Below are 72,089 nucleotides of genomic sequence, written 5' to 3'. Positions count from 1 at the left end.
GCACTAAGGTGGACTTTTCATGCAATAGGTCATCAAATGACCATCCCCTGTCCTGGGGTGATGTGATTTCACAGCAAGGCAGTGACACGCCCTCTCCCCCATCCCATTCGTTCTCTGAGAACACAAGAGAAAAAAACAACATTTGTTCCACCTTTCTTTCTCTGTGTCTGACCCTTCCCATCCTAATAAGAGGCCCATATGGATGTGGATCCCTCTCAATCATGTAAGCAATATTTTTTAAAAATTCAAAATTTTAAAACAGAAAATAGCTGAAGAATTTGGTCTCATTCCACCCATGTGGGAGACCTGGATGGAATTTTCAGGCTCTTATCTATAACCTAACAGCCCTGGTGGTTTTGTCCATTTGGGTAGTAAACCTGAAAATAGGAGCTTTCTCTCGTTCTCTTTTAAGTAAATAAAAACTAAATTTTAAGGAATAGAAGTGAAGGAAAAATAAGTAAAGTATTCCTCAGGCAAGCAAAAGCAAAAAATTCATCATCACCAACGCAATCTTACAAAAAAACAAAACTGGTATGGAGTTGTATGTTAGGAATATATAGCATGAAAACATGATAGTATGAGATTTACTAATAGAGCAGAAACATTCAATAACCAATCAATAGAATGTCAAAAATTAGTTCTCATTTATCAATAAGAAACTTAACTGGTTTAAATTTCCAATTAAATGGTGAACTCTGACTAAATGCTCATGACCCAATTATACACTGCTTCCAAGGAACTTGCTTCAAAGGTTGAGATAATGCAAAGACTGAAAGTGAAGGGATAGAAAAGGATGCACCCTGTAAATGGAAACCTTAGATGAGCAGGAGTAGCTGTACTCACGTCACATAAAACTGATCTTAAATGTGAATGTGTAAAAAGAGACAAAAGGAACATCACATGCTAACACATGTGAAGAAAAGGAAAATTATGAATACATGGACATTAAACAACATGTTACTGAATGATGATTGGATTATACAGAGATTAAAAAAATTCTTGAAGCAAATGAAAATAGCACAACATATCAAAACCTCTGGGATACTAAAAAGTAGTATTAAAAGAAAGGTTTGTAATTATAAATATTTATATTACATCTCAGGTAAGCAACCTAATCATCACAAGGACTTAGAAAAACAAGAACAAACTAAACAGTCCCCACAACATTGCCCTCACTTGAGTCACAAATTGTCAGTTTGGAAACTTTCCCTTAATCACCTTCATTTTGATACTATGCTATTGCAACTCACAGAACCCAGTAAGTTACTATACTTGTAAGTACAGTTTAATGATATTGAAAGGGGACAAATGAGAACTGGCTACAGGAAGAGCTAAAGGAACACATTCTAGGAAATAAAACATCTGGTTATGTTCTCCCCATGGCATCCTGTAGGGCACTATCTCTACCTTGCTTCTGTGAGGCTTTTGGAGAATTGCTAAGAGAGGAATCTCATATGACTATCAGTGTCTAGAGATTACTCTCTATTACCTAGACATGACTAAGTCACTAGCCACATCCCAGCCCCCTTTCCTCCAGGAGGTTGGTGTGTGCCGTGTGTTCTAGAGGGTCTGCAGGGAATTGTGCCATTCATGTAAACTACCAAGTGTGGCTGAAGTCTATTGTGGATAACAATGACTCTCTTACCCACTGAAATTCAAGGATGAAAAGATTACTTCTGGAGAACCAGGGGCAGAGGCCAAATTCATTACTGCACAGTAGTTAATATGAGCTTTTAAAAAATATTCCCCTTTTTGTTTTAGGTAAGTATCCTAGTGTGACAGTTTTTCCTGCTATGAAAGTGCAAAAGTAGAAATTAATCCTAAGTCATGTTTCCTGTAAGTGATTGTAGGAAGTTTGGCTGCAAAATCAGGAGCAAAATTTCCACAAGCTTATCTTTATTTCAGCCACCAATTAAAATATATTTATCTTACACATATATTTATTTGTATGATATATTTATATATTTAAATCAAACATATTAACATGTATTACATATTATTGTATTATGTTGTATCATACTAAATTATTAATACATATAATATGTGTTCATAAGTGGCTTAAATGCTTTAGGTCATACACATTGCTAACAATCTATTCTTTTGAGAGAAATTTTATGTAGTTGTAGGACAAAGTAAGGTTAACACTTTTACAGATTCATTATAGAAATAGTATTAGCAAACTTATCTTAAACTTATTTAATGGCAACATATTGTTACATAATAATTGGAGTCATTTCATTCCTTTACAATCTAGCTTTATTAATTTGTGATTCTAGATGGGTTAGGCACTGTACTACAAATTTTGGGATGTCAATTTGGTTTTGTCTTTGAGAAATTAGCATTCTATTGCAAGAGTTGATAAGAAAAATCACAATACAGTGTGATAGATGTTATAATAAACACTAAAAACTAGAGGAATTAAGTTTAAGAACTTTCATCAATTTCTTGTATGAAAAGTGGCATCCTGCAAACAATTTTGCTAGGTATGTTGCATCATATATGTGGTGGTAAGTAGATTGCAACATTAAAATTAATGTTTGCTATGTAAGTTGGCATAAACTTCTACTCCATGTGTCAATTAAATAGAAACAGCTATTGTGTTTAACAGCTTCTTTCAATAAACTGTTCAACTAAAAATGACAAATTGTTCAAAAAACAACTTTTTATCAACTGACAAAACAGTCATTTTGTGTGTGTATGTGTTTCCAAGGAAGTTTATCTTGTTAAATTGTTATGATGCAAATTAAGTGAGTAGCATTTATTGAGCCCTTTCTAAGTTCTGCTTAAGGAAAGAAAGTCAGAATTCTTCTGGGTTAATCATATGACCTAGAACCTTGTTAATTTTTAATCTTTTTTTAACATTTATTTATTTTATTGGAAAGGCAGATGTACAGAGAGGAGGAGAGACAGAAAGGAAGATCTTCTGTCTGAAGGTTCACTCCCCAAGTGGCCACAACGGCCGGTGCTGCACTGATATGAATCCAGGAGCCAGGAACTTCTTTCGGGGTCTCCCATGTGGGTGCAGGGTCCCAAGGCTTTGGGCCATCCTGGACTGCTTTCCCAGGCTGCAAGTAGGGAGCTGGATGGGAAGAGGGGCTGCCAGGATTAGAACTGACGTGCATATGGGATCCTGGCGCGTTCAAGGCGAGGACCTTAACCATTATGTTATTGCGCTGGGCCCATTAATTTGTAATCTTGTATCATTAGACTTCCCAAGCACAGGCAAAATATTCCAAGAAAGTGTTCATTTAAAGATACAAAAGGAACTAGCATTTGACACTTGATTCTGTATAGTCAACATTTACTATGTTGTTTTATCCATTTATCATTTCAAGTGCTAAACCTTTAAAATCTCACATCTTAGAAATATGACAAAGACCTTGAAGGAAGATATGTAACATTAAATACACAGATATTATTATATTTTAAAATTTATTTCATTGTAGTTTTTAGTATTGTTACATAACAGAGATGGATTTATGCCCATGTGGGCTTCTGATTAGGGTGGGGAGGGTCAGGCAAAGAGAAAGGAAGGTGAAACAATTTTTTTTTCTCTTGTGTCCTCAGAGAAGGAATGGGATGAAGGGGATCTGCTCTTTGCTGTCAGACCATATCAGCACCCCGGGACAGGGGATAAACATTTGGCTACTACCTTAGAAACCCCTGTGTGGGGAAGATCATTCCACAGATATTACTTGAGTAGTTTTGACAGTTCTAAGAAGTTGTTGCTTTCATCACTCTAAGATTGAGAAAATCTTTGTAAGGTCTATTGTATGAAAAAGTCCACCTTATTGCACCCACAGATGCAGGAACATGCTGCAAAGCTTGGCCAGGAGAATCATCCAAACTGTTGTATTTCCCATCCTCTGATGAGGCCATTGACATCCCCTGCTGGCCTAGACAGGTTGACCATCTGTGATGTCCCCCATGTGCACCTGGGTGTGCTGTCCATTGCACAGGCATCATCAACTGAGGAGGCCTCGTGTTGACAAATGCTTTCTAAGGACGAATCACACATCCTCGGATTTTCCCTATGCCTGTGGTTTTTTAATTCCAGAGATTTAGTTGGAGAGTCCCCAAGAAAACTTGGCTGATATGCAATCACATGATTCAATGCCATTCTGAAGATTGATGAATGTGTCCTTCATCATTCATCTGGTCAAGGAGTATCACTGAAGATTTGATGATTTATCTCCATTTTTTGAATTCAGTTTCGTGGTCCTTTTGTCTAAGCTGGACCCATAATACCTGAGTTTGGGATAACCTTTCTTGGGGCCTCAGACTGTGAGGCATTGAGGGTCTGAAGCTGTATTGCAGCATCCAGGATGTGTAGAAGAGCATCATGTTAAGGATAACTAACAGCACCAAAACACAGCTGATAATCAGCAGCAACTTGGACCCACTGTGTAGGTGGAAGCCATAGGGAATGTCTTCAGGTATATGCAAAGCATGCGTGGAACCTCCCACATGCTTGATCCAGTGGCGCACATCTGCATCAGTGGGCATGGTGACAGAGTTCATCACCTATTCCAGGTGAGACACAAGCAACGGACATGGGGATGCTTCCTCGTTCTAACTTTTGGGTGCTTGCTGACTTTCTCTTTGGGAGACTGCATCTCAGCCAGGTAGGTGCTCTCTGTTTTGGTCAGTTTGCTCTTCAGATGACAGAAGTAGTTCTCTATCCCACTCCAGAAGCTTTTGTCAGAGAAGGTTTTCCACTAACCCCCAGGGATTTTGGTATTGCAGCTTGGTGGATACCCTGAATCTGCTCTTGTGAGCCACACGAGATGTAGTGGTTGTAGAAGTAGTTGTGATATGGCACATAACGGGTGAGCACTTAGATGCTGATCATGTTAACATTCACTCTCCCGGCTTGCCTTATACATGGTCTGCATCTCTCTGATCATGACAATTTTGGGAGGCAGATGGTTGGTAAGAGTGATGGTAGAGAATGATGCAGCTCTGGCTTCCTCCCACTGCCTTCTTCCATGAATGGAGGATGACGTGGGGAAAAAACATTGCTGTTCCATGAAGTTCTGCAGGAAGGGCAAGATTGTGAAGAGGAAGTCATAGTCCATGCTAAAGTTGAAGACTTCATTCATGTACTGCTTGCCACTTAAGTCCTCACAGAAGGCTTATAGCTCTGCTTCCTCATTTATGTCTGAAGACTCACTGAACTCCATGGGCATGTCTTCTTTGTCATTGAAGTCCCATAATGAAGAGTTTACAGATGCAAGGGTATCTGTCTTCTCCCCTATGGTGTTGTCAATGGCAAACTCCTTCTCCAGTGACCCATCACCCTCCAGCATCTTCTCCTCCAAGGGCAAAGCCATTGAACAAGATAGGGGCTTCGCTGCTCCCTGTGGATGTCAGCGTGCTGTCGGTGATGGATTTGCTGGACAGCTGAGAACCTGCGTCTGGGTTAGTGTCTACTCTGCTTTTGAATGAACTGTCATTCTCTTTGTTCTCTTCCACAGGATCTCCTTGTAGTAATCCATTGTGTTGAAGTCATCACTGGGAGCATGTAATCTTCATTATCACTGGTAAGGTCCAGCTTATTCTGTAGCACTGGTGAACAAAGTGTCAGAGCTCTTTGGGGCACAGAAACATTATAATAAGAGCATTCTTCCAGAGCCAGAACATCATCATATACATCCTATCCTGGGCTCTAAATGATGTGAAAAAGTGCTTTCTGAATCAGCGCCAACCTTCGTGGTGTTGGAAACTGTTAGCAGGGTTTTCTGCTGGAAGATGTTACTGCAGAGGTAAATCCAATTTTCAGAGAGGTAGAATCGGCCCTGAAGAAGATGTGTGTTTGGAGTGCACATAAGTAATTAACGATGAAGCACTCTGTCTGGAGGTTGCTTAAAGAACTTTCTGATATCTTCATTTCTCTGCTTGTATGTGGGACTTAACACATTATACCAACTCTGACTTTTCTTCTGTTGTGGTGCAACTGGGGGGAGCAGCTGTATTGCACACTCTGGGTGGATGGGGACTTGTCTGGCAAGTGGCCCGTCTCCACTATGGTTTCTCTGTCCTGTTCCTTAGGGTTGACAAGACAGATTGCTTTTGTAGAACAGGGGAGGAAGCTGGTGTGCCGCAGTTTGTTGCTGGTAGTGCTTTCAACCTGCACTTGAGGGCTCAGGAACCTGCTTGCATCCTCCTCACGGCTGCTCTGCATGAGGAGGTATTTATTTTATAAATCTTTTGAATAAAACCTTTAAAATACATGCTTCCTGAATTCCAAATATTAAGATTAAATTATGGCAAAAAGTAGCATAACTTCATGAGTTCTGATGGTAAGGTATCATGTTGTTTAACAAGCCCATGTACTGGATGTATACAACTGGAATACTGGCTAATTACTGTTATGCAAGGGACTATTTTAGTTTTTATGCATAGATTTTCACCAGAAGATAGCTCAGAAATGCAAACTATTTCGGCCCAGAAAACAACAGCCTTAGGTTAGGTGCTTGGCAAAGTAATTAAGACCACACTTGGGATGCACTCTTTATCAGAGCGCCTGTGTTTGAGTCCTAACTGTGTTTCTAATTCCAACTTCTTTCCAGTGTGTACTACGGGAAGCAGCAAGGAGTGGCTTAACTAGTTGGGTCCCTGCCATGCACGTGGCAGACCAACCTAGAGCTCTGTGCTCCTGGTCCCAGCCTGACCCAGCTTTGGCTATTGTTGGCATTTGAATGGGAGGACTCTCCCTGGCTCTATTTCCTGCAAATAAAACTAACTAACTAAACTCAGCAAAACAAGATTAAGTTATAATTTCTGGCCTTCTCAAAAACAATGTTGTTGATTTTGTTATAATTTCACAATTACATTGTTAATCTCATTCCAAATTTCACTTATTCTTTCATGAACCAAACACATAGGCTAACATGTTTCGGTTGATTTCCCTTCTGTACATGTTTGCATCCTCCTGAGATCTTAAGGAAGAAGAACGATGCTGCCATTGATTTTGCACAGCCTCACACAGTGCCTATGACTAATGGCCACTCATTAAGTTAATCAGTCTCCAACACAGGAAATATTGACTCCTAGAATCTGGCTCACAATTTTATTTCCAGTCTCTAAAATCATGTTCTCTACAGTCTTGTATTGGGATTAAAACTGATTTTTCATTCTTATATTATTAGGTTTATTTTGCTGGAGTTGCTTGGTTCATCTAAATTACAAACCTTGAAGGGCAAAATTCATGTTATCTGTGGTGTATGGATTTGCAACATGAAACTAGCTGACTAGAGACTTATTACATATATCCTCAGTGGAAAGATCAAAAGTAAAAGTCTTGGGTGAAGATAACTGAGTAGAATTTAGCTTTGACATTCTGCTGATCATGGAGAGTCAGTCTGTACTTCTCCACAGTGTACAAATACTTGTAACCAACAGACAGTCCATCGGAGTTTCTAGTTTTTGGGTTTTAAGGAATTCTTTGCCTCTGTGAAGCCAGTTTAGAGAATTTTGTTTTACTTTTCCATCTTATATCTTAATCATAACCACAGTCCAGTACAAATAATCTATTCCTTCAAAACTTCCATTCATTCATACATTTTATCCTTGTTGACCTTGGCTTACACAATTTGGATGGAAGGAATCACCAAAGAGAAGAGGGATGTTTGTATTTGAATTCTACTTTTGAAAGTTTTAACTAAGACATGAGCCAAAGGGAACATGGAATTAGTATTTGCCTACTTTGGGAAAACCACTAGTTTGAAATACAAAGGAATTTTACTGTATGATAGCTTACTTCAAGAAATTTTAAGTTTTATCTTTAAGTTAAATGAATATTTGGGCAATGGAAAATTACTGTTTTCTAAAGCCTCATGAAATGTTAGCATTAAAATCATTTAAAACAGTTCACCTCATCTCAGATATCATTGCAAACTTTCTGTGCCAAGATTAACTGAAAACATTGGCCCAAGATGATGGATTTGGGCCAAGTTTAAGGCAAACTTTGGTGTTTCTTTACTTCAGGTGGAAAGTACGTAAAACACGATGGATTCTTGCTCTACAACCAGCTAAAACTCAATAATTTGGCTATGATTTCCTGTGAGAGTTTACACATTTTCCTCTGCTGTAAAATGTGAACCTAGGTCAAAAGACATATTCTGAAGCTTGAATTTCATCAAGAAAAATATTTGTGAATTAAAGATGAAAATTTGACAGAAACTTAGTGGCTGGGAACTTCAAATCACTGTGTAATCAATTCAGATTTTTGGTAGGAGTGATCATTTCATGAAGTTTTCTTTCAGTTTTAAGACATTCTCATAGTTCTGCTTACAGAACTCTATAGGAACAATTACTTTTATACTATGTTCTAATTTTTTTTTTTTGTGGACTCTCTAGACTAATTTTTTCCCTTGTCTTTACTGTCATGATTCTTCGACTGGAATCACTCTTCTGCCTCTTTTCAGAGTCCTTCTTTCATGGCAATCTTAGCAAAGTTTCTTTTCAGGGTTGAATCTGAGGGTGCAATAAATGAATCCAGACATTAATATCTATTCTGCTTCCTGTTAACCTTGCGTTGAACAGTATCTCTGAACAGGATGGCTCCGTAGTAGGCTTTCGTTTCAGGATGACCATTGTGTTTTCCATGGAAACACCACCTGTTATGATTGGGATATAAGTATGATGCTGAAAGTCCCTCAGAAGTTTGTATAAGAAAAACTTGGTCACCTAGGGGGAACTTTTAGGAGGGCATGAAACTTTCAGGAGGTGTGGCTAGTGGGAGCAACTTACATCACTGGTACTGTGGTCTCAGAAGCTAAGTCCCATGAAAAGGTTGTCATGAAAGTGATGAGTTTAGCCTCTCTTTTGCTCTCTTTCCCCCTCCTCTCTCTCTTCTTCCTGGCTTACCACGTAATCCTTCTTCTGTAAGTGCTCTGTCATTTCCATCTGCTTCTCCCACCAGATGCTTGGCAGAAGGGGACTATGTGGTTTTGGACTTCAATCTCCTAAACTGTGAAGTAAATTAACTCATTTCTGTGCTACAGGTGTTTTAGTGTAGTGAAGGCTTGTCAATATGCTTCCTAAGAAGTGATAAGGTGGCCTCTTCTCCTTCTTTACTTAGATGACACAATATAAAGCTCACAGTCATTTATAAAAAATTTCTTGGCTATTCTTCCCAAGAGTTCTGTTGAACCATTATGCAAATAAAACTTCTAGTGGTCTGCTTCTATTTCTGTCTTACATCTAAAGATCTTCCATCTGTGACTTTCTCCTTATTTTCTTTCACCATTCTTTTTCCCCAAGAATAATCCTTTTGTCTCAGAACGAATACTATTATGTCTTCTTTCTCAGTGCTGTTTTACATATCTTATCTTTAGTCATATTTGACAGTTATTATTAATTTGTTAATTCATACAGCAAGTATTTACAAGTATTTAACATGTGCTTAACACTACAACAAATTCCAAATACTTCCTTCCCACCAAAAGCGAAATCACACAAACAAAAAATCAGACGCCCTTCCTTTGGATTCTAGTATACTAGGAACACCACAGCTTTGCACATTTGTTCATCTCTGGGGCTGCCTCCTTGTGTATTCACTCCTAATTGGTGTCTCCTAAACTAGAACCTACCATGTCAAAGTTGCCCTTAACCCATGAGGTGCTTTCCTAAGTAAACTTGTTCTGAATTTTATAATGTACTTGTTGAACTATTTAAAACGTATTAATCTGTTTGAAAATTCTGATGGTTAAGTAATAACAAAACAAAAATATGTAATGATATGATATTCTTGTGTCAGAAAATTGGCAAAATATCTAAGCTAAAATTTATTATTATTGTGCATATCTGGTTGTTTTGTACTGATCATCTGTCATTGTTTGGATAATAACATTAAATGTATTACAAACTATGATGTATCTATTTAAAGATTTTTCTTGTTTTCAGTTTTTCTTGTCTTGCATTTAACAAAATTACTACCAATGTAATAATCAAGGTGTGTGTGTGTCTTTTTTTTTTTATTCCAAGATAATTGTGTTTTTAACAATGATGCCAATGTTTTTCCTAATTTATTTCAGAGATACAGACAGAGAGTTCCCATCTGGTGATTCATTTTCCAAATGCCCACAACTATTGCACAAAGGAACTCCAAAGTCAGGAAGCTGGATCTCGAACCACGTTTGCCACAGGGTGGCAGAAACCCAATTTTTTCAGGCATCATCACAGCCTCCCAGGACTTACATTAGCAGAAAATTGAGTCAGGAACTGAAACCAAAGGTTAGTATCTTAAAGGTGTTTTAAACTGCTACAGTAATCACGCATGCTAGACAGCATTTCTTGTTGCTATCTTTCTTAAACTCTTGTTATTTGACTTCCAGTTTGGGGAATGCGAGAGGCTACCATAGCCAGAATTGCAATACTGTCCTCAATTCAGTATTTCATTCAAAATATTACACGTTGTGATCAGTCAATGTAATTTTGTTATAAAATACCAACACAGAAAAAATTATGTAGTACTTTAGTTTCTTTTATAAAGTGTTATCAATAATACAGATTCTTTTTTTACTAAGTGTTAAACCAACGTCACCATGGAAAATATTTTAAAATATTTTTTTTTCTTTTTATAAAGTGCTATCAATAATATAGGTTTCAAAAAACTGTGTGTTAAAGCAACGTCTATATCCATATGGTAATGTGGACAATCAGCATCATTGGTTATAATATAACTTCTAGTGCATCGAATTTTAAGAAAAAATTGAAGTAGTTAATAATATTGCAAGTTGTTCCTCAGCTTCCATGCACATCTATTACAAATATGCTAATTTATTAAAATATAAAAATTCCTGGAAAATTATGAACATTGCAATAGCGTTCCTGTATTCCTTGTTTCTCTTCATAGAGAAAACAAGCACATTGTGAGGATATCTTATTTGTGATTTTTTTTAGCCCCCATGTATGCCTCATGCAATAAATTCTGGATTGTAAAGTCTCAAATTTATTTGAAAAATATGGAGTAATTGAACTAAGTAAATGGAAGAAAAATGCAAGTAACTTTAATTTTTAAAAGAGATTTATTTATCTTAATTGGAAAGTCAGATATACAGAGAGAAGGATTGACTGAGAGAAAGGTCTTCTGTCTGCTGGTTCATTCCGCAATTGGCTACAATGGCTGCAGCTGTTTTAAACCAAAGCCAGGAGCTGGGATCTTCTTCTGAGTCTTCCATGTGGGTGCAGGGTCCCAAGGCTTTGGACTGTCCTCTACTGCTTTCCCAGGTCACAAGCAAGTTGCTGGATGGGAAGTGTAGCAGCCAGGACACTAACTGGTACCCATATTGGATCCTGGCGCATACAAGGTGAGGATTCAGCCACTAGGCTATTGCACCAGGCCTGTAACTTTCATTCTTAATACTTGTTTTTTTGTCTTTATTTTTAAATATTGGGAATAAATCATATGTACTTGTTATAGATAATTAACACTGCCATCAGTAGACCAAGCTCTGAGATTGGGTGATTAATAGAATAACTGTGAGTGAACTGCAGTATGTGGCAGAGGAATAATGGAAAGAAGAGATAGAATCAGTTCAGTTTGAGATGAAACAGGGAAATACTGGGGCAGGCAATTAATAGAGACACTGCGTAAGGTTTGTGCATCCCAACTCATAGTGCCTGGTTTGAGTCTTAGCTCCTCTCTTAATTCTAGTTTCTTGCTGAAGTACACTCTGGTAGATAGCAGATTATGACTCAAGTATTTGTGTTCCTGCTACCCAAGTGGGAGCCCTGATTGCATTCTGGACTTCTGTTGTTAGTCAAGACCAGCCCTGGCTGTCTAGAGAATTTGGGGAAGATCTCTGTCTTTTTGTCTCTCTCTCTGGTTTTCAAAGAAAATATTTATTTACTCAATAGGCAGAGTGACATAGACAGAAGGAATAGTGGGAGGAGAGAGAGAGAGAGAATCTTCACCAATTGGTTCACTCCTTAAATGGCCACATCAACAAGGTCTGAGCCAGGCTCATGTCAGCACAGCCAGGAACTGCAGTTTGGTGGTAGGAACCAGAAAATCTGCCTTCCCACTGCACTAGCAGGAAAACGAATTAGAAACAACATTGCCAAGACTCCCAGAGGGGATGCTGCTGTGGGAAGCAGTGGCTTAAGCAACCTACATAATTAAGGCTGTCCCCTGTTCCACATTTTCTTTATCCATTCAACAGTGGATGGGCATTTCCTGGCCATTGTAAGTATTGTTGCCATATAAATATCTCTTTGACTAACTGATTTTGCTTTCTTGGATGCAAATCCAGAAATGGGATTTCTGGATTCTTATGGTAGATTCTAACTTTACTGTTTCAAGGAAACTGTTTCCCACAAAGACTGAGTTACATTACATTTCCACCAGTAGTGTGCAAGGAATTCTTTATCTCCTCCTCATCAGCATTTGCTACCTTTTGTCTTACTGTAAACAGTCAAACTAACAGAAATGAAGTGATGTTCCATTGTGATTTGGATGATGTTGAGTGTTTTCTCGTTTACCTATTGTCCTTTTGTATCTCTTCCTTTGAGATATGTCCAATGAGCTACAGTCCATTATAAAATTGCATTATTATGTTATCTTGCTATTAAGTTTTTGAGTCCTTATATACTCTGGTTATTACCCCTTGTCAGATACAGAGTTTGAAAATATTTCCTCCCATTGTGTTGATTGTTTTTATCTCCTCTGTTTTGTCATCTGACTCAAGAAATCCTTGCCAATTCAAATATTCTGTAAGTTTCTCTATTTTTCTAGTAGTTTTAATTTCAAGCTTTTTAAAAAGAGATGTTTAATCCATTTGTGATTTATTTTTGTACATGTTTGAATTACATGCTCATTTTAAAAATAATGTATTAAATATTCTACCATCATTGTGTTGGAGTCATTCTCTCTATAGTCCCATTGATATTTGCATGATATATTTTGGAACTTACAGGGGCAGGCACATAAATATTTGCAAGTACTATATGTCCTTTTTGAACTCATTATTATAAAATGATGACCTCCCATCATCATATTTTAATTTTGCTGGAAAAGGTAAGCTTTACAGATAGCAGAAACAGAGAGAAAGATCTTCCATAAACTTGCTTGCTTAAGAAATGGTGAAAATGACTAAAGCTATGAAGCCAGAGGCTAAAAACCTCTTCAAGTTTCCCATTTGGTTGTAGAATCCCAAGGATGTGAGCAATCCTCCACTGCTTTCCCAGGCCACAAGCAGGGAGTTGGGTTGGAAGTGTAACAGCTGGGACATGATCCAGTGCCCATATGGGATGCTGGCACTTGCAGGTGGAGAATTTTTAGCCACTTGAGCCAATGTGACAGCACTTATTTTAACTTTGTAAAAATCGATTTTACTAGATGTATGGCTACTCTTGCTTTGCTTTCGCTGGTTTCATTTATATGAAACATCTTACTAAACTCCTTCTTAGAGCTGAAGCTAGTTTTATGTAGCAAGTACATAGTTCGGTCTTGTTTTCTTACTCATTCTGTCACTTTATGTCTTTCACTTGGGAAGTTAGATCAATTTACATTTAATGTACTTCATAGGTAAGGTTTAGTGGTGACATTTTGACAATTGCTTTCTAGTTTTCTTATTTTTCTTCTCTTTCCTTCTCTCTCTGTCTCACCATTTTATTTTCCAGTCAAGTGATTTTCTTTAGTGTGTTTGAATTCCTTGCTTATTGTCTTCTGTATGTCTACTCTTAGTAGTATGATTATCTTGTGGCTTACAGAAAACCCTTTGCCTATTAAAAACTATCACAAAATGGTAACAATTTGACATTTTTTAATAATGAGAAAAATGGACAGATTTCTGCTTTATTTTAAAAAAATTACTTCCCTCTCTGTCAAGTCTGTTGGTTAGAATACTGAAAGTACTTCTCTGTGCTCTTGATGTTTTTGGAGTTTCCTGAAGACAGCTATTTCAAAACCATCTGGCATTTGAAAAATTAAATTCCTAGATGTTGGATTTCTGGTACCTTACTTAGTTTGTTGAATGAGATCATGGTCCCTGAAAGTTACTGATGCCTGTTGGTGAATGGCGTTATCTGTCATTAAAGGATTAGTGTAATCTGGCTTTGTTTGTGGCTTTCTTTCCACAAATTCAAGGATAGCAGTTTTTTTTCTCTGAACCTGTAAACACTTCTGCTATTTCTTTTTTTTTTTTTTAAATATTCATTTATTCATTAATTACATTGCATTACATGACACAATTTCATAGGTACTGGGATTCCCCCCCCTTCACCCCAAACCCTTCCCCCATCATGAATTCCTTCACCTTGATGCATAACCACAGCTCAAGTTCCGTTGAGATTCCCTAATTAAAAGTTTACCCCATACAGAGTCCAGCATCCCACTTGTCCAGTTCAAGTTCAACCGCCTCTTAGGGAGGCCCTCTCAGGTTTGTAGGCAGAGCCAGCAGAGCGTCACCTCGATCAATTAGAATCTGCTATTTCAACACTAGTTAGTAGTTTAAGTTGGTGTTTCCTACTGGTCTATTATTCGTGTGTTTCTATTGTTTCAGTACAGAAATAGATACTGGGTTTATATTTGTTCCAAATCCCCAGTTGGTGTATTGTCTAAGATGAAATGAAGAAGCATCTAAAAGAAGGAGTAACCCATCTATACAAATGCTCCCTGGGACTGGGGCAGAAAAAATTCCTAGTCTAGTGGCTGTCAGTAGATCTTTGCTGGATCACACCCAGGGTCCACGGACCGCTGAATCCTGTATGTCCTGAGGATAGGGCTAAGGCCCTCATTATTGTGTGTGTCAGGGACCCTGACAGCCCAAGACTGCCTCTACCAGTTGGACACGGGATGAAATATAAGGTTGATAAACTGCAGCCAAGGAACTATATTTGACACTTCATTGCACTACTTTGGACTGAGTGATGCAGACAATTTCTTCCCTCCTACTTTCTTAAATGTAACTTTTCTTATTACTGAAACCAGGCACTGTGATCTCTCAACTGGGTTTCATAGCTCTTGTGACAGTGACTTGTGCAAGAATAGCTGTTCCTTTTGGCATCTCAGTAGTGAGATGCTTGCTGGAGCATCTTCCTCAGCCTCACCCCCTGTTCCTTCTCTTTGAGATAGTACATATAAGACATTGATATGGTTATTTGCTAGAAAAACCAGCGATGGAACCCAGGTACTTCTGATTGCACAATTTGTTGTTAGTCACCCAAAACATGTGAAGCTATAGGATAGAATTTTCTTGTTCATTCGAACAAGGTAAAATAAATAGGAACAGAGAGCAACACTATGGAAAAAACAAAAGACTTGTAAGTGAAGGAATCTTACTAGAAATGATTTAAACAAATAATGGATTTTAATGGAAGAATAAGATAGGAAATAATTTTACAATCATAATTGGAGAAAGAAAATCTTTCATGGCATTGGAAACTAAACCACTAGCATCAGGTTCTTTCTCTGGTTCTTAGCATTGCTTTTCTCCAAGTGTCAGGTTTATTTTTTTGCCCTTCCTATAGCTTTATCTATGCGACAAGTACTGAGATAACAAAAAATTTCAACATATATTCAGTGATATCAGACAACATACTGACACTAGATCTTCAGTCCAAAAATCTGGAGCAAGATACTAGTTATTCCTTTCTTGGTTCAATAGCAAGTCATGGTTAGGATGCTTTTTTCTGTGTGATTGAGAAAATCTGAATTATTTTTTACTGCTTGTTTTTCTTAAGTAAGAGGGAGTCTGGAGGGAGGAGACCTCAAAGTTGGTTCAGTGCTAAATCATGTGAAAGGGAAAAATATCTAGGATTCTTTTAGGGTTCTCTCATAATGGAATGATGATGACCACTGCTGCTATAATAATCACTTCCTTATGGCAGCATCTGAAACAGGAGAAAAAGAGACAGAAAAGAGACTTGTCTGTATGCACCATTATCTTCTCTCAGCAAGAAAACAAGTACATTTGTTTTTTGGAGGACATGAACACAGCATAATTTGGGGCTCCTCCTTTCAATTCATTTTTTATTTATTTGCTTGTTTTTATTTTCTTGATAGGTAGATCATGAGCTTCTATTACTGGTTCTGGGTACCCACCAAGAGTGGGTCTGGGCCAAGTCAAAGCCAGAAGCTGGGAATCCCATGGGTAGCAGGGGCGCAGTGACTTGGGTTATCACCTGCTGCTCTCCAGGGTGTGTATTAGCAGGAAACTGGACTGAGATTCTGTGATGCAGCTCTGTGATATGGGGACTGGGCATCCTACTGGCATCTTAATTGCTAGTCACATGCCTATAAATTTTAAGATTCTCTTTAAGTTAAACAGAAACGTAAAAAGATAAAACGTATTAGGCCCTGTGCTCTGGCCCAAGATTATTGTGAGTGTGGGTTCCTTGACCCCCCTAGTAAATCAAGCCTCTGCTGCATTTCCCCTGTTTGTCTCAGTGATTGAACTGAGTCACAGGAAGTCCAGTGACTCCTGATTGCAAGGGACTTTGGAAGGCAAGTATTTAGACCTTTCACCAGCTAATGTGGAAATAAGTTTGAAAGATTAGAGTAGAAGAGAAGAAGCACAGCTTTTGAGTGAGGAACAGTTGTTTCCTCACTTTTTTACCTATGAGCAAGTTATACATAGCCAGAGGTATAGAGTCATGCTGGAGCTGTGACTGGTCTTAACAATGTGGGTGAGTGTAGTGAGCTGAAGTGTCCCACCTCCCTTTACCTATTTGTGTCCATCCATGAGCTCATAATGTGGCTGAATTTTAAAACAGTATCTTTGCAAATGCAATGAGTTAACAGTCTTGAGATGAATCATAAAGGTAAATCCAAGGATTGGTTTCTTTATGAGAAGAGGAAAGAACACATGGAAGAGAAGGCCAGCTGAGGAAGACAACAGTCAATGAAGTTGTGCTGATGCAAGCCAAAGAATGTCAAGGGCTGCCAGAAGCTGGAGGGCGCCATGCAGGTTTCTGCCAACAATCCAAGTCTTGGCTTCTAGCATCCAGAGCTGTGAGAGAATTAGTTTGCCAAAATGTTACTCTGGTTTAGGTGATTTGCTATGGCAGCCCTAGGGAATGAAAACAATGGGAGGTGGGCAGTTTTCAGGAGGGATGTGGTGCTAGGAGAATACCAAAAGTGACCACTGTAGAATTTATGAAAGAATTTTACTGAAAGGATTTATTGAGGACAAAAGCCAAGCTGGAATATTGCCCTAATGTTATGACAAGGCATGAGAATTTCAATGAACTTAATTGAACCTTCAATGCAGGAAGAATCAGTGATGCAAAATCCAGAAAGAGAAAGCAGTAATAAGACTGGCAGATAAGTAACTTTTCTTCCACTTAGACAAATTCCAAAGTGTTTCTATAACTATCCTGACTGTGTCCGTAGATGTCCTACATCGGAAACTCCAATGTCAACTTATTGTTCTTGACTAATTCATTGTAATCCCCGCTCCTCCATTTGTGAAACTGACATGGAAGATATATTCCCACTTTCAGTTCATCATGTGATTGGGGTGTGTGTGTGTGTGTGTGTATGTGTGTGTGTGTGAGTAAAGGGATTGGTTCATAATTTTCCACTATTTATGTTTTCTTTTCATGGTAGGTTATTTCTGAGACTATTAAGAAAACACTTAAGTAAAAATAACAGCATGCTGTGTATATCTTGTGACATGTAAGTATAAGAAGAATTGGAGACAATGACTGTAAACTTGAATTTATATCTCTTCTATTAAACACATCAATTAAAATATTTTTTATTTCGAGATAATGAAATGTTCTGTGTACATTCATTTTGTTATTTATTTATTTTAAAAGCTTGATTTCTTTATTTGGAATGCAGTTACAGAAAGGAGGAAGGGAGAGAACAGATAGCTCTATCTATTGATTTACTTCCCAAATGGCTCCAACAGACAGAGCTATCCTGGTCTGAGGCCAGAACATTATTCTGAGTCTTGCATGTGAGTGCAGTGGCCCAAAGTCTTGGACAGCTCTTTCCTGCTTTCCCAGAAACATTAGCAGGGAGCTGAAATGGAAGTGGAATAGCTGGGAATTGAACTGGCATCCACATGGGATACTGACACACCAGACAGAGGCTTGACCAATAAGCCATTGCATGTTCATCTTAGTTAAAATGGAAATCACCTTCTCCAAAATACCAAAATTTAGAACTTCATATTGTCTACATATTAACACACAAAACTTATGGCACCTCTGTAGATTCTTTTTTTCAACTTTATTTTATTTGATAGATAGCAAACAAGAGAGCAATTGCTCACACCTACTGATCTTCTCTCCTAGTGTCTGCAATGGCTAAGCCTGACTTGCCCAGAGGCTGGCTTTGTCTGAGGCTCAGTTCACGTCCCGCAACATCACCATTGCTTTCTATAGTGCACAATAGCAGGGAGCTAGAGTTGGAATAAGAACAAGTACATGAACCCAGGCACATCTATTGGGATGGCAATGTCTTAACAAGTGTCTTCACCATGTCATTTAACACCTGCCCATTGATTCTTTTACAGAGGGTGCTTTCCTGGGTGACACAGGGTCAACATCATGTATCCATTATTGTTCTACCCTATCTTATAGCATCCTGGAGGTGCTTTCTTAAAAGTCCTGTCAATTATATTGCCAAACCATTGCTTTGTTTTATTTTTTGCCATGAGCTACCCATCCGTGCTTCTACTAGCTGTCAACACTCTTGACTCCTCAATGCATTATTTCTAGTTGTCTGTAATCCGGATCCAAATAACATCAACTGTTAACACTGACCTTCATGTAAGAAGAAATAGCCCTATGTGAGTGTAGCCTCCAAGGGATTTTCTTTGGAGGTTCTCTTCCTTTAGCTGGGTGCTATATAACTTAATGCTAGAGTGGTCAAACTTTTCCTTTTGGCTTGTGGCCCTCAAATAGGTCTAGATAGCCAAAGAGAAGAAGCTTGAATTTAGGCTGTGAAATTCTCTATAGGAAACTTTTATCATCTTCACATTGTTTTCTGTGTTCTAAGTTACTTATTAAAATATTTTAGGTGAGATTTAAAAAAAAACGTAGCTTACTTGAAAGCCAGAATTATTAAGAGACAGAGAGAGGGAGAAACAGAAAGATCCATTAATCGCTGGTTCATTCCCCAAATGCCTAAAAGTGTTGGAGATGGGCTGGTCTATAGCCAGGAGCCAAGGGATTTCTGGTTTTGCCACATGGATGAAGAGGTATGAGGGCTTAAACCATCATCTGTTGCTTTCCCAGGCAGTTAGCAGGGAGTTGAACCGGAAGTAGAGCAGTTGGGACATGAACCATCAACTATTTGGGATGCCAGCGCCACAGGTAGAGGATTAATTTACTATGCCACACTATACTGGCCCCATGTGGGTTTTCAGTTTCACTTTAGGAAACAGATGGGCTAGTGTTAACAGAAGTAGATTCTTAGTTTTATAGTATCTAACTTGAGGAGTTATTTTGGTTAAACTTTGGATAATGACAGCCTGATTTAGACCAGTTAATAGTCTATGTTCTCTGCCACTGACATATCTGACAAACCTGGGGTTAAATAGAAAGGGAAAACTACTGGAACAATCTGTGCCAAAAAATACACTTTAAATACATGTAGTAGTAGCACAGAAGTTATAGCTGTATTTCCCGGGATGTCACATTATTTGTGAAGCAACTTACAATGTATCTTGGAATCCTGAAATGACATTGAAGCCAAATTTTCCAGAATAGAAATTCTGAGTTCAGAATCAATAATATAGTTGGCTATTCATCACTTTGACTTAGAAAACCAGTCTTTGAATGGATGCCCTTCCTCTTAGTTCATTTCTCTAATTATCGTGCTTTTCTTAAAAGCATTGCACACCAACTCTTTTTTTTAAATTAAATAGTAGGAGACATGATGTGCACAAAGAACTTTAAAAGGTCTTTCAAATAATTCAGTTTAGGAAAATGAGTGCTCCTATAAATCATGTGAGAACTTAGTGATGTATCTAACTGCAGATGGACTTTTAAACAAATGTGTTGGATTGCTGTTGCTGCTGCTAAAGTCCCAATTACACATGTAAGGAAAAAAAGACTCTTCCCCAATTTCCTATTCTTGTGCCTTATGAAATTCATTGGGTTACCCCCAACCTTATTTCTGCTTTTTTTTTTACCTTCTCACATCTTTGTGTGTGGAGGTTATCCGTGATTCCTGGTCATGAAGAATCCGAGAAAGTCATGAGTAGGAGCTATTGACGTTGCTACAGCGTGTGAGAAATTAGTGATGGGAAGAGAGAGTGGGAACAGTGGTGCAGGGGTATGAGTTGCGCAGTTATTTCTAGCTTTGAATTGTTTCCAAATCTCATACATTCACAGACAGCTTCGCCAGAGTCCACAGCTGTCATGCATTTTCAACAGATTCCACAGGGCCTAGATGAGGTTTGAAGGCATTCCTTTGCTCTTACACATTAGCTAAAAGGAATTACCGTAACATCTGATATTGTGGAAGTGGGATATTTGCCATCTTGACCTTGCCCAAAGCAGTCCGGAAATAAAGATCCAAAAATGTATTATCTCATTCGGCCTCTAAAGGTCATTGGGGGCCTGTGGATGGTGTTCGATGAAACCCAAGCACCCTGCATGTTCTGCCTTTGGAGGAACTGTATTGCTTTGTGTGGACACAGTTGGGTAGACACATGTTCCCCTTGCTCCTCGGCTGTTTGTCACAGGAAAGGCATGTTCCACTGGAGAAATTCCCAGCTGTCAGTAATGTGCTGATACACCACAGCCAATCAGCAGAAGATGAGCCAAATAAACAGGATGTTCACAATGTGTGTGATTGCATGCGTGTGTGACAAACTTCTGCCCATTTCACAGCCTCCTAATGGGATTGACATGCATTGCTTAATCTGCATCTGTCTGTTTAGTGAAGAAACACATGAACACCATGGAAACCATGTGTAAGGGAGTGCTTTCTTTGGCTGTATGGGCTGTTGATATGGCCGAATGAAATCTGGTATAAATTGGGAATGATCATTGCTTTAGCATTATGAGTGTACTTGCTGGGAAGTGCCTTTAAGTCATCCAAGCACAGATGAGAAGAAATAATCACATAATCAGTGGCTATTGTGAGTTGACAATAGGGGCTGAGTCTATACGAATATTTTTACATACCAGTGGAGTCATCTTCATTCTTTCTTCTTGTAAGACACTCATTAGTTGAGTTATTTATACAAATGTACAGAAATAAGTCAAAGTGATGTCATTGCCCTTTTTGTTTGGAGACATTGCAACTGTTGACTGTTAGTGTCTAAACATATTTCTGATCAGCAGTTTGAGAAAGAGGAGGAATGATTCCTTCAACATTCATGTGTAGAATAGGATCTTTGAACAAAAGCATCAGATATCCTGTTAAGCGCCAGGCTTTTATTCCTCTGAATATTCAGATCTGCTTTGTTGATAATGGCACATTCATTCACAATAATAAGAATAATGAATAATATTTATTATATATTATTTTTTTTAAAGATTTATTTTATTTTTATTACAAAGTCAGATATACTGAGAGGAGGAGAGATAGAGAGGAAGTGGAGCTGCCGGGATTAGAACCAGCAGCCATATTATATATTATTATGTGTTAGTACTATGCCAAACTTTTACCATGCCTTATCCTTTAATCCTTGAAAATGTAATGTTGATGATGTTGTCATTATGTTTTTAAAGATAAGGAAGCTAGGGTTCATAGAAGTAGATAGGCTGGCTTAAGAATGAAGGGGTGGGAGAGAAGGTTTGAATTCATACATATTTGAATGTCAAATTCATGCATTTAATCACTCTACCATATGATCCTGTGAGTCTCTGCTTAATGGAAGATCTAATCTAAGTATAGCTTCATTGGAGCACAACAGTACCTTCCTGAGCTTTTTTGGGTTGATGCACAAAGATGATTTTGGTGTTTCAGGGTCCATCCATTTTAAACATCTCAGCAACATAGTGCAGTTGAAGATTGAGCATCACAACATTGAGCTTTCATAGTATTTTTATCTGTTATTAAGTGTTAATATTTTTTACTTTAATTGTGGTTATTTGTACTACTTTTGAAAGATTGTGCTGTGCTAATAAAGTCAAATTATATGTGCTAGAATGCCAACATCTACAGTTCTTGACACACTACCAATAGTTTTTAAGTGATAGGCACATTTGAGACTAGTTCTAAGTTTGTAGAATATGTGTGGTGTTTTGGCTTATGAAATCATGGCAGAACTGCACTATAATATCATCAGGAAGAAGTCAGTGTCACATGGTGGTTAGGGCATAAGCTCTGTTGTTAACACTTATTGTCTGCAAGGGACCTTGGGTAATGTCTGTACACCTGTTTTTTCTGCACAACACGCATAAAGAAATAACTTTCCTCATGTGATTACTAGGAGAAAATGACAGAATTATATAAAAGATGTGACCTCTAAATCTACTAACAATACCTGCTAGTGTGAATGTGGGGAAAGAGGTACTCTGCCAAAGTATTGGTAGAAGTGTAAATTAGAACAGCCACAGTGGAAGTCAGTGGGCAGAGTGCTCAAGAATTGAAAATGGATCTATGACCCAGCTAGCCCACTTCTCAGGATAAATTCAATGGAAGTGGAATCTGCATATGAGGAGGTGACCTGCAGCTCTGTATTTATAGCTGCACAATCCACAATAGTAAAGACATGGAAACAAACCAGATGCCCACCAAAAAAGGAATGGAGAATAAAGCTTTGGTACAATTACTCCATTAAATACTACTCAGCCATCAAAATGCAAACTATGAAACAAATGGATATGTAAGCAATGAAGTAATACATATATTCTCATAAATGAATTGTACAATGGAGACTAACATATTGGGAAGTGAAGATGTGCTGCAGTATACATTTCTATTTCCAAATAAAAGGAGGATTTCCAACAAAGCTGCTAAATATAACCTTGATAATAGGTTGCTGGACATTGTCTATACCTATGATGCTATGATATACTTATATAGCAGAATGTTGGACTTGTGCCTGTTGCTGAAGGACTATATTTCAGCAAAGTGGAAGAAAACAGTGGGGATTGGTTAAAAAAGGGAACGACGAGGAGGGGAAGAGGGAATTCCTTTACCTATAAAATGGAAATTAATGTAAATTTAAAGATTTAAAAGAGGAAGTAAAAAGTTGCTGAATGCTTTTTGACACCTTTCATCAGCAATTATTGTGTTGCTTTTCTCCAAGTTTCTTATGGTAAGCAGGCATTTTTATATTCTATGTCTCCATGAACAATAAGGTAAACTTCATCAGAATACATGTGTTTTGTTCTTTGCTGTGTGAGCATTGTCTGGAGAAGCACCTGATATGGGTGAGGTCTCAGGATTGCTGTTGTGGCAGAACACGTTAAGCCTCCACCTGTAACACTGGCATCCCATATGAGCTCCTGTTTGAGTCCGAGCTGCTCTACTTTCAATACAGTTCCCTGCTAATGTACCTGGGAAAGCAGCAAAAGATGGGCCAAGCTTTTGTGCCCTTGCACCCATGTGGCAGATCTGTACGAAGCTCCTGATTCTGGGTTTTGGATTGACCCAGCCCTGGGAGTTGTAGACACTTGGGAAGTGAACCAGTGGCTCGACTATCTCTCTGCCTCTGTCTCTCCCTCTCTCTCCCTCTTTGCAACTCTGCCTTTCAAATTAAAAAAAATAATAATAATGCTTAAAAGGGCAGGTAGTCAGAAATATTTGACTCCTAAGTGAATATTGACTATTGTTACTGTAACTAGTATCACCTGCTTAAACTCATCATGCTCAAAAAAAATCTCAAATAGTTTACCTGAAACTTAAGGAAGATTTGACTCCTGGTCTTAGAATAATACTGCCTATCAGAATCTTAGAACACAGTGAGCTTACCATCCTTGATTTGTAAAATAAAGGAATTTAAAGTACCCAAAGTCTCAGAATTATTAAATCACATTACTTGAGTTAAGAATTACCAAGAGATTAAGACGGCTGTGTAACATGATAAAACCTGAGTTTGATTCCTGTTCTTGGCTCTGGATCCAGCTTCATGCTCATATACTTTGTAACAGTCCTATTTAGAGTCCTTTGTTGGATTTGGGGACACACATATTTTTCATTTGTGGAGAATATAAAAGTTATAAAGTTATTATTTCTCTGGCTTTAGGTTTACCTAGGGGGAAAGTGTATGAATTTATACAAAAAAAACCACTATATGGTAGCAATATATGTGAATGAACTTTACAAATCTTTTTAATGTGCAACTTTTCCCTTCAAGTAGTGCAGCGTATAGTCTAATAACAATGAATGTACTCAAATTAATCCTAGTGGTGGTATAACACATTAGTCTGATTATGAAGAAGGGGCAGGAAATAGGACTTTGAGGGAGTTTAGAGAAAGAAGGTATCCCTTTCAGATGGCTGACTGGAATGTTCCTGGAAGAGACAGTGTTGTAACAACTGTGAAGAACAGTAGTGTTTTCCACATTGTATGAACGTTGTATGAATTGAATTTTAAGTTGATTTTTAAGGCCGATTTTATTTCACAACATTTTATATTCTGCGAATGCCTAATAATAGACACACATGTCTGTAACATAATATGCCCACCATAGCCAATTTCTCAAGAAGGGCAGTTATTAGATGGACACATCTAATAAATGTATTATTTCCCATAGATTTATAAATACATGAATTTATAAATTATGGTGCATGAAGGAAAAACAATGTTTTCCACATACATACATAACATTGTTTGCAGTTTCTACACAGAGCTAAGAGTTAAACAGCAGATTTTTGGGGACATTTCTGATTTAACTTACATAACTCATGATGGTTAAACTACCAAAGGTTTCCAAACCAAAGACAATTATGCTCAGTGTGGTGTACCAGTGCATCCATATGCTGAGCCCATATTTCTTATATCAAGTCCCAGAAAACATTTATAATGCCTTCGCAAGTGTTTTTTTTTCCCTTTTAGGGTGCATCTTTGTACTTAAAATAGTTTGCTATATTTATTTTAGTAGTTCATCTTTTCCTGAATCTTATTTTCTAAAGTAAATTCAATTCTGCTTAAATAAATATTAGTTTTTCTAACATTTTTCTATATTCATCAATACATGGTTACTGGTTGTACTCAACTGGGAAGCTGTCTACACCATGAATGGTCTTTCTCTCTCTTCAGCAAATGTCTGGTTGCCTGGTGGGTTTCTACATCAGGTTTTGGTCTGGATTTGCTCTAGCTGCCCATTTGTCTTGCTTGACCTTAAAGCTGCGATTGGAACCTTTGCCTCTTGTTTTTCAGTGGGAACATGCTGACAGATGTGCTGACTGAACATTTTAACCAGCACACTTACTCTGGCTTCCTCTGAAGCTGATTAAGCTACCAAAACAATTTTATGTTCCTCTGAAGAACAAAGGAAAGACAAAACCAGAAAGATGGATCAAACAGAGCCAACATGGAAGATGTCTTACAGCTTCAATAGAGCCTGAGAACAATGGTGTTCAGTGGCTTTTGGGAGGCACATTCTTTGATGCTGAGAGAACATGAGAACAGCTTATTCAAAGCCTGTGTACTGTGTCTTACAATGATTAGTCCGGTTGTACTTGATTATAGACCAGATTATCCATTTCTGTGTGTGCAGACAAATCAATCATATTTTTGTGACTATTTTGGGACAGGTTTTCTGAAGTTGGGAAAAATCAATGTAGAGAGTGGTTTAAATATTATCAAATATTCATTGAACTACTATTGTGTGATAGAAATTTATTCAAAAGGTAAATATAGATGCAAGACATAGTTGTCCCCAGAGGAGCTTGTGCACTGTTACTGAAACTGATGTGTGAGATGTCCTACAGCCGACAGAAGTCAAGGACATAATCCCAAGAGGATCTTATGGTGGAAGATTAGTAATGAAAGAACTTTGAGAAATCATCTGCTCATCCCCGGTAATTTTAGAAATATGGTAACTGACAGTAGGATATGCCCCAAGATTTTTAAGAAATTTAGCAAGAATGCTAATGTTAACATTCCTAATGAATTTTTCTGTTTTTTTCATTTACTTATAAATGAAAATACTTATACTAATTCAAGTAGAACAAGCAAAATGTACTTTTACCCTGTATTAGTTGAATGCTTACATGTTGTATCTTTTAAGCTGTGAGATAAGCAAGAAGAAAATCCTATTCCACTGTTTCCTATTCTATAATTGAGAACAAATTATAGAGGGATGTCTGTAGCTTACATCAAGAGTCTAATTTCATCTCCAGTTCTGCATCTGACTCTTGTTTCTTGCTAATGCTTACCCTGTGGAGATCACAAGTAGGGCTTATGTACTTGCTTCCTGCTAAGTTGTGGGAGAGGCACAGGTTGAAGTTCAGGGATGGGGTTTTGACCCACTCCATATCGAACTATTGCAGGGATTTAGGGGATGAACCACAAATGAGAGATCTCTCCCTTTTTCCCTGTGTCACTCTGTCTCCCTGCCCTTAAATAAAAATAATTAACTAATGAAACGGAAGAGTATTTGCATAGAAACATAAAATCTATACTTATCTTTCTGTATACTTAAATAAAATGTATGTGACTCTCCCATGAACTTCTAAAAGTGTGTGTGTGTGTGTGTGTGTGTGTGTATGTGCATGGCTGTATATATGTATATATATGTTTATGATTGGCCCACCATGTCAATGGCTTCTGCACTTGTGCATTCAACCAGTGTGGATTACAAATATGCACAGTGAAGCTTTGTTTCACAGTTGGTATTTGTCATAGCAGTGAAGGCACAGCATCTCATATGAGAGCACCCAGGTTCAGCTCCAGGATCAGGCTTCCTATTGCTGCTTTCTGCCTGTGCAGAACATGGGAGAGAGTAAATGAGGACTCAGCTGTGTTCCTGCCTCCCCCATGGGAGACATGAACTGAGCTATAACCTGTGAGTTCAGTCTTGATTTAATGCCAGCTATTGTGAGCATTTGCAGAGTGGCCCAGTGGATAATGTTTTTTCTCTCTAACTCTGCTTTTCAAACAGGGGAAAAATATTTGTTTTTATTGAGCATGTGTAGAACTTGTTTGTCATTATAGCCTAAACAATACCACACAGCCATGATTTACATTATTTTATACTATGTGAAGCATTTACAATACTCTTGAGACAATTTAAAGTGTATGGAAGGATATGTGTGGATTTTTGAAAATAATTTCGAAAATTAAATTTAAAAATTTTAAAAAATGATTTCAAATGAGCTTCATGAAAGGTCTTGCAACAATGCTATAAGGATACCAAGAGACATGTGCATGTGTGTGTATACATGTATAATCGTTACATATATTTACATACAAACATATTCTCTGCACAAAAAGTAAGGTCATAATGAAGCTCATATTTGATATCTTATTTTTTCATGTGGCCACTACATGAATATTTAGAATGTCACTATCATTAGGACTGCAAAATAATGTTGTAATCTCATGTTTTAACATTGTACTTATTTTTTAGCACTTTTTATTGTTAGCACTTTTTGAGAGTATTTTTTTGCACCATAAATCAATCTGCAGGGAAGATCCACAGAATTAAATTTATTCCTAAGTATCTTATTTAGCATTTTAGAAACAAAATGAGGCAAAGGGTACACTTACATGTAAGATTTTTGATAGACAGTAGGTCCACCACAAATATTTAGCTTCTAGTTTTAGTTACAAAACTTCCAGATTGTTTTTGGTTCTATGGGATGTTAAAAATATCTAAGAGTTGATAGATACAAATATATTTTTAAAAGACAAGAGAAATCCCTCAGTCAGAAATGTAGGGTCATGATGGGTCTGCTTCTATCCAGAAAGGCTATTATTTTTTCAAATATGCTTACTAGGCAACATTGGGCAGACTCACAGAAAAGTGTTTGATGGACATCTCCTCATTTTCATCCTTCAAAGACAAGAGGGGTAGCCATCTTAGTAGTGTCTTAAGAAAGTGGCTTTTTTCACCCACATGAGATCTTTTATGATGCAAATCTGGGATGTCATACGCAATTCTAGGACAAGTTGCATATTTTCAGATATTAGAGAACAAATACATTTACTGTCTAAGGGACACTGTTATTCTCTCACTTGCTGTTTGGTCTTGCCTCCCACATGTGATTGTTTATTAATACAAGAATAACTTATAGCTACATTAATTCATTTTTAAAAATTTTATGTATTTACCTCTTTGGAAAGCTGAGAGAGGGAGAAGGGGTGGAAGAAAGAGAGCAAAGAGAGGAGATTCCGTTTACTGGTTTATTCCCCGGAAGGCCATTAATGTTGAGCCTGGATACAGGAGCCAGAAATTCTATCAGGATCTCCATGTAGATGGCAGGAATTCAAGTACGTTAGGCAACATCTCCTGCTCCCTAGGCACATTAGTAGAGAGCAGGGTGGGAAGAAAAATAGTTGATTTGAACCAGCATTTCAGTATGCGATCTGGGCATCCCAGGGGTATTTTGAATTCCTATTCTAAAATTCCTGATTCCATCATACTCATTTTTTAACTTGACCTACTAAAAGTTGCTAGATGTGGATAATTACTAAATTAAGGGTGGTAGTTTTTAATCTGCCTTTTAAAATTAGGAATATACATTCTCACAAAAATTTCAAACAAAATAGCACATATGTGATTTTTTTTTTTTTGGTCTTTCTTTGCCATTTTAACCTCTATAGTTTTGATAGATTATATTGGAGTCATTCAGTAAGCTCATGCAAAAACAGAATTGAAAGATAACTTTGTTTTGGTGTAAAAAGTTGCAAGGCATTTTCATAATTTACATTTTCCATGAGATTTCTTAAAGACCCCTTTAAAAGAAGGTTTCTGATTTCCCAGATAGGAAGCAGTTGTATGTTGGTTTAACCACATTGTTTCTAGGTAATGGTTTGAGATACTGGTGCTTCCAGATAAGACTTGTTGATAGTTCCAAGAATATTTCTAGATAAGTATTAATTTTATTTGTATTTCTAAAGTGGTATAAAAATTAGAGGATTGCATCATACCTTTTAAAAATTAAATTTACGTATAAAAATGATAAAATAGCTCCAAGGAAAAATATTTTCCAGCTATGTTATCTAACTGAATTTCAGATTATACTACAATGAAGTTCATAGTATTTCCAACAAATGGCTTTTATCATATCTCTTTGACTGAGATTTTCAATTTTCTTTATAAATTGCTGAATGTAGAGATAGTTTAGGAATTCTTATTGACTTTCACATCACTGTGATTTGGTATACTGTAGATTTTTGTTTTGTAAATATACTCATCTTGAGGTAAGAATTTAGTGTAGTGGTTAAGATGAAACTTGGGACACTCATATCCCATGTTGGAGTGCTTTGTTTTCAGTTCTGCCTGTTACTGATTCCACTTTCAAGCTAATCAGTATCATGTGAGGCAGTTTGTGATGGGTCACGAAGTTAGTCCCTGACATCCACATGGGAGATAGGGGTTGACTTCCTGGCTAATGGCTTTGGCCCAATGTAGACCTGGCTGTTACAGGCATTTTACAACAGTGAACCATCAGATGGAAGCTCCTGCTTTGTCACTCTCTTCAATTTCCGCCTTTCAAAAATGTGTGAGAAACTTGTATTAGTAGATCAATCTGGTGAATCTGGTCTACTCCTAAAGCTGAAATGATGATATTTCAGTATACAATGTATAGGACAGATGCATTTTGATGTAGTGGAAAAAATTGAGGAAAATAACAAAGCCAGTGTGAGTCTTGGATTTGGGGACACTTAGTGACTGCAGAGATTGCTGAATAGTCATTAGGCAGAATAAGGTCTGAAGCTCCCATTTTGGGTGGACATTTGGCCAAAGTGAGAGTTTTGCGCTAATACTCTTGAGAGTCCTTTCAGCTCAAATGTTTGTTTTGGATTATGTTTTCCTTTTGCTCCATCACTTCCCCTTACTCCTTCAGATCACTGTTTAGGTCCCACTTCTTTGGTGTAATTTCTCTAACACGTGGTGAGTTTTGATTCACAAACATAATTCCTCTTGGTCACCCACTGTTGTGATCCTTGTTGTCCCTGTTTTTATAAATGAGAAGTTCATCTATGTAACTTCCCTTATTACTAAACTGTAATTAAGAAGTTTGGACTATGTCATATCTTGACTCCACCCCCTTTAACATGTGAAAGAAATAGTTGCATATCTGAGCATATCTAAATAAATGTTGTCTCCAAGGGACTGGCACAGTGGTATAGCATGCTAGTTTTCCATGGGCAGCACCCGCATTCCATATGTTCTCCAGATCATGCCCCAGCAGCTCTACTTCAAATTCTTCTCCCTGCTATGGACTGGGAAAGGAGCAGAGGACAGCTCAAGTCCTTAAGTCCTTGCACCATGTGGAAGACACGGAAAAAGCTCCTGGCTCCTGGCTTCTTTGGATTGGCTCACCTCTGTCTGTTCCAAATATTTGAAGAGTGAAGCAGCAGATGGAAGCTCTCTCTCTCTCCCTCTTTCTCTCAATCCTTCTTTCTCTCTTTCTGTAAATCTGCCTTTAAATGAAAACAAACAAATCTTCAAAATGAAGTGTAGTCCCGAAAGGGAATTTTGCATCAATTCCTTAAACAGTAAATGGAAAATATTTTTATTTCACATTGATCATAATATTCTGAAAAAACAAAATATGAAATGTATAAAATTTAAATTTTTTGAACACATATATGAAGCTTTAAGTGGAAAATTACATACCATGAAACATTACTTCATACACAAAATAAAAATATTATATAAAACTAACTTCAGGCTATATATATGGTACATATGACGACACATAAATGAATGAGTCCAAGCCTCAAGATAAGTCATTAAGCAGATGAAAATATTCTCCATGAAAATATTCTCCATGAGTGGAAGCACATTTGACTAAGTTTTTGGACAAGATCAACACAGTTTGTAGGTGAGTCAAAAGAAAAATAAAAAGAGATGGTCTGAGCAATGAAATAGTGCTGAAGGCTTGCTCCACTGGACATAGCAATGAATCTTTCGTTGCTCATCACCCATATGTTTCTCACCAACGCACATGTGGTAGATATTGTTGACTCAGTCATCAAGGAGAGGAAGTGGAGAGTTTTCCTCTGACAAATCTCAAAGTGTTTAGAGCCCCGGCACAGGAAATACAGTTAGTAAAAGGGAACAATGGAACAAGAACCCCAAAGGATATGGTAGGACAGCTCCCCATTCTCAGCCAGTTCCAACACTATGAGCTTAAATGTTTGAAAACTCATTTTTTGTTTCAAACTTGCAAAGGTCTACGAATTGAGTGTGATAGCTGAGTGCTTGTTCCTGCTTTTTGGATTGAGAATTTTTTAAAATTAATTACATTTCATTATGTGACACTGTTTTATAGGCACTGGGATTCCCCCTACCCCTCCCCAAACCCTCCCCGCATGGTGGATTCCTCCACCTTGTTGCATAACCACAGTTCAAGTTCAGTTGAGATTCTTTCATTGCAGGCTCTTTTATAGTGGCCTCCCATTCATCTTACCTGTAAATGTAGGACCATTAAATGCTTAACTGACAAAGACTATGAATCCACTTGTTCCAAAAGCCATTAATTCTGGGGGTCCACAGATTCCTCATAAAAATATCAATTAAAAACTGTGGTGAAACTATTAAGGAGTGTGTCATTTTATTATGATGATCAATAATAATAATAGTAATAGTAATGGTAATAGTAATAGTAATAATAGAAGTTTTGTATTGGTTTGGTGGATCTGCCCATTTTCACAGTCACTTGGTCATTATATCTTTTATTTCCATTTAAAAATTATTATTATTTTGCAATGTGTTTCGATAGACTCTGCAGTTTCCCCTCCCCTCTTCTCAAGCCCCTTCCCCGCACTGATTTCCTCCATATTGCAGTAGCATAGTGCTCCGTAGATAGTCACATGTCTATCATTCTTCTGTTTAAGTGTAACCTTGTATTGTAGGTATGGACGATGGCAGGCAGTCCAGTGTCTTATTGTTCAGACATATTTAGCAGTTTCTTTGGAAGCTCATCTTTAATTTGGAAGTAGAGATACATACTGCATCGCATCTTCACAACTGGTTATGATGGTTTCTATTGAACAATTCTTGTACTTCCCCTTAAATGGACAGCCATGAACCCAAATCAACAACATGAAGAATCATAAAAAATTTACAACCACATGAGGTTAAATAACACGCTCCTAAATGTTGCTGAAGAAATGAAAAAGAATATCAAAAACCTTCCTGAGAAAAGCAATGCTACTGCATGACCTATGTGTCACTGAAGAAATTAGTTAGAAAAAATCTTTTTTGAAGAAATTAAGTTAAAAACAAAAATATCAGAGGATATTTATAATATCTCACCTTAATTGTCCCTTGTATTTTGTAGTAAAACAGTCTGCCAAGTGTTGTCTCCAATTTTCTGCTCTTTACATGGGTCATGACAGTGTTGGCATAGGCAATGGTAGAAAGTTTATTATTCTGTTGTTTAGGTGTATGTAGCAGTTTCATTGAGTATCTACTTTTATTAAGTTGTAGAGATGCATTCTGTCAATTTTCTTTGATTCCAAATACTCAGGGCTCCTTTACATAAGTTCATTCATGAGATTACAAGTGTTTGTTTACCCTAGTTATTATTTTGCATGTGGTAATTGTCCTTTTGGAATTGGCTCATTTCACTGAGCGTAATGGTCTCCAACAGGGACCATTTGGTTCCAAACAGGAAAATTTCATTCTTTTTAGTAGCTGAGTAGTATCCATAAAATATATGTATCACAATTTCTTCATCTAGTTCTCCTTTGATGGGCATCTAGATTGTCTCCAAGTTTTTGCTATTGTGATTGTGCTGCAATGTTTATAGGGGCGCAGGGTGCTTTCTCTTGTGTATTGGTTCTTTTGGATAATCCTGATATTTCTTCTTCTGTCTCTTTGAGCCTCTGTGAGGCTTTCTGTCACCTTTTCTTTAAAATTTTGCTCAATTTTATTCTTTAGTGCAAGTACCTCAGTTTGAATCAATTTTATAGTTTGTATCTCTGTGGTGATATATTCCTTAAGTTACTTAAATTCTTGTCTTTCTTACTGTGTCTGATGAGTTTCATAATTTTTTTTGTAAACTTGTCTGGGAGATCCTCAATATCTTCATCTTGTAGCTCTAAGCTTGAGATGGTCTTTTGCTCATTTTTTAGGGAAATATTGGTTTCTTCAATTATGTTTCTTGTTCTCCTATTTCCATTTTCCATGATTTTTTTAGATCTGTGGGCTTTCTTTTCAAGCCAATTTTTGTCTATGTTGTGTTTGGGGCTTCCAAATTTTATGTAGGAAGGCTTCAGCCTTAGTCTCTGCAGTCAATGTTGCCCTGGCTGTTTTCCTTAGCCACCTGGGCAGTGCTCCTCTTCGTCTAGTAACACCCACAGTCTGTGGAGCGAGTGGGTTTGTGGATGTATTGCTGCTGTCTGCTAAGACTGCTGTTCTGCTTAGAGGGTTTTGGCAGTAGTTCTCGGCTGCTTAAGATACCACCAGGAGGTTCTTGCTACAGGTTTGTGCAGTCCTGTGGATCTTCACTCTCCCAGTACTGGATCTTGGCTGCTGGGTTAATGCTCGCCCAGGTGAATGAGTCTGAACTTTCCTTGCGCTTCACTCCAGAATTCATGCAGTTAATTCTGACCCAGTCTCTGTATCATTCCCCCTCAACCCCTGCCTGCCCCAGGGATCCAGCATCTGCCTCTCAGTTGGCTCCACTATCTCTCTGGAAAGTTTAGGGTACAAGTACTCTGGGTGTGGGGTGGGTAATGTCTTCCTTCCCTGAGTCCTGCCCTCAACCAGATCACCCTTCAGTAGCCAATGGCCAGCTCCCTAGCGGTGTGTCTGCTGGTGTGATTCCTCAGGTGGTCCTGTGAGGTTTTACTCAGCCTTGTTTCCCCTCACCAGTTTTGTCCTATGGGCCTCTGTCTGTTTGGGGCTCCTGATGAGAGTTCCCTTTGTGCTGGCTCCAAAATTATCAATCCTTTGGGGGTTGAGGCATCCTGTTGTAGTTCACCTGGGCTCACCTTCCCCCTGGGGTGCTGGCTGCAGCCTCTTGGGTTTTCAACAACTGTTTTTGTGTAATTCTGCTCCTCTCTGTAAGCCTCCAGGGAGCTTCAGTCATGCAGTCTGGTGATTTTCCTTTTCTAGCTCTGCATTCCACCTGACTTCGTCTCTTGGCTCTGTTTGCACTCTTGGCTACACCTTCCTATACCAATTGGCCATCGTTACTCTGGTCATTATGTCTTATTTGATAGAATAGTTACTATGAATGACATCTGTTTTCAAATAAAGTCTGACTTGGATAGCCAATTCTTGCCAAGCAACATATAAGTTGAAATATTTTACAATATTAAACACAACTTTCTATGAGCAAGATATAGAATATAATACCAAATGTCAATGAAATATAACCCACTGAGAAGGAGGCTGATGGCTGCAGAAAGATGTCATCAGAGGCCAGATCAAATTAAGTGACACAATAATTTTCCACAAATATAAACAACCTGGACTTAAAAGAAAGATCAGCTTCAGAACATTATAAACATAATCTTCCCTGGAGCAGCATTGATAATTAATGCCACATACTCTTGGTTAGCAATATATACACATTTGGTCATAAATGTTCTCATGCATTTTAGATGTCAGCAAAATGAATGGACTTTATTATTTCAGAATGATAACTTGTCCCCAGACACTGCTACTTTTCAGGGGAAGATGACTACCTTGGCACATAATATAGATTTATGGGAAAATGCCCTTAGCAATTGGACGACACACCCTTAGCTCTGAATCAAGGGCAACATATAAGGATACCAGGAATATGCTTGAGGATATTCAACCCCTTTCCTTGCTTCCACTTGTACTCTCATAAATCAGTTTATGAGAATATATTAAGTTTAGAAAAAAATACTTTAAAAAAGGACAATGTTCCTCTTTCTTTTGCTTGCCAGGCCAAGTGCTCTGTTCATGGTTCACCCTTGCTTTTTTGAATAACAGCTTTACTTGTTGTTTTTTTAGAACTTCTCCAAGGCTTGCCATCTCTCTCAAGTTCTTTTTTATTTTTTAATTGTTCTTATTTCTTTACAGTTTTGTAGGTATTTATCCTCTCCTTTCCTGTCCTCCCTCTCAATTTTCACCTTCCACAATTTTCCCCTATATTTTCATGGTGGTATAGTCCTTTAGTAACAGAAATTCTGCTATTTATGTGTATCATGACTTTGAAGGTTTGGCAAAGGTAGAAATCCAGTATCAGTGCCCTACGTGGTATCCTAGTAGATGAAGTCCTTACCTTACAGGAACCAAGTTACATACGGGCACTGGTTAGTTTCTAAGCTGCTCCACTTCCCATCCAGTTCCCTGCTTGTACCCTGGGAAAGCAGTCTAGGACAGCACAAAACCTTGGGACCCTGCACCTGTGTGAAAGATCTGGGAGAATCTCTTTGGTCCTGACTTTGTGTCGACTCAGATCCGGTTGTTGCAGCCACTTGCAGAATGAACCAGCAGATGAAGCTCTTCCTCTCTGTATCTCCTTCTCTCTGTATATCTGCTTTTCCAGTAAAAATAAAATAAATCTTTTTTTAAAGATTTATTTGTTTTTTATTACAAAGTCAGATATACAGAGAGGAGGAGAGACAGAGAGGAAGATCTTCCTTCCGATGATTGACTCTCCAAGTGACCGCAACAGCCGGTGCTGCGCCGATCTGAAGCCAGGAACCAGGAACCTCTTCCGGGTCTCCCACGCGGGTGCAGGGTCCCAAAGCTTTGGGCCGTCCTCGACTGTTTTCCCCGGCCACAAGCAGGGAGCTGGATGGGAAGTGGAGCTGCCGGGATTAGAACCGTGCCCATATAGGATCCTGGTGCATTCAAGGCAAGGGCTTTAGCTGCTAGGCCACGCTGCCAGGTCCAATAAAATAAATCTTCAAAAAAGAAATACAATATCATATTGTCAAGATATAGTTGACAGATTCATTGAGAGTCCTTTTATTTGGAAGTAGAGATGCGTACTGCAATGTATCTCCACTTCTCAGTATGTTAGGCTCCATTTCACTGTTTATCTATAAAATATATGTGTATACTTGCATATTGCATATACATCTATGAGAATATATATATACATATATATATGTATATATATATCCATTTGGTTTGTATTATGTATGAAGTTTGTCTTAGAGAGAAATAATAATTGTCCTTTGGGGATTGGTTTATTTCACTGAGCAAATGGGTTATATGGTAGGTCAATTTTCAATTGTCTGAACACTCTCCCCATTGAATTCCGTAGTGGTGACACTAGTCTACACTCCCACAAAGAATGAATTACAGTACCTTTTCCCCCACATCCAAGTAAGAAGGTGTAAGTTGATTTCTGTATTTAGGTCATTCTCACTGGGGTTAGGTGTTTCAGTGTGGTTTTCTTTTTGCTTGCATTTACCTAATAGCTAGAGAGTCTGAGCATTTTTTTCATATGTCTATTAGCCATTTCAATTTATTCTTTTGAAAAATGTCTGTACATTTTCTTCACCCATTTCTTCCCAGGGTTGTTTGTTTTGTTGATATTGAGTTTCTGAAGCTCTTTGCAAATCTTGGATGTTAGTCCCCTATAGATTGTGTAGTGTGCAAAGATTTTCTCCCATTTTATTGGATGCTTCTTCACTTTGTTGATTGCTTCCTTTGCTGTATAGAAGCATTTTAGTTTGATATAGTCCCATCTGTTTATTTTGGCTTTGACTGCATATGTTCTTGGTGACTTTTCTAAGAAGTCTTTGCCTATGCCCAAATCTTGCATAGTGCTTCCTATGTTTTTCTCCAATAGTTTGATAGTTTCTGGGAGCACATTTAGGTCCTTGGACCATTTACAGCTGATTCTTGTGTAAGGTGAAAGATGGGTGTCTTGTTTATTACTTCTACAAACAGATATCCAATTGACCCAACACCATTTGTTGCAAAGACCAGATTTTTTCTCTGGGTTATTTTCAGCTCTCTTTTCCAAAGATTGATTGGCTGTGTGGTTTGACTTCTGGAGTTTCTATTCTGTTCTGCTGATCTTCTCTGTTTCTGTACCAGTAGCAGACTGTTTTAATGACAACTGTACTGTAGTGTGTCTTGAAGTCTGGAATTGTGATTCCTTTTGCTTTATTTTTCTTCAAGATAGCTTCAGTTATTCATGGTCTTTCATGTTTCCAGATGAATTTTTGTATCTCTTTTCCAGCTCTTCTGTTATTGGGGTTTTGATTGGAATTGCATCAAATCTGTCTATGATTTTCAGTAATATGAACATTTTGATGATGTTGATCCTCGAGATCCAGGAATATTGTGATTTTCCATATGTTATAATATCTTCTCCTTTTTTAAAAAATACTTTATAGTTTCCTCATGGAGGTTTTTGGTTAGGTTTGTTCTAAGGTTCTCTCATGACGTTCCTAAGGAAGCCCAATGTCACCAGTGAAAATAGAATGGAGAGCAGGCATTGCTATAGTTGCAGCAAGTGTTTATAAACATGCCACAGCTTGAAGAAAAACTTGTATTTGACATAGCAGGTGCGATGCTTAGGGATTTTGAAGTGCTTGTGATTAATTTGCCAACAGTTCTAATGGAAAAAAAATAAGCAGAAGTGAGGGTTGTCTTCCATAGACTCGTTGTAAGCTGGGCATGACCTAGAAAGAAGTAGTGGAAATGAATAGAGGCAACAAAAATTTATCTAAGTGAAAGATGAAGAAAGAAAAAGAAAGAATAAATAAATTAAAAAAAAAACACTGAAGACATCCAAGGATTTGGGATTATTTTGGTAATGTACTAGCACACATAATTGCAACATCACAAAAAGAAGAGAGAACAGAATTGAAAAAAATCTTGGAACTTTCCAAAATTAGTCAGACATTAAAACATAATTTCAAGAAGCCAAATAAACACCAAGAAAGATAAAAAGAACAATAATATCCCCCCGACCATTCAACTATATCCAAAGTCATCCATATCCATTGAAGAGAAAAGGATAAAGACAAAAGTTTGAAAGAAGTCACAAAGAAAAAAAAACACTTTCTACTTATTGATAAAAATCAATGAAAGTTACGATCAGTTCACCATAAACCAAATAAATTTGAAGTACTACAAAATGCTTTCCATTTTGAAAGCAAAAAAACCCATAAGCTTAGAATTCTGTGTTCACTGAAATTATTTCTCAAAATAAAAGGAAAATAAATATTTTTTTCCAGACAAACAGAAGCTAAAAGTTCTTGTACCACTTGATTCACCTCAAAATAAATTTTAATAAATTCTTCAGGGGAAAGGAAATTTGTTACAGAAGTACTGTATCAAGGCCAAATGAAATCCTTGCTTTTCCTCATTCTTATTTGTACTAAAAGTTAACTATTGAAAGCAATAATAATAGCAATTTGTTAAGTTATTATACTATCTGTGAATAAACTACACATGAAGTAGATAAGTGAAATGAATAACAATAAATTGATGAGGAATGTAAACTGGGATGCTCTATTTTTAAGTGGAGATAACCATCACCTTATGATGGCTCAACTTAAAGGCTTTTGATTTTTTCATAATGTAAGACCTATAGACACCCAGTAGAACCTTCCTTGTAGATCGTGATCTTTCCCTGGATTACCATCTGGCACAAAGATGCTGGGCGGGGTATCCAGCTGTATCTGAACATCAGCTTCATAGTCATGATTCACAACCAATCTGCAGTGTATTGTGTTACCATCATAGCTTGAATGCAGACAGTTTAATAAATTACGTAATACAAGGCAACTTAAAAAGTTCATGAAAAATTGAAGTGAAAAGATAAGTCTGTGATGCAAAATTTTTAATTCATTTTTCATTTTTGCATAACGTGAAATTTTTCATGAGCTTTTGCAAGATCCTTGGTATTCAACACTAAAATGGGTTTTAAGTTAGATGATTTTGTTCAATTGCAGGCCAATTTTAAGTTTGTGAGCAAATTGGAGACAGGCTGAGCTAAGTATAATGTTCAGTAGAAGAGATGCCTTAAATGTATTTTCAACTTAGAATCTTTCTGATTTATGATGGGGATAGACAAGATATACTGTCGTCAGAAGAAGCAAGAGTAATTGGATTATTGATGAAGTGATAGAGTTATTTGAAGGTGGACTTAAGTGATTTAAAAATGCATATTTATAATTTTAAGTTAACTACAAAAATATTTAAAAGGAGTATAACTGATATACTAATAGAGAAAGATGAAATTGAATAATAGAAAATCTTACTTTAAGCCAGAGAAGATAAAAAACACAAGAGAATAAAAAGAAACAAAGAAAATATGCTACAATTAAAGTACTTAAAAGATGATGCAATAACTAAAACACTTAAAAACAGAGAAAGTCGTATTAAAATCAATTCAGGACACTCTGGAACATATATATATATAGTATATACACACTGTAATTTTCAAATATAAATATACATATTTATTATATTAATACATATAAGTACATAAAATATATGTAGTATATACTGTGATTTTTCAAAATAAAAGTGCATAGCATTTAGATAAACTATTGATATTTAAGAAAGGTGAAATAATTTAAGTCATGTTAAAAATAATTGGACAATTTCTGAAATCCACTTTTAGCAAATTGTTTATTTTGACAAAGCTTTTGTTTTAAATTTTAGAATAAGTGGTCCAATTTAATGACTCTCTAAAGCTAAATGAGTTTAAACAAAAAAATTCTGGCCTAGATGATCGGCCTTTTTGCTAAATTTATGACCTTTGTATCTATTCAGTTACCACATATTTCCATTTGGATGGTCTGGCAGATAATTAAACTCATGTGTCTGAAATTTAAAAAAAGAAAAAAGTCTCCACTATAAAAATGCTCAATATCAGAAGAACAGAATAAAGATCATGCAAGCAATCCATTAGTTAGTAGGAAAGGAAAGGAAAACAGAGAGCCTGAGGAAGGACAAGGTAGCAGAGAAAAGTACAAATACATAAAACATCTCAATTGACTAAACCCACACCAGTGAAAACACGGACATTTTTAAATTTTAAAAATGTTTGCTTTTAAAAAAGCAGAGAGACAGTATAACAGAATTTTTAAAGTAAAAATGAAAAGCTATATTAGAGTGGTAAATCAAGCATTCAGCTTTCATTTCATACACAGAATATTATAATTAATATGTCTGTTCTACTATATGCAGAAAAAAATCTTCTTGTAAATATTACTGGATGTAGAAATATTTCTCATGTGCTCATGAAACTTGTACAAACTTGATAATACTAGGCTATAAAACAAACCACAGCAAATATTATTGAAATGCAACCAAATTGTTGAGTCAATGGCAATGCATTCACATATGGATGTATTAAACCAGATTAACCAACACAGAAGTTTCATGATAAGGTCGTTTTTTAAAAAGTGACTTTGAGGATACTGGAAGCCAGTTTTAATTGCTGCCTATTATGAGCCATATGCTGTGTGATGTACGTTAGGTGTATGTTCTACCAATACAGCTATTGTTTGGCTGATATGGAAAATTAAATACAGATCTAAAGAGTGGTGGAGCTGAGATTCAAAGTTCACACAATTCGACCCCAGATACTGAGCCTTAAGCCACTACAATATGATAAAATTTTTCTAAAAATCAGATTAAACAGCAATAAAACACTACACATTGAAAATTGTAGAAGATAATTAAAACTATTTTAAGAGTTTTAAAGTAGCGGTCCTGGCGGTGTGGCCTAGCGGCTAATGCCCCGGGATCCCATTTGGGCACGGTTCTAATCCCGGCAGCTCCACTTCCCATCCAGCTCCCTGCTTGTGGCCTGGGAAAGCAGTCAAGGACGGCCCAAAGCATTGGGACCCTGCACCCGCGTGGGAGACCCGGAAGAGGTTCCTGGTTCCTGGCTTCAGATCGGTGCAGCGCCGGCCATTGCGGTCACTTGGGGAGTGAAACATCAGACGGACGGAAGATCTTCCTCTCTGTCTCTCCTCCTCTCTGTATATCTGACTTTGTAATAAAAACAAATAAATCTTAAAAAAAAAGTTCTAAAGTAGCAGGAAGTTTTAGCTTAAGTTCATATAGCAGTGTAGAAGACACAAGGAAAAGAAACATCACTAATTTCAACAGCAAATGTTAGAAAACCAGGCCAAACCAAAGTTAGCAGGAAATCACAAAGATTAAGTATAAAACAAAGACACATAGATTTTCTCAGTGTAAAACTGGCTTTATTGCTAAGCTTCAATACCCATCAACGTGTACTAGAGCCAAATGGGATGTGGGACAGACTGGACTAGTCTGCTATACATACTGGCAAACCAGTGTAGGGGGCAGGCCTGGTGGGGGCTATTATGGGTCGCTCCGACTAGGCTGCAGGTCCCACTGGTTTATGCGAGGGCTGAGTGTGTGCTGGGCAGAGCCAGGCTGAATTGCAACACCCATTGGTTCCAGTGGAAGTCAGGGCTGAAAACAGAACTAACCCAGCAATTGCAACCACCGGCTGATTGGGGTGATGGACTGTGCCGGGCCCTGTGCTTGCTAGAACATACAAGAATCTGGTCTGAGAATATCTCAGAGTTTCTTTGGGGATCTCCCCAATCGAAATGGTGGACTCAGAACCCTAGCCAAGAAAAGACAGAAGACAGAACAAGTCAATCAACCATCTCAGCTATATGTTGGCAGCGAAATACTGGGCAAATGGAGACTCTATGATGGACTATGTCAATCAGTGGATTCTTCAACGACCTCATTGTGCTTGGAGTGGTGAGACTGGCAGCGATTCATAACTGGTGAACTATCAAAACCACTTGAGCAAGTATCTCAGAGCATGCCCCACATCCGGGATCTGAGGTGGGTGGGAGACTGGGTGGGGCTTCTCCCTCAATATCCCCCTTTACCTCAGATATATGAAGGAAACAATATGGAAATAATAGTCTTACCCACTTCCCTATAGCCCTTGAACCTTTTTACCGTAATTAACTATGTAAAGATTGTCAAAAATAAAGTTAAAAAAAATAGTAAAAAAAACCAAAACAATCTGGCTTTATTTATTTAGTTATTGGAATGACAAAGAGAGAAAAATGAAAAGGCCAACTACTCTCTTCCAACTATTCCCATCCACTGGTTCACTGCCCATGTTCCCAGGAATCCTAAAATCTCACTAGGCCAAAGCCGGGAGCCACAAATTCAACCACATCTCCCATGTCAGTGGTAGTAACCCAGTTACTGGGGCTAGACCATCTGCTGTCTCTCAGAGCTTGTATTGGCATGAAATTGGAACTTGGATGGGGCATCAGAGCATGAGCCTGAAAAGGAGGCCAGGTGTCCGTCCTGGTAAAGTCTGTTGATTCATTTTTAAAGATTTACTTATTTTTATTGCAAAGTCAGATATACAGAGAGGAGGAGAGACAGAGAGGAAGATCTTCCATCTGATGATTCACTGCCCAAGTGACGCAATTGCCTGAGCCTACGAGGGTGCAGGATCCCAGGGCTTTAGGTGGTCCTCGACTGCCACAAGCAGGGAGCTGGATGGGAAGTGGAGCTTCCAGGATTAGATCCGGCACCCATATGGGAACCTGACAAATTTAAGGTGAGGACTTTAGCCACTAGGCCACCACATTGGGCCCAAGTCTGTTTATTTTTAAGAAGGAAATTGTAGTAATACAACTAATCAAGAAAAAAGAAGGCACTATCACAGATTTTGAAGAGTGACTATGTATATAGAAAAGAAATATTAAAAATCAATGACAAATGTAATAAGGAATCTCATATTTAAATGAACTGGTCAGTTTTCTATGAAAAAAGTAAAATTTCAAAATTGGCAAAAGAATGAAAAACAAATACATAATTAACCTAAGACCACATCATTTAAGTAATAGTCAAGTACCTATTAACACAATGAGCACAAACCAAATAATTTTAAATATCAGTTGTAGCAATCGTTGAGAGAATAAGCATCTGTGTACTTTTGAAAAACTGAGTTAGGTTATGAACACAGCAATGGAAGAGAGAAAAAGTACAACAACAAAATTGTGGACAGTTTCATCATAACCATAGATGACAAACTTTTAAGGCATTAATAAATCAGAATCTTTCTATTAATAAATAACATTTAATTTTCAAAGTATGCAGATGAATGGATTACAAATGACACACTTAAATTGTTTTCAATAACAAAGTTGCATAATGATGAAAGCATTGCCAAACATCTGTTTCCAAAATTTGGTCCTGATAGCGGGAATTGTTTTCCAAAACAATGATTTCTCACTTCTTATTAAAAAATACCTCTTTTACATTGGGACATATTAAGGGTGTGTGTGTTCAAATACTGCTAAGCAGGCATTTTTCATTACAGAAAAGGTCAGAAATTTGGAACAGCTGTTTTTTTTGAACAGATGGGTTTTTAAAATTTTTATTTATTTATTTTTTTAATTTAAGGAAAAACATGTAATTTTTTTTTTTAATGCTGCAATTCTTTTCGGAATTTCTCCATGAGACAAATCTCTTTATAGCACATTGAAATTTCTAGTCAACTCTCCTTTTTAGAATAAGTAATTGTAAATATTTTTCTACTCAATTTAGCATAATCCCCATATTCATTATAATGTGCATTTTGGTTCCTTCTGATCCATATGCTAAATTATAGAGATAGTTTCAACCTGTATATTAAATATAAGGAACTTAGCTGCTTTCTTATTTCTTTAAATACAAAGGACCATCTTGTTTATCCTTCAGGATGCAAGCATTCCATGGCAGAAATTGCTGCTGTGATGAAGGAAGATAGTTAAACCTTCCCACAACAAGTACAACCTGGAGTAACTATGAACAAGGCTTTAGGAAGATTCCCAGAAGATGGGAGTGCAACCCTGCCATTACCTCTACTAGTTGGGTCTTCAGGCAGCACACTTCATTACTCTGTCAAATAATAAATTCTTAAAGCATATTTTGAAGCATTGGATTTATAGAGCTTTTTTTTATATACTTGAAGTATTATTATAAAAGTTATATTGTGTAGCAATTATTCTAGGGTCATTTTTTAAACAGTAAGGCAAACACTACTTAAGGCAATTGTCTTTTAAAGTTTCTGTATTGGTTGAAACACTATGATTTTTATAAACAGTAATAGAAATTTCAGCTATCATAAAATCAAGTCCCTCAAAAGACTTTCTAATAAAAACATCTCTTTTCATGTTGTTTTAACAGTGGAGCTGAATACCCTGAAAGCATTTTATACATTAGAATGTCAATTACTTTTATTTGCACTCATTAGTACTGGTATTGCAAACAATTTGTCCCAGTGTAAGAAGAGACTGAAGTCCTTCAATAACCCTCCCATTAATTCTTTGGATAAACAAACTCTGGTTTGGTATAAAGCAAGATAACCTAATGGATGTTTTGTAGAGGATGTGCAGCCACTTTGTTTACCAGTTACATTTTATCAAATAAGATGGGCCAAGAAAATCCAAGAAAAGTTTGCAACTCTATAAATCTCAAGCTGTATTTCGAGCATTCCAGAAACACTTCATCTCCAGACTTCACCTTTGAATAGATTTATAAGAGTCAAAGGTCTTAGTTCTTACAAACAGGAAACAGCACATGGAGTTTTTGTTTATTTTCTGTCTCTTTTTAAGAAAATCAAATGTGGCCGTCAAGGACATAAAACACTAATAATCCACTACTGGTAGCAAAAGCAGGGCCTGTGGGTGTGTTTGTCTCCTTGGCTACGATCTATAACAAAGGCAGATGCAAAATAATTTCCAGGTTTTCTCTGTCGTTTTTGAACCAACATTTTAATGCATTTGTTGTAAATGATAGAAAATTCCCAAGCAACATCTGCAAGGAGAATGCAAATCACCTCAGTTGCTCATAAATTTAAGAGCACAGACCAAGTGGGGTGTTGTTTGGTTTAGCAGAAAAGCTGTGTTAGCTTCAGATTGGAGAAATCAGTTTCAGTTCTGGAATTTCTACTTGTTGGGTCTGGGAGCTTGTAACACTTCATGCGAATTTGTTGAGTTCTTTTTTTTTTCATCGATAAAATACTTGATGTTCTCACAGCCTCATCAAACTGGGTAACTTAAATGAGTGCATTAATCTTGCTTTTCTTTTTAACATGTATTCATTTTTAACATGTTAAATTCATTTAACATGTATTCATTTTGAATATCAGAAACACGCACACAAATACACACAGATCTTCCTAGCCTCTGGTTCACCTACTAAATGGCTGAAATGGCCAGTGCTGGGCCAGGCTGAAGCCAAGAGCCAGAAGCTACATCGGAGTCTTGCAAATGGGTAACAGGGTGCCAGGTTCTTGGGCTATTTTCTGTGTTTTTTCCTAGGCCATTAGCAGGGACCTGGATTGAAAGTAGAGCTTGTAGGACACAAATCAGTGTCAAAATATATTGCAGGCAATGGCTTCAGTTGCTAAGCCACAATGCCAGCCTCATAGTATTGCTGAACTAACAATATATAACAGAGCTCAATTTTCTATTGCCAGTGAGTTGCAATGTAAAAGACCCTGTAACAGTGTAAGTAAATTTCTGTGATCTTATGTATTTATTTGTAATGAAAGATACTTTTAAGCATTGAGCTTTCTGAGTCTGTCAAGAATAGAAAATGAAAGATCATCTTTATTGATCACCCTTAATAAATATAAAAAAGTTCAACCTCTCTGTTTTCTAAAAATATATTTTGCTTTTAACTTTAAATCCTAGATCCACTGGGAATTAATCTATATTTCCTAGTAAATTATTGATTTGCAAATATTGATTATGGGTACTTTTAACTTTAAATCCTAGATCCACTGGGAATTAATCTATATTTCCTAGTAAATTATTGATTTGCAAATATTGATTATGGGTACTATTTAAATTCAGTATGTTTTTCTAGTATTAAAGAAAGAGTAATTTATCTCAGGCTCAGGCAATTACATTTTTAAGTCAGAAGGCTGGTAACATTAGTATTTTTACAAAACATCTGTCTAGAGTTAATACAAGTTTTGATTATTGACAACTCTTACGGGAATAGTCTATTTTTACCTTAAACTAATCCGTTGCCCTTTCCTTTTTTTTTTAAGTTATGCTTGTAAAACCTTATGTTGTTAGGATTCGTAATTAGGCAATGTCAATTGCCTTCAGTCTGTTTCCTTTGGATTCTAGTAGTGTGCCAAGCGACCAGAAATGGAAGCTTAAGAGGCCCATGCTCTGATCATAGACTCTCTGGCTGTCAAAGTCCTGCTCACCTTATTTGGAAGCTCAAACTACTCAACACCTAAAGCTCCAGCCAAAGGCTTGAAATTGTGATTGAGGCCTGGAATTATTTTACTCTCCATGAAAAGGAAGCTTCCCAGGGTTGGAGAAAGCCCACTGATGATTTATTTATCTAACATCATCTCCTGCACTATTTAAATGAGGTAACTTTCCTAACTGCAATGCGATGAAACAGACCACCTCAGTTTGTATTGTCTGTGACACACGAACCTTTCAGTTATCAATGAGAAGTACCAACCGTTTGATTTCTTTAGCTTGAGTAGTAAAAATGTGCTCATGTAACGTTGGATACAATTGTTAACTGAATTTAGATGATATAATGACCTGCTCATCCTCTTGAGCTGCTAAGAGAATGGATGTGAATTTCGGGAAACTCTTGTGTTTGCCAAAATTAGCAATCATTATGAAATGAACAGTCAGAGAGCTATTCCATTCCAAAAACCACTTGTTGAATGATTAAATACCTTGTTTCCGGGAGAGAAGTCATTTTACAACAGCTGAGGATTGGGTGTCCAGACAACTGAGACAGCTTTGATTGGTGAGAACTAGTGTCTAGACTTGGAGAACATGCCAGGAAAGACTAAACAGATGCTAACTTTTGATCAAATGACAAACTCTTCATGGAATACACAATGATTCTTGTTTGATGTGCTAAGGTGTACAAAGCTAAATAAGGAATGATCCTGGTTATAAATGCTTTGTACATTGTGTGGAGGCAACAAGGCATGAACTATACCCCAAACTCCAAGATAGTCATGGCAGTGCTGGAATACGGAAAAGTTTTCTTGTTGAGGGGGAAAGTTATATTTGTATTTATAGAGTCTGAATGCAAAAACAAATGTCCGTTTAGGTTATGGAAAACATGCTTTTTTCTTCCATACCAAGTCATGTTTCTAGATGTAAGGAACACTTCGCTTTTACTAAGAATTTTTTCCATCTTTCAGATTCTATATTCAAAAAACATTGAATTACTTTTGTTGTCACATTCATCAGTTAGCAATGACATGATTTCTTTTTGTGTTTTTACTTTCTTCCACACCACTCTGAACTCCTTGGGGAACAGAAGCTCTCAATCACTTACTTTATTTTTATTCATGCCACTTTATTTTCAGAAGTTGGATATTCATAACAAATATAGAGGTTAAATTTCTTCCCATTTAGTATTATTTTATTTTTTAGAAGAGTATTTGGTGACAAGGTAGGGGGAGGGAGAATGGAAAATATCATTATGGGCTTAAAATTATATGTATGAAATCTGTTATATTTATATAGATAAAATAGTTATTTGTAAAACAGTGAAAAGAGGGGAAAGAGAGAAAATATCTCATCTACTAGTCCAAACATCCACAGTAGCCCAGGAAGGGTCAACTAAGTAACTTGGAGGCATGAGAAGGAGGTCTACTGAGATCACACTTATGGTGAGTGAGCCATCATCGGCTGCCTGCAGTGCTGCACGTGAGAGGAGCTGGACTGACAGTGGAAGTGTGACTGGAAACCTTGTGTTCTACTATGGATTTCCAGTGTACCAAGCACTGTCATCCATAACCACTTTGCCGTGTGTCTGCCCAGATAGTCATATTTTCTGAAAGAAAGCTGACATTTACCTCTTTCTTCATGTGTGTAGTTGTTGATCACTTACTAAATAGAATGACATTTTCTTAGTGGTGACAGGTGTCATATGTGTCCTGTAAGACTGTGTTCAACATTGATATTGTGTATGTGAACATTCGAAGCTGTGATTGTCCTTACTGAGAGTTCAAGGATGAATTAGTTGATTTAGAAAAGTTCAGGAAAATATAGGCTTCAGAGTTGTGGAATAGATGGACAACTTGGAATCCAAATTTTCAATTGCAGTCTTGACTGCCTTGATGGTCAGTATTAAATATCTGAGGTGTGAGAATAATTATTGGGCATTACATGCTGCTTTGTATGATTTTATTTCTTTGTGAGAAAGATGCAGTCTGACTCTCATTTTCAAGGACAAAGAAACTTTGAGGTATTAAATAATCAACCCTAATCATCAAGGTGATAAGTGGTCATGTACCTTCTGCATCCCAATCCCTTTCTACTGGAGTGGTGCAACCTCCTTGTCCGTAGTCAGTCCCTGCCTCTTTCTGGATTGCTGCCCGCATACCCCTTATATATAGGTTTTGACTGCAGACATGAAACTGATTTGAGTATGCAGGGAGTTCAGCAGAGGTTATCACTATACCTTGTGTTTATTGCTTCACTGGGTCAGAAGCTGCTAGCAGCTTGCAGGATAGTGGAAGGCTTCTATCAGCATAGGAGCCAGTGTAAACACACATCATACAACCACACTTGAGCAGGGCTTTCTGCCTTTCTAAGCGACCTTGCTCATAGCTCTGGGCCACTGGCCATCCTTCTCATCAGTCAAATATTAAGTTTCCTCTTCTGAAATTTCCTGTGGTCCTGTTTGAAGTTTTCTCCTCCCTGTGTTTTATGGGCCGATAAAGAAATGGTTTTGAATTTTTCAAAAACAAAGCAAACTTACACATTTTTGCGGCATTGCCATCATGACTGTATTTTTGTGTTGAGTAAAATTTTCTTTTTGTAAAATTATTTATTTATTTGAAAGACACAGAAAGAAACAAAAGAAGAGAGAGAGAGAGAGAGAGAGAGAGAGAGAGAGAGAGAGAGAGAGAACGCTTGTTCACTATTTCAACCCCTATATTTCTGCAACTGATGGGGCTGGGCTGGATCCTAAAGTAGGAACTGGGACTTGATCCGGTGTCTCCATGTGGATTGGAGCAGGACTCACTTGAGCATCATTTGCTGTCTCTCGGGGTCTGCATTAGTAGGAATGGAGTCAGTAACTTAGGTTTTTCAGTATGGGATACTAGGATCCCATGAGGTAGCTTGACTGTTAAGAAGGAATTTTTTGTATGTTCTAGCAAGCACAGGGCCCGGCACAGTCCATCACCCTGATCAGCTGGTGGTTGCAATTGCTGTGTTGGTTCTGTTTTCAGTCCCGAGTTGCACTGGAACCAATGGGTGTTGCAGTCCAGTCTGGTTCGGTCCTTACATCAACCAGTGGGAGCTGCAGCCTAGTAGGGGCGACCCACAATAACCCCCACCAAGCCTGCCCCCTACCCTGGTTTGCCAATTTGTGCCTGTGCTTGCTAGAACATACAAGAATCTGGTCTGGGAATACCTCAAAGTATCTTTGGAGATCTCCCCACTTGAACTGCTGGACTCAGAACTCTAATCAAGAAAAGACAGAAGACAGAATAGGACAATCATTCATCTCAGCTACATGTTGGCAGCGAAATATGGGACAAATGGAGACTTCATGATGGACCATATCGATCAGTGGACCACCTCATCGAGCGAAACTGGCAGTGACTCATAACTGGAGAACTATTAACTCCACTTGAGCACATATCTCAGAGCATGCCCCACATTCGGGACTTGGGGTGGGCGGGAAACCGGGTGGGGCTTCTCCCTCATTATCCCCTTTTACCTCAGATACATGATGGAAACAATATGGACATAATAGCATTGCCCACCTCCCTATCCCCCTGAACCTTTTTTTTTTTCCTTTTTTTCTTCTCTTTCTTGATTTTCCTTCAACTATAGTTAACTATGTAAAGATTGTCAACAACAATACAATTAAATGGATTATAAAAAAAAAAAAAAAAAGAAGGAATTTTTTAAGCAGAAATTGCTAACGTAGCTCTTCTCCTATTTTCCAGTTTCTGGGAATAAGATCTACTCATGGCTTAGACAGTGGCATTCACAATTTATGGAATAGGAAGCTGAACAGGAAGTGTATTTCTGATGATTGGTTAAAGTTGCATGACAGAACTGAGAATCAAATTAAACAAAGGATCTCCATTTTGTTAGTTTCACTTCTGCCCAATTACGAATCAGTAAATAGATTTGGGTGACCATTAAGTAGCCAATCTTTGCAGAACACTAAAAATGAGAGATGCAATCTACGTGCACAGGGAATTTAGGAAAAGAAATGATTCTTGGGCAAACAATGTGGTACAGTGGGCTAAACCACCACATGTGATGCCTGCATCCAGTATTGAAGAGCCAGTTGAAGGCACTGAAATGAGTGCTCCTAATTCCGTGTCATGTTCATGTATCCTAGGAGGTAACTGATGATGGCTCAAGTGTGAGGACCCTGCCATCTGTGTGGGAAAGCTTGGGCAAGTTCTGCATTCCTGGCCTCACCATGGCTGTTCAGATGTTAGGGGAATGAATCTGAGGGATGGCAGAGCGCTCTCCTCTCTTTTCACTGTGTGTCATTGTGCTTTCCAATTAGATGCAAGTAGTAAACGAACACTGAATAATAGATTCTAACCTGTTTTGGATCATCAGTAGTGAGAGGCATGGTTTACTTTTGAAAACTGCCTATGAAACAATACATGGCTGAAGTTTGTAATGAGCAGTGATGCTTGAAAGACAAGGGCTTGGAGTATATTTGCTTTGATACACCCATAAAACGCTGAAAAGTCCTAGTAGGCTCATGAAAATCCAATCTGAAGTTTGATTCTCAGTGCCCTGGCAGCATGTTTTAGGGATCTGAGATTCTGATAGAAATGAACCTTGCACTCACTGACATCAGTTTCTGATATGACTTGGTTCTTTGGAAGACAACGTTGGCATACAAAAAAACTGAAGTTAATTCCACCTGCTTGGAATCAAGATGGCGGAATAGGGTAAGGACACGTTTATGTGGACGGAAAAACATTTAATCAGGATGAAACAGAGAGGACATATTTCAGGAAATAGAAAGGGACAGAACAACAGCAGAGGGGTACCTGGAGACTGACCGACACAGGAAAGCAGTGGACACAATGGCGTGGTGTTGCAGAGACTGATACTCCAGCACGGCGATCTGAACCAGCATCCAGAACTCCACCAGCAACCAGGTGGGAAGGGACTTTCACTGGGAACTCGGGTGGTGAACCCAGACAAAGAACTGTCCGTTCTACTGGTATGTTTGATTTGATCAGGAGCAGACACAGAGCAGCAGATCTCAGATGGGCAGTGCGAGAACAGAGTGGATTCCATAGCCCAGTCAGCCCCTTAGAGCTGAATTGGGCACCATTTTGCGAAAGTAGAAAAGGGCAAGGGAAGGGATGGAGCATGCACTGAGCTGGGAGTGAGCTCATTTCTGTCTCAGTGAACTGCAACGATGTGGCATTCTACGGATTCCACCCAGGGCAGGTCTGGGTAGCTCGTGGATCTGATGGCCAGCAGATCAAGAACTGCACTGGTTGTATAGCAGGCGCCATTTTAGGCACTGTGGCAATAGCTTCGGGACTGCAGGAGACAACAGTGAACTGTGCATGTGCTGATCTCGCGAGAACTTGCTGAAGTCCATGATTGCACTGGTCCCGCAGGAAAATAATACCAACTGTGGCATCGTATGGGTCAAAATAGGTCCGTGTGGCACCCAGACCTAACGTCCAACAGGTTCCAGCAAGATCAGCGCCACCAATAACCTAATTATATAGGACACCTGGTGTCTCTCTGATCCTGGGACCTGCTCCAACCGGAAGTGGGAGAAAGGTTGCAGAGACAATAGTGCAGCCTCAGCACGGTATCATAGGAGGTTGAGAGTGGTGAGACAAGAGCTGGGGCTGTGGAGACCATGGTAGAAATCTGATATAAGAACCCAGACCTGGAACTCGCTGGAGGGAGTGGCACAAGTGGCTGCAAGCAAAAAGTTGTGTACCAACTGCAATAAGTAAAATCGCATTGTAGCCCTGTGGTGACACAACTTAGAAACCTGCCCCAAGGAGAAGACTATGCTAACCAGAAGTGCAATGACAAAGAGCAAAAGAAGAGACAAAAGCACAATGAATATTACTGAAGACTCCCCTGCAAAGGAGCAAAACCCTATGCCAACCTCAGAGTTAACTGAGGAAGACATCGAGAAATGGGGCACACAGAACCCATAAGACTCATTTTAAAGATCCTGATCAACAATGAGAAGCTCATGCAAGAGTTCAAAGAATTTAAAGAAGCAGTAAAGCAAATCAAGGCTGGCATATAAGAAATTAAGAACACAGTAGAGCAAATTAAGAGTACAGTGGAGAGTCTCCAAAATAGAATGAAGCAAGCAGAAGAAAGAATCTCAAAACTGGAAGATATTTCCTGTCATCAGGGGGAAGCAAACAAAAAGCTGGAAGCAGAGCTGGATTAGGCCAAAAAAAGTATTCAAGAATTGAAAGACACTATTAAGAGGCCAAATATAAGAGTTATGGGAGTCCCAGAAGGTGCAGAAAGAGAAGCTGAGTTTGCAAATGTATTTAATGAAATAATAAAGGAAAATTTCCCTAATCTAGAGAAAGAATTGGGAAACAACATCCAGGAGGGGCACAGAACTCCCAACAGGGTTGATCAAAAGCGATCTTTACCACGACATATGACCTTCAAGCTCTCTTCAATTGAGCATAAGGAAAAAAATCCTTAAATGTGCACGTGAAAAAAATCAATTGACATATAAAGGAATGCCAATTAAGCTCACAGGAGATCTCTCACAAGAAACTCTACAGGCAAGAAGAGAATGGAGTGACATATTCCAGATTCTAAAAGAAAAAAATTGTCAGCCTAGGATAACGTGCCCAGCAAAATTTTCTTTTGTCTTTGAAAATGAAATAAAATTCTTCCACAGTAAAGAAAAGCTAAAAGAATTTGCCTCTTCCAAACCTGCCCTACAAATGATACTTCAAGAAGTTCTCTTGACAGAGAAGAGGAATAGCACTTACCAAAACCAAAGGCAAGTGGGAAGAAGATCCCAGTAAAATGGGAACAGAAGACTAAACCAATGAACAACCCATTCCTAAAATGACAGGACCAACGTAACACTCATGTATATTAAACTCTGAATGTAAATGGATTAAGCTCAATCAAACATCATAGATTAGTACTCTGGATTAAAAAACAAAACCCATCTGCTTATTGTCCGGAAGAGACACACTTCAACAAAGATCAGCAGAAACTATGTCACATGGGTTTTGTTGTTTTCTGTTGTTTTCATCTCTTCAAAACACTTTCTTCTGATTAAATCATTCAATGACTCATAGATAATGCAGTGGCATCATTTTCTTCAAGAAGGTTCTTGATTTTCATTTCTTCAGCTACACATTAGTCATTTAGTAGCATGTTATTTAACTTTTTGATGTTATTAATTTCTTTTTTCTCCCGGATGTTGATTTTGTTTTGTGGCTCTTCATTTAAGGGGATGTATAGCAGCTGTGTGATGGAGACTGTCATATCTAGCAACATGTCATTTAACTTCAGGCATTGTAAATTTGTATTTTTCTTTTTATTGTTGATTTTGTATCATAACTTTTCGTTTAAGGGAATCTACAGTAGTTGTGTAATGGAGACTGTCATATCTAGTAACATGTCATTTGACTTCATGGCATTGCAAATTTCTTCCTTTCTTTCTATTATTGACTTTGAATCATGACTTTTCATTTAAGGAGATGTACAGTAGCTGTGAAATGGAGACTAACATCCAGATGTGAGGATGTAGTGTGGTATCCATTTCTACTTCCAGACAAAAATGGACTTACAATGAAACTGCTTACTATATCTTGACAATAGGATTCTGGACTCTCTGCCATTGTCCATGGCCACAATGATGGACATAAGACTAAATATGAAGAACTATATATTAGTAATGATACAGAGGAACTGGGGGGGAGGGAACTGGGGAGAGGATAAGGGAATATGAAATTGTATTATAAAATAATAACAACAATAATAAAATGTATTTAAAAAAAGAAGTTTAAAATTAAAAAAACACTGCAATACAACTGAAAAATAAAAATAAAAAGTTCAAATACTCAAAAAAAAAATTCCACCTGCTAAAATGTCAGAAAACATGCATGCTTACAATAGAAATAATTAGTATAAATGTACGAATGTCCAGAATAGATTTATACCAAGAGTGGAAGCAATCTAAAAAATTGAAATTTCATGAAGTATTCTTAAATGTACCGGTTAGATGTAGATGAAACAGCTTTGCACGCTTTTCTCTCCTAAGTACTTCATTTGGAGATTTATCTGCCTTGTTGTGTAACTAGATTTTATATGAATTGTTCAGTATTACAAATTTATTTAGACATTTTCAATCTTCACTGTCACTTCAGCTAATTTTCAATTGTAGTTTTACTTCTTAAGCACAGTGTTTTGCCGTGTTTCTGAATTGCAGGGTGAGTTGGGGAACAAATGCTGCTATGTATATCAGCTGATGGCATGATTTGCCCTTGCCCTTGGATCTTGGTAGCTACTAGAACACTGAGGAGAGTGTTCTTGCTTTCTTCTCTTCCTGCCCCTCCCACCCCCACCACTTGGGAGACTATCAAAGGCATTAATTTTAAAACTAGACTGGAGTAATTACCATTATGTTCATGTTAGAGGTTAACATTTGTGTTATTTCCTCTTATTGGCTGGTTTTACAGAATGTTATGCCCCACTGCTTTTATTAAATCCAGGTAATAGAGGAAATAACAGTGTTATTAACCTCTAACACTGATGAAAATTTCGTTGTAAGTAAAACACAGTTTAAAATCCGAGCAGTTGTGCTAGTTCTCTCGCTGGTGCCCTGAACAAACACAGGAAGGCTTTGTGTCGTCTCTGTACCCACATTGGTTATGATAAACGTGAAAACACTGTACAACGTGAAATAAATCTCTGCAGGATTAGGGCTTAGTTTTTTAAAAAAATATATATGCTAGATTCTTGCTAATAAATGTTATGAATTTCAATTAAATTACACAAATAAATATTGATCAGAAAAGTACCACATTTCAGTGATTGAGAAAGGAATTAGTTTTGCTAACTTGATTGCTTTCACAGAAAATCACTTCAAAATTTGATATTGAAGAGCTGACCCCAGCAGACACCCTCAGTGGAAGGCTTCCAGCACGACAGTTTTAAGCTGGGGATTACTTTAGAAAGAATTTGTGCTCTACACTTGTTTGCATTGAGAGCGGCTCTGGTGTGTTCAGCAGAGCTTGTTTCCATAGCTATATACAGTCAATGCACATGGCCTTGCACATGTTTATTCTAATTGTGAACACAAAGCCTTAAATAATTTAATTAATTACAGATAAGAATAGAAATACAGATTTAAGATAACTTGTTACACAAAAATATTCTTTATGGAAGAATTTGATGTCATAGTCTATTGATTAAATAGGCTAATTATCACTCAATGTTCTTTTGTATAAGTATTTATTTAAATTTAATATCAAGATAATCCATTTCTTTTAAGTAATGTCTACGTGTACCTAAATGAATTTAAAGCTGTTTTGATTGCCTGTATAATTCTTAATAATTTGTTTGACTTTTATAAATTCAATCTATATACTTTAGTGTAAACATGTATTTTCTAAAATCTGTATTTCAACTTTTGAACTTATCTGAAGGTAATTTTTCTCTTGTGGGAAAATGCATCTGTCAGCATATTGTTTTCTAGATTATATAATGTATTTAGTATGATTTTGGAAATAATAACATACGAAAATATTTTCATAAAGGAAATACAGAGTTGATCTAATTGATCAGGGCAAATATTATTGTAGGCATATATGTGTGTTTATATATTTATTCAAAAGATTATGTTGGGAAAAATTAATGTATTTAAGATGTTTGGTGTGAGCTCAGTGATAATGCATATGTGAAAGTACTTTGTAATTTTGCAAGCATTAATATTATATGACGATATTGTTCTCATTACTTGCAGTGGAAGAATACATGGAGCTTACAGTGCTCTTAGGACGTTCTAGTGTATGTTGTCCAGCAAAAAGAAAAAAGCAAAGGGGGAGGGCTGAGCTTCTTAATCTTTAGGTAAATACTCATTCCAGTTGCAGGGACACTCCTGTGTAAAAACCCAACAACCCGTTTATTTTAAATTAACAACCACTTCAATGGTTAATTGAGTATTTCGAAGCCAATAAATTACCCTTCAACATTCCTGACTGGAAGCTTAGTTAACATCCCAAACAAGCCTTCTATTAATGAACTCATTCTCCAACAAAAGGAAAAGGAAGCTTCAAGTCAGAGCTCTGGATGTGTTCAGCTCCCTTCTTCCAAACACGTCAGTGTACTGTATTTTCCCACTTAGAGAAGCTTTTGTACACTGAGCATGTGGCTATTTAAAATGCCCCAGCGGGACATCCAGAGGCTCCAAAAAAGGGAAAAATTATTTGGAACAATTTGTTTTCGTTCAAGGGCAACGTGAAGCATTTTACAGCTGGTTTATTGCTATTCTTGTGCTGTGGAAGCTGTCTTTCATGTCAAAAGTCCTTTCCTGCTTACAGATCTTAAGGAAGCGTTCTGCTGTGAGCTGTTTGCCCAAGTTCCTCCAGGGCCGGGCCTTTGATCACAAATACCGTTTGCAATCTGGTTAGAAATAGGAGTTTGCTGAGATAAGCCTGAGTCCTCAGAGTGAGGAAAGAGCCCTTTCCTTTCGTTATTATTTTTTAAATACTCACTTGGTGTCTTGCTTTTACCTTGGGAACCCAGGGTCATGGTACAGAGGAATGCTGTGCTGAAGTCAATACCCTGAGTGGTGCAAAAAAAGTTGGAAGGTGAAGAAAACTTATAAAATTTTCAATTTCTTGAAACCAGGTCGCCATTTCAGTCAATTCACTCTTAAGGCACATCATTTTCTTCGTGTTTAAACAAGAGGCACTTGCTTCCTGAAGTGTAGGATACACCATACATAGCTCATGGTTTAAGCTCCTCTCCCCAAGAAAGGCTTTTAAACCATGGCCATGTATTTTTAGTGGGGAAAAAAGTCCCAATGATGATTTTTACTAACAAACAATATAAAAGAAAATTATGCTATTGAAGTTGCAATTAGATAATGATGAGTGCGGGGATAAAGTCTGTATCAATCTGGTGATGTAGGCAGATGGTGACTTTCTCTACGGTTTTCTTAAGCAACAAGTGAAATCTGCTGAAAGCCATGAAATTAGAGTCTTAGCAATGAAATGTAACCTAGATAAAAAATACAATAACTATGGATACCAGAATATCAACATAAGACACAGTGTAAAGTATTTAGTATGAAATAAAATTTACTTGAAGCAAGCATGGGAACCTAGTGAATCAAGTATCTAGACAGAAAGAGAAGCTTACATTCATTGGTTCTCTTCTCAAAGGCTTACAACGGCTGGAGCTGACTTCATCCAAAGCTAAGAAATGAGAACTCAACCCAGGTCTGGATGGCAGGGAGGCAATCATGTGCCTCTTGGGTTTTTACGAGCAGGTAGCTGGAGTCATGAGCTGGAGCCAGATGTTGACCTAAAGCACTCTGGTGTGAGACGTGCACATCTTAACTGGAATCTCTAGCCCAAATATATATATGCTGGGTCTTGGAAGTTTAATGAAATTCTCTGCTAGCCGACTCAACCTTTTATTTATTTCTTTGTCTGAATAAGTATCTACAGAAAACCAATCCTGCAATGTAAAACTGGATGTTGAAATGTCATTAAAAAGGCCACACACATGCCTGTTGTCATGTTATATTCATGCTTGTCTATTTGGGAGACTAAGCGCATTTTGGAGGAACAAAGATGAATTAGTTCAGTGAAGAATTAGAAGAATAAATTTGTACCATGGAAAACAGGGGTGAGATTTATGGCAGAGGAATCAGTGTATGTGGATTTCAGCTTAAACGTGAATTTGGAGAGTTCCTGGAGCTGCTAGTGGCACAGTTAGTTATATTGAGCTGGAGTACATGTGCTTGGAAGCATGATGGAGTGATGAGGTGCACGACGGGGAGAAAGCTGTTCTGGAATTACAGGTTTGGGGTGTATCTTACAGACCTAGGCGTGGGTCAGAGAATGCAACAAATTGTGTACTGTGCACACTGATTTATATTAATATTTTTCTTTCAACATAGTATGTGAATATGCTCTTTTGGGCTTCTTGTGTTGTTTATACTTTTTCTTTAAAAAAAAAAAAGATTTTTGTTATTGGAAAGCCAGATATACAGAGAGGAGAAGAGACAGAGAGGAAGATCTTCCATCTGATGATTCTCTCCCCAAGTGGCTGCAATAACTGGAGCTACACCGATCTGAAGCCAGGGGCCAGGAACTTCTTCCCAGGTCTCCCACATGGGTGCAGGATCCCAAGGCTTTGGACCATCCTAGACTGCTTTCCCAGGCCACAAACAGGGAGCTGGATGGGAATCAGGGCTGCTGGGACGTGAACCGGACCCATACGGAATCCTGGCGCATGCAAGGCAAGGACTTTTGCCACTAGGTTGTCGTGCTGTCTCCTGTTCATACTTAAAATTTTTTTTAACTTCTTTTTATTATTATTTTATGACACAGTTTCATAGATCATGGGATTTCCCTTATTGCCTCCCCAATTTCCTCCCTCACCGCTAAGTTCCCCTATATAATTATTATAGTATAGTTCTTCATACACAATCATATGTCCATCATTGCGGGCATGGACAATGGCAGAGAATCCAGCATCTTATTGTCAAGAGATAGTAAACAGTTTTATTCGGAGCCCATCTTTGCCTGGAAGTATAGATGTATACTGCATTGTAAAAGTGTTTTAAAGAAATCAAAGTAACAAAAAAGTCAAAATCCCTGAGACATAGTTTCCGCTGACCACTGTTGGTGAGATATGTCTCCTGTAGGCAACAAATAGATGGGTTTTGTTTTTAATCCAGTCTATTAATCTATGACATTTGATTGATGAGTTAAAGCCATTTACACTAACAGTTAATACAAATAGGTGGTAATTTGGTTTGTCATTTTAGCAAAGGGTGGTTCATTGATTAAGTCTTCCGTTGTTATTTTACTGGGCGGTTCTTCACATCTGCTTTTGGTTTTGGTGGATGCTATTCCTCTTCTCTGTCAAGAGGATATCTTTAAGTATCATTTGTAGGGCAGGTTTGAAAGAGACATCTTCTTTGAACTTTTCTTTACTGTGGAAGAATTTTATTTCATTTTCCAAGATAAAGGAAAGCTTTGCTGGGCACGTTATCCTGGGCTGACACTGTTTTGCTTTTAGAATCTGGAGTATGTTGCTCCATTCTCTTCTTGCCTGTAGAGTTCCCTGTGAGAGATCTCCTGCGAGTTTAATTGGCGTTCCTTTATGTGTCAGTTAAATTTTTTTCTTGTGCACATTTAAGGATCTTTTCCTTATGTTTAGTTGAAGACAGCTTGATTATCCTGTGTCTTGGTGAAGATTGCTTTTGGTCAACCCTGTTGGTAGTTCTGTGCCCCTCCTGGATGTTGTTTCCCAATTCTTTCTCTAGATTAGGGAAATTTTCCCTTATTATTTCATTGAATATGTTTGTAAACCCAGCTTCTCTTCCTGCACTTTCTGGGACTCCCATAACTCTTATATTTGGCCTCTTAATAGTGTCTTTCAATTCTTCAATACTTTTTTTTTTTGCCTGATCCAGCTCTGCTTCCAGCTTTTTGCTTGTTTCCCCGTGGTGACAGAAAATACCTTCTAATTTTGAGATTCTTTCTTCTGCTTGCTTGCTTCATTCTATTTTGGAGACTCTCCACTGTACTTTTAATTTGCTCCACGGTATTCTTCATATATCAGCTTTCATTTGAATCATTTCCAGTGTGACATTCCTTGAATTCTTTGAATACCTGCTTTACTTGTTTCTCTTTGTTGATAAGAAGTTTTATAACAAGTGTTTTGAATTCTGTATCCCCCATTTTCTCGATGTCTTCCTTAGTTAACTCTGAGGTTGGCAAAGCCTTTTTGCTCCTTTGCAGGGGAGTTTTCAGCAATATTCATTGTGCCTCTATGTCTTCTTTTGCTCTTGGTCATTGTACTTCTGGTTAGCATAGTCTTCTCCTTGGGGCAGGTTTCTAAGCTCTGTCACCCACAGGTCTACATTTCAATTTTACTTATTGCAGTTGGTACGAAGCTTTCTGTTTTCAGTCATTTGTGCCACTCTTTCCAGCAAGTTCCAGGTCTGGGTTCTTATGTTAGATTTCTACCATGGTGTCCATAGTCCCAGCTCTTGGCTCACTACTCTCTACCTCCTGTGATATCACGCTGAGGTTGCACTGTTGTCTCTGCAACCTTTCTCCCACTTCTTGTTGGAGTAGGTCCCAGGGTTAGGGAGACTCTGGATGTCCTATATAGCTAGGTTGTTGGTGGTGCTGATCATGCTGGAACCTGTTGGCCACATGGACCTGTTTTGACCCATAAGAAGCCATAGTTGGTATTATTTTCCTGTGGGACCAGTTTAATGCACTGAGCTTAGTGCATGCGCAGCTCACTGTTGTCCCTTGTAGTCTTAAATTCTTTGCTACACTGTACGAAATGGTGCCCTGATGTGCCACTACTAGAGTTCTTGATCTGCTTGTCATCAGGTCTGAGGGCTACCTGGACCTGTCTTGTGTGGAACCTATAGGATGCCACGCTGTTGCAGGTCACTGAGCCAGAAATGAGTTCACTCCCAGCTCCTTGCATGCTCAATCCTTTCCCTTGCCTTTTTATCCTTAAAAAAAGGTGCCTGATACAACTCTAAGAGGCAGACTAGGCTATGAAATCCACCCTGTTCCTGCACTACCCAATTGAAATCTGCTGCTCTGTCTCTGCTCCTGGTCAAATCAAACAGACCAGCAGGATGGTCAGTTCTTTGTCTGAGTTCACCACTAGAGCTCCCAGGTAAACATCCCTTCGCACTTTGTTGTTGGTGTAGTTCTGGCTGCTGGTGGAGTTCAGATTGCTGTTAGCTGAATGCTGCTGGGGTATCAATCACTGCGACACCACACCATTGTGTCTGCTGCTTCCCTGTGACTGTCAGTCTCCAGGTACCCCTCTGCTGTTGTTCTGTCCTCTTCTACATCCTGGAATGTGCCTTCTCTGCTTCACACTGGCTAATATTTCTCCGTCTGTTTAAATGTGTCCTTACCGTATTCCGCTATCTTGATTCTCCTGTTCATACTTTTTAAATAGTAGTTGCTTATCTTTCAAAATAAAGCTCAGAAAGCTCTTAAGAAAGGAAACCTTGTATTTTGTCCTTTGTGTCTGTTTCAATATTGCCAAGTACCTTTTATTCCAGCAAGCACAAGGTTGTGGCTTTATCAAACAACCTTTTATGTTACCAACAGTTCTATCTATGGTGAATGTTCTAATCTGTAGTTTGAAATGGAAACAATCTTTCTCTGAGGGACTTCTTCATCCTCATATCAAATGGTAGGTTTTTTTTTTTTTTTTGAGTGTGGTGGTATGTTACTGATGCCCTTATTATCTAGTGTTTGGACAGTCAGCGAGCTCCCATGTTACTCAAGGTTGCATGGAGAAGTCAGTGCAGTCTTTGTGCTTCTCTTACTTGATGTAACCTGGTAAACTCATTTGTGTATAAACCTCCAAAGGTACATTAGGTCTCTTGCAATGAGGGAGTGCATACAATCATACTCTTGTGACTTCGAAGTTTATTTATTAATTTAAAAATAATTATTGTGGAAGCAATAATATTGAGTACTAGATTCCATTTTCTTCTATTGAGTGTGATAGTTCTAAATTGGATGGTTTCATGACTTTTGTGATGAAAATTATTATACATGAGCAGTTAAAGACAATTTGAATAAAAAACTACCTTTGTTTTGTGTTTAAATATGTTTTTTGTTTAGAAGTTTAGCAAATGGCTTTTCTGTAAACATGCATGTGTTTTGAGCATTTGGATTCAAGTATAAAAGCACAAAAGTAGGGTATTTAATAGACATGGAATTGGTCATAAGGACACTGTTAAAGTAGGAGTAAGAACGAGGAAGGAAAAGCTTGATCCGAGTGAGTGACAAACAGGAAATATTTTAATGCAGTTTGGTATCTCATGCGTACCCTCATCAGCTTTGCTTTCCTTTTTCATCTGTTTGCCTTTGCTGGAGCCTGAGCTTGTGGGCTCAAGTTTGGCTTGAAGCAGGTTGTTTAAGGATTAAATGAGAAACAGTGGCATTTAGGACTAACGGATTTATCTGAAAGCTATCACAGTATTTTTAAGACAAGGTCTTGTTGAATTCCCACCCCTAGAATGAGAGGGGCAATGAATACTCACTTGATTTTTTGATACCAACCTCAGAACTCAGCAGTGTCCTGGAACTCACCCCTGAATGAACAAGTGAGCTGCACGGGACATCAGGTAACTCCGTGTCAGCTAGACCACAAGCCAGGGCTGCCATGTCAGACACCATCAGCTTTTTCTTAGATTTCCCAAAGAACAACAGACCTGCCTATAGTCTTAAAACAGAGGAGAGAGGTGAGGTATTAAAACATATTTGACATACATTAATTTAACATATTTACCTTGACTTGTGTGGTATAGTTAGCCTGTCTAAACACAGTGGGTCTAACAGCTCGATATCAGTTCTGTGTAGTTACAGCCACAGACTCTGGGAGAGCATGTACATGAGAATAACGTAGGAGATGTAAGGGGTTAATAGTGAAGATGAAGGTCAGATGTCTGAAACCATCACATCTGAGCCAGGAAAGAAGCTGTGCGGGTGATGAATTGTCATTGAGACCTCAAAGATTCGTCTTGGCAGTTAAAATTTTAGTGGGAAAATGGCTTAAAAAAGGCTCTGAAATATTGACATTAAAGAAAGAATATGTCCATCATGATGGTATTGATCCATAACAGATTGGTGGCCACAGGGGAGTTGTAGGTTGACAGGATCTAAAGAGAAAGCTGCAAGCATAAGAGAGGATGCTTCTGCCAGGAGAATATGTTATCATATACATGGAAGAAGGTGCCTGTTGCTGCTAACATAAAAATTATTTGAGAGAATTTGAAAATGCTCACAAAAACACAAAAATTAAAGGATAAGGTTTTTTGGGACCAACTTAAAAAGAGCAGGAAGTATCATGTTCTGGTTCATCCCCTGAAGCCCTATAAGAGCTTGGGTTGAGTCGTGCTGTGCCTAGGGCAGCCATCAGCCTGGAATTCAGTGTGGGTATCCTAGGCTGAAGGCAGGAGCCAAGCTACCTAAGCCATCATTATTGGCTCACGAAGTCTGTTTATCAGGAGACAAGTCAGGAGCTAGAGTTGAGTATCAAACACGGGTATTCCAAAGTGCATGCAGTCATCTTAACCACTAGACAAAACACTTGTTTCTCAAATTACTTATTTATTTATTTACATTTCAGAATTGCTTTAGAATTATGAAGGAAAAGCTGAGTTCTCTATTTGTAGTCTCATTTTCTCAGTAGCATCTCATATGTGTGTATTTGTTACGGTGAATTACACCTAGATTACCATTTTTTCAAAAAGTCAAACTACTTTTACTGTCCACTCCTCGCAGCCTCCAGCAGTCAACATGTGGTGTTCAGATGAAGGGTTTCCATTTTGTTTTGGATTTGAACTCCTGCATGTGAGGGAGAATATGCAGCATTTCTGTTTCAGTGCATGGCTTATTTTACTCAGCATAAAGTTTTCCAGTTTCCTCCATTTTGCTGCGAATAACAAGATTTCATTTTTTTAAATGGATGAATCATATATACACACACAAAACCCCTGCCTTTTCTTTTTTTCATTCATTTGATAAGGGATACCTTGGTTATTCCATATTTTGGCTTTTGTGAACAGTGCTTCTTTAAACATGGTGGTTTATATATCTCTTTCATATAGTAGGTTCAGGTATTTTGGGTATATACCTTTTGTTGGGATATATGGATCATATGGAAATTTGCATTTCTACTTTTCTTACAAGTTTTCATATTTTTTCACAGGGTTGCACTGATTCACATTACCACCAACAGTGTATAAAAGTTTCCTGTTAGGAGTCACGTGATGGGCTAATGCTCTGCCTAGAAGTGCCAGCATCTCATACGGGTGCTGGTTCATGTCCCAGTTGCTCCACTTCCTATCCAGCACCTGCTTGTGGGCTGGGAGGACAGGAGGATGGACCCAAACCTTGGAATTCTGCACTCACGTGGGAGACCTGGAGAAGACTCCTGGCTCCTGGCTCTTGACTCCATTTCAGTTCTGGCTATTACAGCTATTACTTTTGTTGCCCATAGTTGTCTACCTACACCAAAGTCTTGCTATATTTCCCCTATGTTTTGTTCTGTATCCACAATGCTATGATACACATAAATAGCAGAATGTTAAATTTGTAGCTGTTACTCATTAAAAGATTACATTATTGTAATAATATGGGGGGGAAGGTGGTGCAGGAATGGGAATGCTAAAGGGAAGGCTTTGGTGGGAATCCTTATACCTACAAAACCATTTCTTGGAAAATAAAAATAGCAATAAATTTTTAAAAAGTTTTTACTAAAAGTATCACAGCATCTACTGCTATGAGGCTTTACAGCAATCTTTGTCATTTCATATTTTGTAATACTATAATTATAAGCAAGGGCAGGCATTGGGCATAGTGATTAAGATGCCTGTGTCCCATGTTGGACTGCCTGGGTTTGATACGAGCCTCTGGCTCCTGACTTGATTTCTGAATAATGGAGACTCTTGGAAGCAGCAGTGATAGCTGAACTGGTCATATTTTCCTTATCCACCTTGGGGCCCGAGAGTGTACTCCCAGCTCCCTTTTCTGGCCCCAACCAGGAAGTCATTTGGGATATTTAGGGAGTGAATCAGCATGGGGAGCTCCAAGTTTGTGCTCTTTTTTCCTCTCAATTATGGGAGAAGGTTCACGATTACATTAAGGGTACACTTTGTTTCCCATAAGTTTAGGCAAGAAGTCACATCCCATTAGTGGCTCAAATCTTAGAACTTTCTTTGCAGGTTTCACCAAGCTTTTGTTTATGGGCTTCACCATCAACAAAGCTTAGAGGTTTTCATGTGTTTAACTAACCTTATCATTTTAGTAAGCATTTGTTTCCTGAAGTCTGTTTTCTTTCTCTGCAGGTATTGTTATTTTTTCTTTGCTTGAATGAAAGGCAACGTCTGGGCCCAGTAGAAGAGAAGATGAAGTACTTCCTGTGAGTCTGTGCTGGGCATAGTGACGGACCTCACTTATGGAATGTTTTCATTCTTCTTGGGTTATTGTTTGCTCATCAGGACAGCCAGGGTCATGCATGTCCATATTTTTATAACCCTTTTTCCTTTCTTACACGTTTACTCAGAATAGAGGACTATTAAGGATTTTCACTCTTTTTCATTGACTTGCTTTCTAATCTTACTGTATGGGCAACTGTGAAAGATGTCTAACTTACCAAAATGAAATAAAAGAACGAAAGCACTTCTTTATATATATATATATTTTTTTTTTAGAAAGATAAGAGCATGTGTGCAAGGGGACAGGAGAGAAGGAGAGGTTCTCTGCTTAGGCCTCTTAAAATAATAGGTATGTTAATGATGATAGGAAAGACGTGGTATAAGGAAAGAAAAAGTGGCAATTATTTACCTGTAAGAGGTGACACCTTAGAGTATATTGCCAGAGGTCTACCATAAACATTATAAAACTTGACAGTTTTGCTCTTTTGTGTTTGATAACTATGCTGCTATTACTGCTGATTAATTCTTTCATAATTCCTTTATACTTTCTGCATTTCCCTACCATCCTCCTTGGTAGCATTCTGCTAATCTCTTTGTCTATCTACACACTCATCTTGTCTTTTAAAACTTTATTTATTTATTTTGAAAGTTAGAAATGCATAGAGAATGATGGATACACACACAGTGAGAGAAAGAAAGCAAGTTTCAGCTACTACTCCGCTCCGCTCAGCCTCGGTCTGGGCTGAAATCAGGAGCCAGGAGCTTCATCTGGGAAATCCAACCAGGTGGAAGGAGCTCAGACATTTAAGCCATCATCCTCTACTTGCCCCAGGTGCATTTACAGGGAGCTGTATTGGAAGTGGAGCAGGGAGTCATGAACTGGTGCCCAGAAAGGATGCAGGTGCTGCGGGCATGGCTTTACATGCTATGCCACAATGGCCCCACACATACTCATCTTCCCTGCCAGTGTTCTGCTCCTCCTCATCTAAAGTACACTGACTCTTTTTTTTTGACAATGCATTCTTCATTGTAATGTAAAATGCTTCAGCAATTTGTTGAAGTTTGCATTGTCTATTTAAAAATCTGTGTGACACTATGCTTATTTTTTGTGATGTGCTCTTATCATTTTTCTGGCAGATAAACTTATGACAGATATTTTCCCTATGCTTACAGGTTATAGAACTGAAACTTCCACATAGTAGAAATATTATTCAGTGCATTATATTTAGTATCTTGGATTCTGGATAAGGAGAATGAATGTACCAGGCTGTAATTCTTGTCTGGTTTTCTTACAAACTAAGAGGCAAGATGCTCTTAAGAGAATTTTCACCATCACAGGTTCTCAGTGTTTCTGTTGGGTTGGTACCAAATGTATTTTGCCTTTCTCTTGTTGTTAGATTCCAGTGATCACAAATGTGAGAAATATTTTTTCTGTTTTTCTAACAATAAGAGAGTCAAATGAGTCTTCAATTTTTTTCTTTAGTTTTCCTTTCTCATTTGTCCCAGGTAAACGAATGAGATAATTACTAATTATAATATGAACTTCTGTGATCATATACATTTTTACAATCCAGCAACTCCTTCTGGTTTTATAACTAAAAGAAATGAAAGTGGAAAATTGAACGCCCAAATGTTCATGTCAGCACTACTCAAAATGACCAAGAGGTGGACACATACCTGGGTTCATTGATATGGGGGTAGAGCAACAAAATGTGCTATATATAGTATGAATTAGTTCTCAGTTTTGGAATGAAAGGCAATTCTATCACTTGCTGTAACATGGAAGGACCTTAGGAACATTATGAGAACTGGAAAAAGCCAGATACAAAACGGAAAAAATAATGTTTGAGTTCACTGGATGAGGGTGGTTAAATTCATAAAAGAGAATGGTAGCTGCCAAGGACTAGACGGATGAGGGGATGAGGAGTTAATGTTTCCTGTGTAGAGGGATTGTGTTTTCTAAGACAAAGAAATTTGTGCATGAAGAGATGATGCTAGTGCATTCAACATGTGGGAGTGCTTCACCATTGACCAGTTCGTTCAAAAATGGTTAAGGTGGTTTCATGTCATGTGAAAATAGTGATTTTAGATTACACTTTCAACACGTGAAGCTAATTGTTTAGTGGCGTCCTTAAATTGAGATGGGTAGATGACATGCAGTCTTCCTGATGAGCATTATTCTCATTTTGCATTCAAGAAAACACCAATTCATAGGAACTGAGATCCTTTCATGAGATTATACAATTAAGAATAGAAACAAGATCATATTGCAGGTCTGTGTTATCTTCCCAGGACCCCATCCCTAACTACTCATGTGGATCTAGCATCTGTATTTTTATCATGGTACATAATACAATTTCTTGGCTTACAATGAATTGTGTTTCTTACCATAAATGCAAATATTGAGGGTAACCAATTAGTTATTATTGCAGAGTTATTCTACATCATCACCTCATCATATGTGACATAGACCAATTCTTATTGCCAAATGAATTCAAGAAGTGCTTGGGTGCAGCTTTATCGGACACCCCAGGAAGTAGGGAATTAGGCTTCTGACTTTACAATTACTACCTGGCATTTTAGTAACAGTAATTTACAAGTATACTACCAAAAACGTTTACAACTGAGTCCATCCTTGGAGCACCCCTCCCTTTTTTTCCCTACCACATGTTGTGGAGGAGAAAGAAGTACTATAAAATGTGTCTTGCAGAACTGCTGGAAATATTTTCCAAGTGGTTTATTTTTATTTTTTATTTTTTATTTTATTTTTTGCTCTCTGAAATGAGCTTAATATGCACTCATCATGGTAAATAAAATGCTCTATGCCTTGGTCCAGCCTCTGTTCTCTACGGAGTAGGCACTGCGACACGGTAATTGGCTGTCTCCTGGTAGTGAGGCTAGATAAGTTGAATGTGGGCCTGAGGGGTGCCTCCATTTTGGGTTGTAGTTTATTATTAGGTGAGGAAATTGCTGGACACCTCCAGCTGTCATTAATCAGCCGCAGAGTCAGACTGGAGCCAAGTGAGAAGCCTGTGGGTGGATTCGGCCCCAATGCTGTGGAAATACAAGAAGACAGAGACAAATGTGTTCCAGCCCAGCAGCAGTAAGCCCTGCCCTTTCACAGCCTTAACATGCATGTTCAAATTGATTTAGTCCATTTACCCCTCAACCCAACCATCTATTTTCCTTGAAAACTGACAGTTTTATGTGTTGCTACCATGTTATTATGTGTTGCTGCCCTGCCGGTAGCTATAGTATTTCAGAAACATTTACTTCCAGACATAAAGGATGGGTGAGAAGGGGGGTGTTGAGGAAGGGAGGTGAGGCTGAGTCACTTTAATTCCTTTTTTTATGGGGTGCAAAACATGCCCATCATGGCTCTTTCTCTCTTCCTCTCATTTTTAAAAAAATTCCTTTTCTGTTTAGATGATCTCCATGAAAAAAAAAAAAACCTTGAATAAAATTTCCCACTAGAGCAGCCCACCTGTTAGGTGATGTCAGTCCTGGGCTCATTCCTCCTCCTGTCGGATTCAAGCCCAGCATTTGCTCAAGGTCCTAAGATAGAGACTTGATGGTCCATTGGCAAAAACCAAGCACGGGTTGGGTCAAGCTGGAAAGCTGATGGGGTCTCTGTCTTGGGGCAGCTTTTGAAAGGATAGAAAAGATCTAGAAGCAAATTGTTGTCTTTGCTGCAGTGTAAATTCAGAAAAAAAAGGGAGATGGTAGAGTTAAAAACAAAGCAAAACAACAAGACTGTAAACAGCCTTTTGTCAGCTGCAGGGATGGCAGCTGAGACATTCCAAGTTCTTGTCCAATTGGAGACTTTTGTCTCAGGATAAGCAAGGAATCAGATCTGACCTCACTCTAACATTTTGGAACTGGATCAAAGTGCTCTATCTGAACATGGAAGTATATTTCTGGTTCTGAAGGCCAAAGAATAAAATCCAAAGTTAAAATAAATACTTAGAGAACGAAAGGAAACCACGAGACCCAAGGTTTGTCAGATACAAACCTCTAAGCTCACTAACTACCAAACTCTTATTTCAGCCAAGCCGGTGTTCAGTTGGGAGTCTGTGCATCAGTGAGCAGAGATTCTCCTTTGGCTCATCCTGCTTTTGTGTGGGAGGTGGAATATAAATCTCCATTGATTTATATTGACAAGCAAGAATGAAACGAGCAAAATAAAATGAAATCGTAAAATAAGGCAGTTTGATGTGTGTATAACCAAATAGGCGCTTTTCCCATTATTCCTTGTGGCTGAGTAGTCAGTTTTGCATGGTAGTTAAGTAATAAATTTCTGATGAAGTTATTATTTTATAATGAAACAGAACCAGGGAGAAGGATATTGAGTGAGACAGATGCTCATTTGCATAATCACATATAAACATACATATGTATGTTTTAAGAATAAAACTTCATTGTTTTAGCATGGGTTGAATCTGTGTTTCAAGGTTTTAGTTGCCCAAAGACAGCTAATGGGTGCTTTCTGGACTGCAGGTGGACTTGCCTGTGTGACATTAAGAGGGTGTTTGTGGTTACCTTCACGGCACCCACATTAGGTGTTAGTTCTCGTTTTCCCTGCAGTGTGCAGCATTTGCACGGTTGACTGTTCTTATCAGTGGCACACTGAAGCAGGGCACCTGTAGTCCTCCAGGAAAATAAAGTATGTAGTTCCTTCTTCCAGGCTATTGGTCTTTGTTGGATGGTGGTGCAATGGTTAGGAAAACCTCCCTGTTACACACTGGCCATGTTTCACTTCTGGGTTCAACCATTGTTGATTTGCTGCTACGAGTCATCATTGTCTCTTGTAAGGCTGACAGTGGCCAATTAAATTACTTTGAACTTCCTTCAGCAACACCTGAATTTTCATGGATGAGATTCCATGAACTATCACTTGATAACACAAATAGTTCTTTGTGATAGATCACAAAACTTGGTGGGGATTTTTTTTTTTCTTTATTTAAAGTCTCTTTTGAAAAGACATGGGAATATATGTATACAACCCTTACATTTTTTAAAAAAGTTATATTTCAGGGAATGTAATACAGAAGCTTTTAACAGTATTAGGAAGCGGGAGATGTGTAATTGCTTACTCTAAATCCAAAACCACAATGCATAGTATTCACTACTTACCTGTGGATTTGCTGGCCTAAGTATCAGTTACTGGTGGTCAACCATGTCCTGAAAATGTAAAATGGAATGTTTAGGAATTAAGTAATTCATAAGTCTCACATTACATACAGGGGAGAACATTTGGCACAGTGGTTGAGATGCTGTGCTGCTTGGGATGCTTCTATCAAATTCTCATGCAAAATGCACCCTGGGAAGCAGCAGATGACAGATGCAGTACACTGACCTCTGCTGCTCATGTGGGAAGCTATGATGGAGCTCCTGGCTCCTGGCTGCAATTTGGCCCACGATTATCTGTTGTAGATATTTTGGGACTGCACCAGAGGATGGGAAACTTCTCTTTGTCTATCCTCCCTGTCACTATCTCTGTTTCTCTGTCTTTAAAATAAAATGAAAATAAAAACAAATATTATAAAGTTAAAAATAGAAGTTATCACAACGGTTCAATTGGTTAATCTTCAGCCTGACAGTGCTGGCATCTCATACAGGCCCCCGTTTGTCCCATCTGCTCCTTTTCTGATCCAGCTCCTGCTTGTGGCCTGGGAAAGCAGTGGAGTATGGTCCAAAGCCTTGGGACCCTACATGCCTGAGGGAGACCTGCAAAAGGTTCCTGATTTCAGATCATCTCAGTTGTGATCATTGTGGGAAAGATGCAAAATCTTTCTCTCTGTCCTTTCTATAGATCTGTCTTTCCAATTAAAAAAAAAAGAAACAAATTTCATGCAGTTTTGTGTGGCATGGAAAATATTGCTGCATTCCAAAGGGACATGAAATGACTCTGTCCTGCGTATGTAAGAGGTATATGCTACCTTGCAGTTACAGTCACCTAGCAGCTGTTTCAGTTGGCTCTTGGTATGTAGCTTCTTTCTCTCTTTCTTTCTCTCTTTCTTTCTCTCTTTCCTTCCTTCCTTCCTCCCCCCTCTTTCTTTTTTCTTTCTTCTTTCCTTTCTTTTTCTTTCTCTTCTTAAAGAAAACTTTGCTTATTTATTTGAGGAGAGAAAGAGAGAGAGAGAGTACTCTCATCGACTGTATCATTCCCTGAAAGCCCATTACAGCCAGTTCTGGAAAAATTGTAGCCCAGACCCGGAAAGTTAATCTACATGTCCTATAAGAGCAACAGGGAATCTAACTACTTGAGTTATCACCACTGCTTCCCATGATTTGTATTAGCAGGAAAACGCAGTCAGGAGCCATAGCTGGAAAGTTTAACATAGGCACCTGAGGTGAGATATGACATTGGAATTGGAGTTCTACTTCCTAGGACAAATACCATATATCTTAGTAATAGCACCAGATCACAAGAGTGATTCTGCTGGCAACTTTTTTAGAGTATGTGGTTATAATTGCTATGTTTTATTATCAGTCACTGTTATGAATTTTACTTGGCCCAGTAGATAGATTTTATCATATGTATGACACATATAATATATATGCACACACATATATGTAAACATGCTATAGATAGAATTTGCTGCTGTCCTCAGTTTTAAGCATCCTCTGTGGATCTTGTAATGTCTCCTCATGGATTACAGGATATTAGGACAATGTTATGGGAGCCATAGTACAGAGCTCTTAAAAACTTAAAATTTCCCAGAAAATTAGAACAAATGACTTGCACAGCAATAGCTTAAATAATTAATATCTGTTAACATCTGGTCCCATTTTATTATATAAATCTTTTCTTTAACAAAGCAAATGAAAATTTAACACCTAAAACATTTTTCCTTGAATTATGCAGAGAAATCTTTCAGGATTCAGAAAATTCTGGATCAACACAGCAGTCGCAATAGAGCTGGCTGCCTTCATGTA

General features: G+C 38.0%; 1 long non-coding RNA gene and 1 pseudogene across 2 annotated transcripts; both read right to left on the bottom strand.

Moving 5' to 3' along the window:
- Window positions 1–3,540: 3,540 nt before the first annotated feature.
- Window positions 3,541–8,904, bottom strand: LOC131480869 (protein Aster-B-like; annotated as a pseudogene).
- A 6,753-nt stretch (window positions 8,905–15,657) lies between these two features.
- LOC131480755 (uncharacterized) lies at window positions 15,658–68,893 on the bottom strand. 2 transcript variants are annotated; one of them, XR_009245786.1, is made up of 3 exons: window positions 68,635–68,893; window positions 62,302–62,434; window positions 15,658–15,840 (listed from the first exon to the last, which is right to left on the bottom strand). It is a non-coding gene; the product is annotated as an uncharacterized LOC131480755 (long non-coding RNA). The 2 variants fall into 2 exon arrangements; XR_009245785.1 differs by lacking the exon at window positions 15,658–15,840 and adding an exon at window positions 57,373–57,474.
- Window positions 68,894–72,089: the final 3,196 nt, after the last annotated feature.

This window comes from Ochotona princeps, chromosome 7 (assembly GCF_030435755.1).
Source record: "Ochotona princeps isolate mOchPri1 chromosome 7, mOchPri1.hap1, whole genome shotgun sequence".
In the NCBI taxonomy this organism is placed as follows: domain Eukaryota; kingdom Metazoa; phylum Chordata; class Mammalia; order Lagomorpha; family Ochotonidae; genus Ochotona; species Ochotona princeps.
The sequence above is the reverse complement of the archived record's forward strand: the minus strand, read 5'-3'. Positions and strand labels throughout refer to the sequence as shown.